At 46.6% G+C, this 72,089-nt stretch overlaps 1 protein-coding gene, 1 long non-coding RNA gene and 1 pseudogene across 3 annotated transcripts in view; 2 read left to right on the top strand and 1 right to left on the bottom strand.

Moving 5' to 3' along the window:
* LOC129384525 (uncharacterized) overlaps positions 1-7,797 on the top strand; it is a 15,247-nt gene extending 7,450 nt beyond the window's left edge. For both annotated transcript variants that reach the window (XR_008612238.2, XR_008612236.2), the window contains exon 3: positions 7,486-7,797. This is a non-coding gene — a long non-coding RNA (uncharacterized lncRNA). The remainder of the gene's footprint in view (positions 1-7,485) is intronic.
* Positions 7,798-41,153: 33,356 nt separating this feature from the next.
* Positions 41,154-70,674, top strand: LOC126529957 (uncharacterized). Its single transcript, XM_050177423.3, has 5 exons — positions 41,154-41,413; positions 47,393-47,801; positions 54,522-54,905; positions 69,003-69,221; positions 69,835-70,674. Exons 2-5 carry the CDS (start codon positions 47,403-47,405, stop codon positions 70,537-70,539), a joined length of 1,707 nt encoding a protein of 568 aa, XP_050033380.1. The 5' UTR covers positions 41,154-41,413; positions 47,393-47,402; the 3' UTR covers positions 70,540-70,674.
* LOC126530159 (U2 spliceosomal RNA) lies at positions 56,808-56,987 on the bottom strand (annotated as a pseudogene).
* Positions 70,675-72,089: the final 1,415 nt, after the last annotated feature.

The following is a 72,089-nucleotide window of genomic DNA, read 5'->3' as shown; positions in this document are numbered from 1 at the left end:
TGCTTTCTTCTCGTTCATTACATAACAAGGGTCTCGATTCCGTCAACATTGATGCCTTCAGTTGGCATGTGGGGCTTTATTGACCAGTTGCCTTCACCCAAAAAGATCACGTACTTGTGATGCCTGCAGCAGAAAGGATGTTCCACATCCACCGCGTGTGTGCCATGTTTTCTAAGAAAGCAGAAACTATTCATATAATCTCTCTGGAAGTTCATAAAAGAGGGGGAGGGAGGAAAGATTGCAAAGAAGGGAACAGGGTCAAACAAATTGAGGTGTAGCAACCTGTGTAAACCGAAAGCAAAAAACATCCATACACATACTTGTGAGAAATCCAAAAAGAAGAATAATTACACAGTCATTCTTTGATATTAAAAGAGCTTCTGATATCAGTTGTGAATTCATGTTTCTACTTCTGCCAAGAATATATTTCAAGTTGTGGATGACAAGTGCATGTGTTACAATGCTCACCTACATTGGTCTTACTTTGTTTTCATATTCTGCAAATATTCTCTTGCCCTTTCATCAGTGCAGCGTCCAATTTGGCTTGTGTAGAGCTTACCAGAAGTAAGAGGTTATTTGGTAAACCATTCCAATGGCACAATTCATGAACGGTGTTGCATGCCTTTTGTTAAAAGCAGCTGTATTTTTACACTCAAGCGTGGGAAAAAAGCTTAGATGGCTTCTTCGGAACCAGCAGCACGAATGGGGCCCCATATTTGTCATTAACCTTCTTCAGTGAGTGCAACTGCTGTGCTCATGAGGCAGTGCCTCTGGCTGCTTCAAACTGCGCACTGTTAACTTTGCTGCTTTCCACTCCTGAAGTTTTCGCTGTAGGGATTCTGAGATTCCGATGATGAGAGTGAGGGAGGCCAGCTGCTATGAACATTCCAACGTGAGCACAAAATCTATTGTGCCTTGTGTTAATACACATTTTTAGAGCCTATTCAAGGCACATTGGGCAATTGTGGGCTTAACATGGATTTAGGCTGGTTCATACAGTAGCTAACCTTTCTTTGCTCTTAGTTGGTAACTTCAGGAAACATGCGTTAGGGTGAGCATCAAATGTTTACCTAAGATATGCAGCATATTGTCAATGGGTTAATGAAGTTGAGTCTGACGAAGTCTTGTCCGGTTAGGAAGAGTCAAGGGAAAAAACAGAACTGACACCGACCAAAGTGAAAAATAATTTAGACACGTGGGAGCCTTGCTTACAATACTTTCACCATGCGTGTCTCATGTGTAAAGGTTAGTCCTTTTCCGTGCCCATTAAAGACATTTCAAATGTTATCTATCGTATTCTCATGTGTCATATTAGAGTTAGGTTGTAAAAAAATCAAGATATTGATGTATGTAAAAACACTTAGAACCACGGCGTTGTCAAATATCTAGTGATGTAATGTCACAAAGCACAGGAGCATTGCGATTATCACATCTCAAAACCCCTACTGCAAAAGCTTAAATTCCAAATGCAATGAAATTTCACTTTGGCTATATTGGTAATAAATTAGTAGTAAATACTACTGTAGTGATCTTGGCAAAGCTGCGGGGCTGGTATCTAATTTTCTTTTTGATATTCTTTTAATACTGTATTAGCAGACGACACATGAACCTGGTGGTTAGTGGCTATGACGAGAGTCCACATCGCCTCCAGGTTTTTATCACTGCAGGCAGCTGCAGGTGGTCCCTTATCTCGTAGGCCACACTAAGGTGCCCTGCAATCTGAGTCATGCCTCACTGCCAGTTACTGGTAATTGTGGCATTCATTTCAGTCTCGGTATCAAGATTGCTAGAATGCTGTTTTGTATTTACGCTGTTTGAATCATTTTTTTATGCAGCCCTAACTTTTGTTGTAGTTGGGCTTTAAGGGCTGTAAAACAGCAAAAGCCAGCAGTGCGCACACTTTAAAGCAGCTGAAGCAGCTGGAACTATTGCCTCATGAGCACCAAGTGATGCTCACTGCAGAAGGTTGCTGACAAGCATGGGCTCCGAGTTGAGCTGTTTGGTGTTGCGCTGCCAAGCCTGATGGTGGATAATCAAATTGTAGCTGTGGCAGCTGCATTTTGATAGGTGTGAAATGAAAAAATGCATGTGTGTTTTGCACTGTATGCACAGTAGAGTAACCAAGGGGGTCAAAATTATTCCAGAATCCCTCGTACTTCATGCCTCATAATCATATTGTGGTTTTGGCAAATAAAACTACAGAATTTGGTTCAATATATTAGTTGGTGCCCTTTGATGTTCCAGTTCTCTAATTTTCTTGCTTATAAAAGCTCTGTTCTTGGTATAAATGATAAATTTGTTATTACAAAAGGCTAACCTTTAATCTAACTTAACTCATTAATTTCCTTTAGTGTCCCTTTTCCATGCATTAAAAGCATGGAACACTAATACATTTGCATTAATTTTTATTTGACTCGTGCTCAACAGTTAGATGCCATAGAAGAGAACTACTACCGTGGGCTTCAAGTTGATAGGTTGCCGTATAAAAGCTTGTCTTTTCTTTTAGAGATAAAAACACCTGAGCCTAGTTTTCTGTCTTTATATAGACTATTGAGATAGGCAAACACCACTTGCATGATAGATCAGTGATTAGTTATGGGTTCAGTTTTTGCCCCCACCCCAAAAAAAGAAAGTGAACTTGTGGGATCGTTCTCCACCTGTGGCAAGTTGTTTTTTCATCCACTTTCATTTCGATTGATTTATCATTTCGTTATTTCATTTATTAAGCTCAAGTAATTTCCCCTATGTTGTCCTTGGTGTTTGTTGGCTTATGATATTACTAGTAAAAATTTTGCCCTCGGTAAACCCTCTTTCTTCTCATTTATTACATAACGAGTGTCTCGAATCAGGCAACATTGATGCCTTCAGGTAGCATGTGTGGGTTTATTGACCGGTTGCCTTCACTAAAAAAAGATCACATTCTCGTGACGCCTGCGGCAGAAAGGATGTTCCATGTCCGCCGCCAAGGTCTGTGAGTGGTAACGCTGGCTAACACTCCCAGGGTTCTACAAGGAAACATAAATACCCAAGAAAGTGGATCGGTAAATGGCGCCGCGGTGCTCAATTGGTAGAGCATCGCATGCGAAATGCGAAGGTTGTGGGATCGTTCCCCACCTGTGGCAGGTTGTTTTTTCATCCACTTTCATTTCCATTAATTTATCGTTTCATTATTTCATTTATTAAGCTCAAGTAATTTCCCCTATGTTGTCCTTGGTGTCAGTGTTTGTTGGCTTCTTATGATATGACTAATAAAAATAGGGGCCCTCGGTTAACCACCTTTCTTCCTGCAATAACATGTTTCATGGAGGATAACAAAAGCACGCTTGACTTTCTTTAAAAAAATATGCTTCATGTAGACAGTTTCTGCGTCCTTGTCTGTTTGCAACCTAAAAACATGAAAAACAGCTAGTAAAAGGCAGCAGAAAATTTTAAACGAACTGCTGATATTGCAGTAATAAAAACTCTTCACAAAGAATAGCTAATAAAAATATTTTAGAAATTTCAGTGGTTTTCTGAAAATAAAATTGGCATGGAAAAGGTTAATCTTGTATGGGGCACTAAGAACAGTAGTAAAACAAATTAGTCACCTAACGCAATCTGTGTAATGAATTGAGGATAAGTGCTCTATAAAAAATTACATGTTTTCGATGAGAGATGGTGATTATTTTCTGACACATGTCGATCTTTATTTGCTAATGTGGAAAACCACAATCACTTCCCTCTCAGCTCTCTCAGGGCTCTGCAACTAACCTCATGTGCTGGAAGATAGAGAAACACCCACGGCTCATATGTTCAGCCATGTGGCTACTGTAGTTATTTGTGCAAGTTCTGGGTTCACCCACTCCCTCATTGAAACATTGATAATGATTACGGCTACTAATACTCGTTTCCATCCAGGAGCCAAATCAGCTTGTAGTTGATGCTAGTCCTGTTGACAGGTCTTTATCCTTGTTTCTTCCTGCTATCATACTTCTAAGAATAAATAATCTTGCATACTATTGCTGAAAGCTGGGAGAGTTGGTTACTGGCATTAGGAAACATAGTTACTACACTATAAGATGAAACACATGAAATGCACAGGATGAGCACTACACATGAACTTGTTTTAGTACATGAGTGCGATTATATGCATGCATGAAATGCTCAAATTTGCAGCAAAATTTGACTATACGTGACATATAACATACATCACTCATTCTATTTTGCATGTACCATACATCTTTTTCAAGTAATCAATTTTTATATTCGAGATTTCAATAGAAGGTGTGCTATTGCATTTATCGGTTTGTCTGGGAAGGCCCTTATATATCAGTGTGCAATTTTAGCCTTACATTTTCTGAGTATGTTGTGCTGTTGTATTTTGCCATGTATTGATATCTTTTACAATGTCCTGCAAGTGTTTCAGGCCTTGCTAACACGCTAACCTGCGCAGAATGCTCAGCCTGTCTTTGAGGCACCTTTGAGTGCCTTTAATGCCTTCAGCAGCAAGTGTTATACCCGTCACACGAGCATGCCAAAGGTCCTTTGAAGTTAAGGAGCATTGAGCTTTCAAAGACATTAGTTCAACGGATATATGTCGGTGCTACATGGTCTCCAGGTAGTCTCCGTTGAAACTTTTAACAGAAACCGCAATGTATCCTTAGCGCTACCATCACCTTGAAAGTAATAAAAAAATATGGCCCAATGCGTCTTATAATAAATTTGTCACATTTTTTCAGCAACATTTATTTTTCCTAATACATAGAAACATCAAAACAAAATGCACACGTAGTAAAGGCATTAATTTATCACAAACAGATGTATTTATTGTAATGATGGCCACCATGTGTACCACTTCGTACACCGCACATTGGCGTCGATTATTCATTGTTGCCTTTGCTTCAGCTGCTTTGTTTCGTTCGTTGTGGCTAGGTAGCGGTAGGTACACGTAAACACTGTAAAAACTAAAAACCAAAAGTGACAAGGAAAGATGTGCAGAAAAAAGCCAAGGAGACTGGGATGCCTAGCAGCCACTAACCAAAGAACCAAATCGCACATGGCAACCGTGTTGTGTCGAGGTTGCTGCTGACGACAGGCCGTGCCGGTGTTGCTGTACCGGCGCTTTCATGATGGAGATTGCGGGTGTCCCGAAAGTGTTTAGTACTTTAGTAACAGTATTCAGTACTTATAAGCTCGTTCTGACGAGGTAAAAATTGAACTTCCATATCTTTAGAATATTTTTTCTACTGTCAGACGCCCTCTAGGCTTGGGAGTATTCCCTTGAGGTTTCAAAGGACGAACGCGCACTCCTTTGACTCAAAGCCTCCTTCCAGTAGGGCTCCTTTGCTGTGCCTGTGTGACAGTGCACATTCTCCCTTGAAGTAAAGGATCTTTGGTTCAAAGGACTTTGAAAGTGCCCGTGTGACTGGGGTATTATGTAGGATAGACCAGGATTTGTGGTAATGGCAGGCTGCAGGAGCATTGTGCACAGATGTAGGTGGTAACAGCATCTGGATATCTCACAAAACATTGCAAAACATGCCAAACTGTGCCAAACTGTGACTGTACACATGCAGTTTGCAAATATAAGGCAGGGAAGTGCAGATTTGTATACTAGGTCTTTTCCATCCAAGAAACCAATAACTGCATTAACAAACCTTCTACAGCGGTCTTGAATAAAGAAGTTGGTTACTTGAACAATATGATGTATGACATGGGTGCATCATGAATCACATAGTTTATATGTCGTGTATTGTGAAATTTCCTGCGAATGTGTCGTTTTTATGTATGTAATCATTGTTTAGTGAGGTTGCTTGATGTCCAGCACCCATTCTCTGCATATCATGTTGGTATTTTGTTTTGTCTTAGAACTGTAATTATGTTTCATAAAACCTTACATTGCTAAAATTAGACTTTGGGGCAGTTTGGTCTTTCCATCCACATTCTTGTTTTTGTCATTTCCCTTACCATGCAAGCACTTGCAGTATTTCGTCATGCTCTTGCGTTTACAAGCCAGATGTCTGTCTCTGAACAGCTCAAACCACTTGTAGCACGCAAATCTGATGCATTCTCAATAGAACTCCATAGTGAATGTATTGCTAAAAATATTTTTCAGGGGATGAAGCACTTCTATAACTACAGAATTTTGCAGCAATAAAGAAGCAGAATGCTTGCATCTGTGTAATCTATATATAATAATTTCTTTGTATCATCTTTTATTTGACTGTCTGTCAGCATGGTAACATTGCATATTATTGTCTTAACATTCATGAGTTCCAAATAGCTACTATAATCTTTTTGTCCTCACATTTTCTGCAATATCCTTCACCGGAAGGACAACTAGCAGTTCACTTGATTTACCACTTACAGGCAACAAATTAACCATAATAGTAGTGTCATGCCTATTGCTTAAGAGCTCCTAAACGATTTTGCACATCTGAAAGTTCCTTGAATTCATGCAAGCAGGTGCTGCTTATATGATGGCTGAATGCTCATGTGATTGGTTTTTAGGCCAATGTGAAAGAAAAACGCCAGTACCTATGTGTTGCTTTATGATGTTGACCTGTATTTATTATTACGTTGGTGAACTGTGTGTGCACTCTGAAGATATGCACATTACTGCTGGTGTTTTGTATAATCTGTGTATAATACAACAACATATATTATCAAGAACACATTCATTTTATTCGTTTTTGTAATATGTTGTCATGATTTCCTTTCATTGTCAGTGCTGCAAGGCGTCCTAATACCTAATTTATGAAGAGTTGATTCAAAATTTCAGAAACTTTTAATCACTGCAGCTATAGGTTTTGTTAATATAAGCTTTCTTCACTACAAAATGGGGGTTCCTAAATTGGTTATTTGCGCCTATAAACCACCCGAGCTGGATGAAAATACTTTTCAGAAATTGCTCGAAGGTCTATTATACTTAAGTCAGAATAAGAAGATACTCTTTGCAGATAAAAACATTAATGGTCTATCTCACATAATGAAACATTCTGGAAGGCCTTGTGGTCATTCGTAGAAACACTTGTTTGTAGCTTTGTCAGTGCCATGATGTTTCAACCTTAGCCTACAAGATAACGATACTCACACCATGTGAAATTTTCGCGAAGTATTCTGTTTGTGCATTCTGCGACTTAAGAGGTCCAGACACTGACCAAAATGGTTTAAAGTACTTATTTGAATTTTTGAAGTTATTTGAATTTATTTGAATTTGAAAACGTAAAAAACTATTTTAAACATTTTGGTCGGTGCCTGGACCTCTTCCTTTTAGTATGCATCATTCCGACCAGACGGGCTTTCGTCATACTCCACTTCATCCAGTCTGCAACTGTACAATGGGCTGTAATTTTTCCTAAAATCTGAGGTGGCCAAGATGCACTTGGAGTGGTAGCATTGAATGGCCCAGCACTGTTGAATAATTGGTGATGCTATGTTTAAATATTCATGTGGTGTCTGTTTGCAATACAATAGTACATAATCTATTTACGTTTGGTTTTCCAGAATGCTCCCTATCATGGACTGCCATCTCAACAGTACCATGGCTTTTTGTGTGGATTCCTTCCCTTTTGAAGGCCACCACTGTTTGCACAGCATCACAGCCTGCCTGCCTTGATCTTGTGGAAGAAGAAAATACAAAATGCCTATTTTTTGAAATGCATGCATGGCTCCATGCAACACCACCTGTCGTCGGGGTGTTAAGGTTTTTTGCAGAGAAAATGTAATGACGCCTTATGTGTGCCCTGGTGGCAAAGTGTTTGTCTCTTTGCCTGTGTAAAAATTTCACACTTATGGATACTGTTAAGGGTTCCTGTATCATATTTTCTTCTACTTCCTAAGAAATTTTTGTTTCATTATAAAACTAAAAATTATAGTTGAATTGCTGCTTTGTGTGATATGTAATATTCAGCTGAAGGTAATCAGCAGAGGTCGAACAAGTGTTATATCAGGTGGAGAAATTTTTTTGAGAAATGGACTTCTTCGTTAGGGTAACAACCGTTTTCCTTGGCAGTATTTATATAGTTCACTTTTCTCCACTCCATGGATATCCAGCAAAATGAGTGAGTGCATAGAGAAGGTGAGGTAAGTTTAAATGCTCACCATGGGGGTTTAGTTGGGGTAGCAAGGTGTGTAGAAGTATGGGAGTTTGGCAGGTTGCTGGCACCAATTTCTGAGTGATCTTGTTTGTGTCTATGTCAGTTATATAATGCGAGGCGTCTTCTGAGGCCAGAAATTTTGAAAAAAAAAAACTCCTTATATTTGTGAAAATTCAGTATGTGCCCCTGGGGCTACTACGAGCACTTGGGGCCACTGGGTAGATGCAGCTCTCCAATGAACTTTTTTGACACAAACTTGTGTATGTACACTGGGTGTGTGCCACTGCATGTGCCACTCTTTAATGAACCTCTTTGATGCTGACTTAGGTCATGGGGCATCACAACACAAACCTATGTAGCGACATCTGTGTATGCAAGTAAGTGTGAGCTGGAATTGTCTGCTTGGATTTTCTTTCCCTGACGACGACTAGTCCCCTTGTTGAATTAACTTCAGCCTGAGATATCACCTGTTTGTCTACTGTTATCACATTATGCCCATTTTGCTGTGAACTTGTCATGTTCTCTAGCTGGCAAGCTTGAATTTCAGGTACTGCACGCTAAGGACATTGATTTAGAGTGGGTGGTACCACCTCTGCTTTTTCTTTGCAGCTGTGTGTTACATGAGAGAATAAGTTGTACGTAGATGTCTATTAGAAATAGCATAGGTATTCAAAGGTACTTTCATTATGTTCTAGGTCATTGGTGCTGTCTGGCCTCCTCTGGATCATTTTTTGTAGCATGCTTTTTACATGCAAAAACAAACGTGGCCTGTTCTAATGCATGCAGGGACTGCCCGATAGCTCATGATGTTTTGAGCCGCTGAATTTCAGTCTTGGCTGCACTTGTGGATTTTCAACTGTACTGAAGCTTGCAATATGCTTGAATTTCCTGTCAAACTGGTTTGCTTGTTTGTATCCAATTTATTGAATTATTTCACTTTCATTATGCTAATAGTCATTGATTGTACTATCATGCTGGCACATTTGATTCTGGAACTGCAATAAATTTCCAGACATTTTATTGCTTTGTCATGGTTTTTGCACTCGTCAGACACAATCTACTAAACACACACAAAAAGAACTCCCTTCAACCTCGTAAAATTCCCAAAAAGTGCATAATAAACTCCCAGACCTACCTGTAAAAGCTCTAATAAGGAGCTAAAATGCACTCCCAAAACATCTGTTTAAAACTCCCTTAGTAAAACAGCTCCCTAAAGCTGTAAAAATTCACTCAGAAGCATTCGCCTATATGTTCCCATAAAAAGCAAAAATCGTACTCTCAAAACTATCCATAAGTGCTCCCTTAAGCAGAGCTCCCAAAATATGGGAACGGTTGCTCCCAGGTTTACACCTAAGCACTCCTACAAGGAGGTAAAATAATTTCCCCAAGGTATCCTTCAAAACGCCCTTAAGAAGCCAAACGTTTCCGAAAATATGTACGTAAGAACTCCCATCGCTTCTCCTATAAATTCCCATAAGAAGCAAAATAAAATACCCATGTCAACTTGCAAAAGCTCCCAAAGCTCCTCATAAGAACTTCCATAGTTCTGGTGTTCAAAAGAGGAATGAAAAACTCCCAACGTTCCCCATATAGACTCCTGCAACCACTCGGGGGTTGGTGTTCAAAGGAGAATTAAAAACCTCCCATAATTCACCATATAGACTCCTGCAACCACTCAGGGGTTGGTGTTCAAAGGAGAATTAAAAAACTCCCATAATTCCCCAAATAGACTCCTGCAACCACTCAGGGGTTGGTGTTCAAAGGAGAATTAAAAAACTCCCATAATTCCCCATAAGACCACCAAACACAAGGGTGTGAAAAAAAACTCCGTTCGAATGGAGGATATTGTCCTCCCTTAAGGGCTGAAGTTATGCAACGAGGCCAAAACTCCCTAAAAGGGTCAAACCTGTTTACAGTGTAGTATGTGTCAATAAGTATGTAAGTATGTATGTATGTATGTCAGTAAGTAAGTAAGTATGTGACCTAGTATGTGACCTAGTAAGTATGTGTCAAGTATGTACCCTAACGCACTCTATGCTTTCTGACAATTGCCTCGGGCCCTTACAGGGCCTTGCACTTTTGTTGCATAGCAACTGTAGACCTTTCTTTCATGGGTGTTGCCATATTGCGCAGGCAGTGGCGCCATCCATGGGCAGTCGGCATGCTGGTTCATGGCGAATGCTCCATTTTAGAAACTGGTATATGCTCGGCGGCAGTTTGTGGTAGTTATTTTCTCCCTCGTGCGGTCATTTAGCAAGGCATGGCGTCTTATACGTGGGAAACGGCTCCGTGATAAGTGCAGAACTGATTTAAGTTTGCATGGCCAGAGCTTTTGCTGGCGCTGAGGCAGATAGAGGACCCAGCGCGACGCGTCAGCGCGTGTTTGAATCAAGAGTCATGCTAGCAGATTAGTTGGTTATGTCTGAAAATTTTTATTACGAATGTGACGGTATTGCAGCATTCTCACTCCAATTCGCAGCTGTGAATTAGCAGCAATGAGTAGCTATGAAGCCCATCACGATCCTAACGACGTGGGTGCTGATCTGCTAAGGAACAGTTGTGCTCTTTACTTTGATAAGCGTTGGAATTGTTATCTGTAGATGCATTGCCTGACCAGGTCGCACTTGGTTTCCACCCGTGAATGAAATAGCATTAGTTACTAATACGAGCATACCGTATACTGTCAATCCCACTTGTCCAGTGGTCGTGCGAGCGGCTCCAAACAGCATGAGCCTCCTAGGCAGTGGTGGATGCTGTATTATAGACATGTTTGTTCTATACTACCCATGGTCCAAGCATATGGCATGATCATGTGATTCCTTATAGCTGCGTCAGTTAGAGCTTTTGTTTTCCTTTATTTTTCGCGAAAAAAAGGGGAAGAAAACCGATTTTTTCTCTTCATTTTTTCAGTCTTAAGGCTCACGTCCTCTATGAAGCACTCACCTGTTCTACTGAAATTGTGTCCTCGCAAATGGCCATCGGTTTCTTTTTACGCGACTCCTTTGAATAATTTGCTTTACAAGGCTAAGTAATGCCGAAGTGGTTGGTAAAATAGTATCTCTCATGCTGGTAAACCAACCGCAGTGACCGCTGTGTCGAGCACAGTCATCCGCCTAGTGAAGGAGGCTAATGTGGACCTATTAAAGTGACTTCAATTCTACTAGACCTGAAATATGTAAGAAAGATGTCGGTGGCTGACGCAAATAATTTAAAACGACTGGCACTTTGATGTTTCGGGGATATAGTAGATTGGCCGTACACAAGCACTCATGCTTTAGGCCCGGATTTTGAAACACTTCTTTCCTTACTGAGGATGTCTCACACGCTGTAAGGCGACCTGGCGTCAATTCTGGAGCGTACCTTACTAAGGGGCACTAAGTTAGGGCCTCCTCGGTGCTTCCCCGTGCTTAGGGAGCCGGAGTGCCCCTTCATGCTTCCTAACCGTGCTCCTCCAACTGAACGCATGCTTCTCCGCATGACTTTGTACGCGGTGCGCTCGGCTAGAATAGGTGCCGTGCGCAGCCAAGGCCGCGGTAGCAAGCCGCCGTCTGCTGACGTCCAGTTTGGTTCCCCGGACCGCGTCTTAACGCGATAGCGTTAAGGAGCTCGTGTCGCAGAAAAGCCGGTGTCGCCGGCGTCGGTGTCGGCGGTGTTGACCGTGAGCGATAAATCCCAGGAGGCACTTCATAAATAAAAAACAACTGGCAAGATGGGCTGGGTGGGAATCGAACCACGGTCTCCGGATGAGGCGGAGACGCTACCACTCAGCCACGAGTTCGATGGTTCAATGTAGCACAAAAGCGCCTCTAGTGAATGCGGTGTTGCCTTAGAAACGTGCCGTAAAATGTTTTACTACGGTGTATGTCGGTAATTATGAGCATGTAAACTACAGAAATCGTAGTTACACAAGTAGCGAAGTACGTTTCCGCTACATTTCTTCTGCGCTCTGCGCACACGCAGAGCCATCTTACGGCAAACACAGAAGACCCCCTCCTAGAAATGTACGGCGCTGCCCGGAGAGATGGCGCGCCACTCGCCCGCGTGACGCGGCTCCTCTTTCCGCTCACGGCGCGATTCCTAGGTGCAGCGTTCGATGCGGGACGCCTCTGACGTGATCGGTACGCCGTAGCGCGTCTGGTGGGACAGCGTCCCCTGTGATATGTACCGTGCTGCTGGCGAGGAGCCACGCGTCTGCGTGGTGCTCCGAAGCGAGATAGAGGACGATCTTATCGAGGCGTTAGCCCCATGATTGCGTCCGCCTTCATGGCGCGTCGCGGCCCGGCTGTCAATGCTGATTACGACGTTTGGCTCGCGTAGATTGTTTCTCCCTCCGAGACACCGAATTCTTTGCTCAGGCGCACGTTTCGCTATTGTGTGACTCAAGAGCATGCCGAGCGTATGAGTGGGCGGTGCGAACGGGGTGCGATAACGCTATCGCGTTCCACTCTTGAAGTCAAAGCTTAAGCGTCCTCCAATATTTGTGTCACATCTTTTTGCTTAGATTTTGTGAAAAGCGAGCGGCGAGCATGACGGCCTTGCGGTATGTGTCCAAAGACGATAGCTTTAGAAGCTATGCGCGGTTTGCTCGACGAGCAAATGAGCTTCTTTACGGGACTGTGTACAAGCCTCTGCCTTTGACTCCAGCCCAGCGTCTGATTGACAGGCAGAATCCACTGGAACACTACGACCAAGTGGACTTTCTAGCCCGGTAACATTTTTCCAAGCGATTTGTTACAGCCATACCGGGAGAGCTGCAACTGCGTTGTAACGCTGACAACAGAGGAGAGGCGCTGCCTGCTCTCTTGAAGGTCGACATCGCACTGCTTTTTTAAGGAACGGGTTCCATGCAAACTATTGTAGGCGACCTTGTGTGTGTATCCCAACCCTAGGTATGCCTATGTATTTGGGAGGTGACACAGCTGATATGCCTACGTCTGTATCCTAAGTACGTTCGGCTGCCAAACGCCAGTGAAGCGAGGGTAGTCATGAGCAGGTCCTATTCAATCGGAGTATTCCCTGGCGCTACTGGGTGCATTGATTGTACTCTTATACCCATTAAACGTCCCCGTGGAGACCACGCAGAAGTCTTCCGATACAGGAAAGGGGTATTCTCGGCAAACACACACACACACGAAACAAAACGCCCGCAAAAAAAAAAAGAAAGCATCGTCTGACCAACCGAACTCAGATGCTGCCATAGTTGCTGACTGAGTTTTCTCTCCTGCCATATGCATCATTTTTGAACTATTTTTACGTTATTGACCAAAGAAATTGAATTTATGCGCAGGTAGACAAGTAGAAATGCAATTTTAACATTCCAGGTACTTTACCTTGGCAATTCATTACAAATATTTTGCATGTTTTGTAAGTAATCTCGAAACCAGAAGCCTCTAAAGTTACACTTCATTTGGTGAGGTGCTCCTTTCGCAGTGAAGGTGAAAGGAAGCTTTTAGAATTCGTGGTGGCCTTCCGAGGGAACAAGAGTTCAGGACACAGAGCAAGAAACATTTAGGAGTGGAAACTCCGCTGTTTGCGGGGACCAGATAAAGGCACAAGCCCGCGGAGCCGCTATCGGGCTGGCGGCGCCTGGCGGCCTGGAAAGAAATTACCGCCGTTGAGAGCGCGCCGGAGCCGCCTGCCCGGGCGCTGCATTTTTTTTTTCGCTGCGGCTTCTGCGACGCGCCGCATGGCGCCGCCACTGTATACGGCCCCCGTCGGCGCATACAACAATTGTGACCATATCTGGTCGCCCGCGCTCGCTCGCGCTGACGGGAGTTTCACCTCCTAAATGTCTTACTCCGTGGTTCAGGATCACCAGTCAGCCTCTGGAGTCTGTGAAGGAGTACGCTTACCTAGGTCAATCAATCACAGATAACCTTGACCACGAGAAGGAAATTCATAGAAGAATAAAAGTGGCTTGGATCACATACGGCAGACATTGTCAGCGCCTGACTGGAAGCTTGCCATTATAATTGAAAAGGAAGGCACACAATCAGTGAATTTTACCAGTGCGGACATATGGGCCAGAGACTTGGAGACTGAAAAAGAAGCTTGAGGACAAGTTAAGGACCGCGCAAAGAGCGATTGAACGAAGATTTCTAGGCATAACTTTGAGAGACCGAAAAAGGGCGATTTGGATCAGAGAGCATACGGGTATAGACGATATTCTAATTGACATAAAGTGAAAAAAAATGGAGCTGGGCAAGTCATGTAATGCACCAATTAGATAACCATCGGACCATTAGGGTTACAGAATGGGTACCAGGAGAAGGGAAACGCATTCAAGGACGCCAGAAGTCTAGGTGGAGCGATGAAATTAGGAAATTCACGGGTGCTAGGTGGAATCGGTTCGCGCCGGACAGGGGTAATTGGAGATCGCAGGCAGAGGCCTTCGTTCTGCAGTGGACATAAAACAGGCTGATGACAATGTTGATGACGATGACCTTCATGTTTATCCAAGGTCAAACTGGGACTTAGCCTGCCTCTGCCGGAGGCTGCTACATACGCCGCGTGAGCGCCCATAACTTGAAAGCGATCTGCGATGTGGACAAAGGGCGCCGTCGCGCGGTACTCATCTTCACAGCTAGCTGCGATGTGTACAAAGTGCGCCAAGTGCTGGTAGCTTAGTATGCGCTGTGCTTTCGACTTTTAGTTGGCGTCGTAGCGAAACGCAGCAAGAAAGTAAGTTCACTCGCTGCTCCTGCTACGTCTGTACCCTTTCATAAAGCAAGCAGTACTATGCTATACAGCTTTACAAGGTTGGTTTAACCGAGTTCAACAACGGCAGTTTTGTCGAAGGAGCCGTATGTATCCTATGGGTATGCGTGAATCTGATCATGTGTGTTTTCTCACTGATCAATTTCTTTTGGTTTCTATTGTTCTATACGGCCTTTAATGCTACCAAACATCTACATTTATCCAATTATAAATACTAAATGTCGTTACTTCGCAAGATATCAATTTTTCGCATATACAAAGCATTACACTGTTCGCGTCACTGACAGATGTTTCTGGGGCACTCGCCAAAGAATGCCTATGCAATCAAATTACTGGATATTTAGAGACGTGACTAAATTTGGTACCACTGCACAACTTGAAACTGTCTCAGCAAAAAAAGGTGGGATGTAGTCTCGAAATCCTGATTAAGCAGCGAACGCCACAAAAGCTATGTATCGATTGCCGTATTGCAAAGACAGGAAGTAAACTTCTGCGTAACGAAAATTTATTGCTACCCCTGAACCTTCCAGGTGATTGAACACAGTTCTTTTCATAGAAAGCTTAAAATTGGTCTTTCCAAAATGGCGCACTGCAAGAACCAGTACAGATGCCTGTTCTTTTTACCAAAGTAGAATCACAGGACAATGTGAACCTCAAAGAAACAGAAATCGACTACAGCTCTAGAAATTGGCAAGAATCCAAGCTTGGCTTTCCATTGAATAACCGTTCCTTTATGTCCAACTAAAGCGTAGCCAAGCATTTATCTTTTATCACTGTTGTCCATAAAGCATTCCATTTCTGCATGAGGCCTTCTTATTACGAAAGAGTTGAAAATTGCTGAATTCTTAGGCTGTGATTGCAGGAAGAGCGCTAACAATTACTCCGAAGAAAAAATTCTGTGTAATGGGTACAACAACGTTAAAACATTTAAAGACGGAGGAATTACCTCATATCGAGGAGGTGTAGAGATGATTGAACGAACTACTACGGGGGTAGTACGCGTGCGCTGAATCGCGCTATAAACTACTTAAAAGATAAATCGCTCTTTTTGCTTTTCGGGGATAAAGAGGTTGTTTGATATTTCTTTGAATTGGTATACACATCCCTGGTAGGTCTAAAAATTAATCTGCAGAAAACTACAGTAATGTTTAACAGTCTGGAAGGGAACAGCAGTTCACGATAGGTAGCGAGGCACTGGAAGTGGCAAAGGAATACATCTACTTAGGACAGGTAGTTAACACAAATCCGGATCATGAGACTGAAATAATCAGAAGAATAAGAATGGGCTGGGGTGCGTTTGGCAGGCACTCTCAGATTATGAACAGCAGGTTGCCATTATCCATCAAGAGAAAAGTGTATAACAGACGTGTCTTACCAGTACTCACGTACGGGGTAGAAACCTGGAGGCTTACGGAAAGGGTTCTACTTAAATTGACGACAACGGAACGAGCTATGGAAAGAAGAATCATAGGTGTAACGTTAAGTCATAAGAGAAGAGCAGATTGGGTGAGGAAACAAACGCGAGTTAATGACATCTCAGTTGAAATAAAAAAAAAATGCGCATGGGCCGGACACGTAATCAGGAGAGAAGATAACCGATGGTCATTAAGGGTTACAGACGGGATTCCAAGGGAAGGGAAGCGTAGCAGGGGACGGCAGAAAGCTAGGTGGGCGGATGACATTAAGAAGTTTGCAGGGACAACATGGCCATAATTTGTACATGACCGGGGTAGTTGGAGAAATATGGGAGAGGCCTTTGCCCTGCAGTGGGCGTAACCAGGCTGATGATGATGATGATGATGATGATGACACATCCCTGATGTATTAGATGCCATAAATCCAACACCTACTCAGCGGAAGGAGTGTGCACGATAGAAGAGCAGAAGTAAGCGCGTTGGTGATTATTCTCAGGACTTCTATATTCCGAGAGACCAGGGCACGAAACTAATTGAGCTGAAGGCTACAAAACAAGCGCTTTTAGGAGTACCAGATACTTTATTGTCATAAGCAGAGAATGGTGCAGCAGATATAATTACAAAGTTTCTTCTTCAGACATTTCAGCTATCACGATGTCGCAGGCTAGAGCTAGCCGTACAAAACACAATAACAAAAATAATGAGACTTGGAAAAAAAATTCACGGACGATTACGATACTCGCTAATGCGACAATTGAGCGCATCTCTATACGTGTTTTCATTTCGGGATATACTGAGGCATCGCCCCGATCATGAAATTGAATGGTGAGCCGAGACGGCCGGCGGTATATGTGATGATGAGAAGATGTGTTTATTGAGGGATGGCTCGGAGTCCTATAATGTGCAATAGAGAGGGGAGAGGGAGGCGCATTCAGAGCCGTTATAGGAGCTTCGCGTCCGTCCATAAAGCCGAGAACGAGTCCAGAATGACCCTGCCAGAATCCATCGAGCCAGCTGCCGGTCTATCCACTCCTCGTAGGACGATACTCGCATAGCCCTCAGGTGGTGGTCCCGCTGCTGAGCGTGTCAATGGTACTCCCAAAACAGATGGGCTGCCGATGGCCGCTTGGCCATGCCACAGTTAGGGTGCTTGGATAGCTCCTGGTGTGCTTCTTGGTCCACGGAGGCTGTATAGGGGCCATGTTCCTGCGACGGAAGGAAGTTAGGAAATGGGGACGTGGCCGGTACTGCCGCCACCACTCCAGCACATCCGCTGTGTGGACGAAGCCGGAACGGAGCCTATGCAGCAGCACCTGCCCCGACCTGGAAAGACCCGCGGGAATTGTTTCTGGGTTTGAGGGGACACTTACACGCCGTTCCCTCTTGCGCCAGTTGCCTGCTGCTCTAAGAACTGTGTCTAGGTCCATACGGTTCCCCATTTCTCGTGCCGCTTGCACTACATGTAAACCGGCAGCGCAGTTGCCGCTTCCGGGCAACTGGATCTTATGCAAACCTGATGTTTACCAGGAAACGCTTGCGGCGTTCGCTTCGCGCGAACTCGCGCTGGGTGCGAAGGCGCGAAGGGTGGAGACAACCGCGGCGTGTGATACGGCGTTCGTATGCCTTTGGCGGACGCCATAGGGACACGTTGCCGGCGCTTGTTTGTATCAGCATGGGAATGGTTTGGGCATCGTTTCCAGATATGCTATCAGCAATCTCATACACACGAGTGCCGGCAACACCTCCCTACAGCGTTCGCCAAGGCGTCTACGCCCGCGTCGTCTATTCGCACGCCCAATGCCGCAGCAGGCGACGTTCTTAGACATATTTCAGTTTCGCAGCTCCCTATGCGAGCCAACTGGCCGACGTGGCCGCAACGGGTGTCACTTAAACTACCGTTGCTGCAGTTCTGTCTTTCGTCATGCGCCCCGCTTCGTCTGCTCCTGCTGGGACGCGTCATTTGCACCAACTCGCCTGTAGGCGCTTATCTGTTGGTAAATGTTGTTTAGATACGTAGTCTGAGTTTTTTGACAAGCATGCCGCGCTTAAGTAACGGGGACTTCACGGTATCTGTGCACTATCGGCGCTGTAGTGACGTATCTCATGCAGCGCGCGTCGTCTACTCCTGCGGAGTCATTTTCCCCAACTGGTCTGTGCCGTTCGCTCTTTGACGACTGTGTTTTGGCTGCCCGCACAAAATTTTATGCGAAGGACTCTTGAATGACATGACTATCTAGTGTTTAGACGCTGCAACTACACCGCAAATGAGCGGTCGTGCACTGTGATTCTGCTTTTCAACCAACGTTTTCCCAATAAAAGCGCCATGGTGCTCCCTTCAGCGGGGGCTTTATTTTTTGCTGCTTATTGTTAAGATGCGTCGTAATTAAAGACGGCGAACGCCTGTGCAGACGTAGTGACATTAACGTATCTGGCCCAGCAGTCGGTTGGGACAGCGCTGTGGTGAACTGATCCACCCCTGTCAATGCTTCTTCGCCTAATAAATTTAATTGACACATGTATTTTTATAGCTGTCCGCGTATATTATCGGACGTGCAAATGCGTTGGAAGTGATCTGTGAGCAGTGGCAAGGACCAAGTTAAATACTATGAACATATTTAGGTCAAAGCTTAATTCATTTTTTTTGACGAACAAAACAAACAAGCACAGTGACACTTTTTATTTACTTTGTGCACAAAAAGTAGTTTTGAGCAACTTGTGCTCAAAGTAATCTTGCACTATTTCTGGCTGCTTGCACTAACTCTGTCAGCGATGCCTCACTGTTGATTCTTTTGGAAAAGAAGTGCACGTGCATGACAAATAGGACTTGATGACATTAGCATTGACCTCCTCATAATGATTATCACATCCTAGTGCCGGCACAGATGATTTGTCTAGCCCGTCCAGGATGCTGAAAAATAAACCACCAAAAACTTCGTTACTGCCGAGTGTGTGACGAATTATTTCTTCTATGTGGTTGATGACGGTGAGCATTCTGAAAGACGCTTCACCTAAGCACCCTGGCTTGAATGACCTCAGCTCTGTCAAAAGGCTATGCGAGGGCAGTGCGTCACGCGCACTTGGTGGCAAAGAAGCACTTTCCAGCACTTTCCACGCCGTTCGCAAGACACAGATTTGGTACCATTCTTCAGTGTATATCCAGCCAGGTAGTAGACGACCATTTCTTGTGTTCCTGCTTTCTGGTACCAGTTGTCGCCCAAGTCATCCATGTGGCCTACTTAAAGACTCATCCCACATAGTTTCTTGTATAGCTTTGCTTCAACTGCACCTTTTAGCTCAGCAGCAGCCTTCGCCTTTTGCCCAAGGCTGTCGTGAAGAGACCCCAGAACACGATCGGGAGCCCCAGAGCAATTCGCTCTCACTACATTTTTCACAGGTGTGAACAAAGACAACAATCTATAAATCTGGCTGAATTAAACTACGGATGGGTGGTCATCGTCGCCATGAAATGAATGGACAACACCAAAAAATTTCCGAAATTAATAAGGAAAGCATTCTGTGAGGGATTCTGCCTACGCACTTCTTAATTTAATGGTCCTATAGCGTGCAGTAATAAAAGCAATCGCGATAAAACAAACATTGCATTTGCGGTTTGTGCATGCATTAAAAATTCAACAGCTCTCCACATTTTGAACGAGCGTTTGCGCATTACATCTAGGGGATCTTGGCTAAGCTTCATTGTCAGTATGTAGGGGACACCAGCTTCGTGGAGCGCATCAATTATGTGGAGTACAGCCATTAGCGTAACACGCAAAGCATAGGTTGTCTGCCGCAAAGCCAACATAAGAATATTTCGGTGATGGTAGTTGTGTTACGTGATGTTGAGCAGGTCGAGAAACTTCTTGATTATCTGCGCAAATAAATGAATTTAGAGCTTGCACTAAACTGTAGGGCTTCCATTAAAGTAATATTACTTTAAGTTGGACGCATGTAAACTGCTTAAAGCGTACCTCAATCTTCGGTGAGCTTTTTCGTATTCCTCCTGCAGGATGTTTTGTGTTGAGTACATCAAAGACTTCATTCATTGTCATTGTAAACGCTTCTGTTCCCTCCGAGTCTTGGAGGCCTTCAACGTTTTCTGCCCTGTATAACTGCAATCCAATAGCAGTACTGCGGCTGAACAGCTGTAGAAGGCATACAAAGTGTAACAGTTGTAATTGAAAAAAAAACTTACGAAGCAACAAAGAGCCACCTTCTATATTTAGGTATATTACTATATTTAATAGCTCACCTGTGCAGCAAATCGCACGTTCATTCTCTGCAAGTTTGTGGGATTTACGTGCGCTGCTGAGAGCTTGGGGACGACTGTGAGATGATGCTTTCTTTCGCACTCATACAGGAGTCGATAGCGGGCAAAGTTTATGCGGTAATCTCCAGCCTGAAAAAAACTTATCGACGCCAATCAGCACAGGTTATTATGAAATAAACTACGCTAGCTCACCTGTCTATATTTGTGCTTGAGCAAATGGTTGCGCACACACTTCAGGGTATGTGGCACATCACACAGGAAATAGAGGTACGCGTGCTCAGGCCGGCATGGGTGTGGTATCTTGTGAGAAGGTGAGGTTACGCTGCCGCTGATTCCCATCTGCTGTCACATCGAGCGATTGTTCCCAGCCCCGTCACTAACTACGCCGATCAGCATAGCACCATGTTTATGCAATTGTATTACTGCTTGCAACACCAGCTCTGCTAAAATCTTGCCAGTCGCAGCACCTTTTGTGGCAAAGGTGGCAATCGGTTGCGCCCAATTTTCCAGAAGTAATACGAACATTAGCACGAGCGCATGATCTGCAAGTTGGTCCGTTTCATCATATTAAATGCCACTATAGTCCACAAAACCATAAAGTTTGAAGGTTGACTTGTTGAAATCGTGCGCCTGGCGTAACTTAAGGTTATCCAAAATCAGTGTGCCGAACTCTTCCCATCTGCTCTGTTGCCCAGCTGTGTTCCAATAGCTTCCATACAGAGAGGATTAAAGCCATACTTGCATGGTATTCCTTTCAGAATTTGTCTGAGACGGCTCAGGGAGGGCAAGGACAGCATGTTCATGTCAGATAAAAGCTTATATGCTCGAGGGCTCGCTATCCTCAGCGTTAAATAATTCCTAATCAGGTCCGCATTCTACTGCGTGCCACACGGAGACTTTGGTTTCAACTGTTTAAACGGTGTCACAAATGCAAGTCACTGTAAAGGCGGAAGTTGGGCCAACGCTTCCTCAATTCTGTATCGCGCATTTCAGCAAGCCTTTTCTTCAGAGCCGAAATTTCCTTCTTTTGCTTTTGATGCGCAGCAGCCGCCCTAAGGAGCCTCTTCACATTGCGTAGTTTCTGATATCGCTTGAGCGTTGCGCTCGGAGCCTTAATGCTCAGTCGGAAGTTTCCTCTGTAGACGGAGACAACGCGTGCATACTAGTTGCTTTATGGGTACATTACACTGCTTGTGGTGCATATTGTCTGATGTCGCCGTGTCACGCTGGCCTGCTTTCTCGCCCGGGCATATGTTCAACCTGTCTGCTGCTCCCAGGACTTTTTCCACATTTGCAATGCTAGTCGCAGCTCGAAATAGCCTGTTGTGAATTTTGCAGCAAGTACCATCCTCTTCAAGCTCAACAGTTTTCATTACTCGCAGATGCCCGGCTACCAGTTGCCTCATATAAAATACTCCACATCGCTTCTGCGTTGCGTCGTCCTCAACAATTTCAAACTTCCAGAGCGCAGAAGGCAGTGTCACGTTCGTGAGCTCGTTGAGCACAAAGTGCGTAGCGCATATTTCTGAAGTTCCTTCTTCCAAGCCCAACAGCAGGTTTGAAGTTGAAGCGCTGTCACTACAAGCTTCGCCCGATGTACTTGCCGGCACTTGCGCTCGTTCTTTTGGTGGACGTTGCTTTCGCTTCACATTTTTTTGGCTTTGAGATGTGCTCAGGCAGCCCAGGAGAGACCTCAGGAAGTGCGCCGGAAACAAGCATCCATTTCCAGCGAGGAATCATATTTCTTTGTTACCCACAACATGCTTGTAGTATTTCAAGATGCCGTCGTCCTCCAAGTGGCCTTCACACACTTTGTTTGTGAGGCGTCTGTCTTCGGTGTAGCATACGTTCTCAGCTTTTAAACTCTCCAGCGTCTTGCGGTGGTGCGAAAAAATGGTGACCAGTAGCATCGTGTCTCAGGCCGCTGGTGCAGCCGGGGCAAAACGGCAAGGCATAGGGAACTTCTTGCTGTGATGAGACGCGGAAATGCTTCTTCAAGAAGCTTTTCAAGGGAGCAAATCGCGACAGATCACACAACACCTACAAAACGGAGGATAGCGGCAGACGATGCAGCGCAACCAACATGAAACCAGATGTGAAAGCAGAAGTCAAGTTTCAAGTTCATTACCAGAAACGCATTGACAATACATAGCTCAGATATGACAAATTTTCACAAAGAGGATCAAAATTAAGAACTACGAAATAACTAGTTCTCAACATGCAAACCGTAAATCTACAAGAAATGAAGCAACTGCTATCAGAAGCGAAACAAAAAGTGACGAAAGAAACTATCGCAACGCCGCTAGTTCGCCTAACCACCACTTCGGCAACCTTCCGAGCGGAGCTGTGAAACGGGAGTATGTCTAAGGACGTTGGTAACAGGCGCTGCGATTGTCTGCGCCCTGTACGCAGCGGCGGGCGAGGAGGACAACGAGACACCCTACGGCTGGATGGATGGATGTATGGATGGATGTTATGAGCGTCCCCTTTTGAACGGGGCGGTGGGTTGCGCCACCAAGCTCTTGCTATTATACTACCTAATGTCCTACCTAGGTTAAACAATGAACAAAGAAAAATAACATGAACTACCACGGCCAAATTTTCTGATCCCCTATTGCGAACTGTGCTTTTGTACGTCTCCGTCTTTTGTCGTTTCCCAACTTTTCTTCCACCAATCCTCCAATCGTCTCTTGCTAATGCCTATTGCGGACATATTTGCTTTACCATTGGTCCCACTGAACCCGAGGGCTTGAAGGAGGCCAGTGGTGCATAAATCGACCGCTGGGTAGGCGTCTTCACATTCTAATAAAACATGCTCCGTCGTTTCCCTAGCTTTACCGCAGCAAGCACATGCTTCTTCTTCCTTCTTATATCTTGCTTTACAGGTGCGTGTTCTAAGGCATCCCGCTCTCGCTTCAAAAAGTAATGATCTTCCCTTTGAGTTATCATAAATGGTTTCTTTTCTGATTTCGTTTTTTCCTCTTAAGTAGTTACTCATGGCAGGTTTGTTTTCCATTGCCGCCACCCCTGTGATTATTTCAGCCTCTCTGACTTTCCGCTTGACCTTCTTTGTTGCTGTGTTGCCGACCCTACAGGCCACATACTTGCTGGTAAGCTTCCTAGTTCTTTTCCTCCACTGTGAATCAATGTTTTTCCTATACAGATACCTGAACACTCTCCCAGCCCATTTACTGTATTCCATATTCCTCAGCCGTTCTTCATACTTAATTTTACTGCCAGCTTCCCTCACTTCAAAACTAGTCCAGCCCATATCACCCTGCACAGCTTCATTTGTAGTCTTCCCATGAGCGCCCAATGCGAGGCGACCCACTGACCTTTGGTTCCCGTCGAGTCCTGATGGTACCCCTGATATTAAACCAAACAACCGCATTTCCAAAAGTAAGTCCTGGAACCATTACACCTTTCCACATACCTCGGAGGACCTCGTACCTATTGTATCCCCATAGTGCTCTGTGTTTCATTATGGCTGCGTTTCTCTTCCCCTTTACTGTTATGGTTTTATCCTGTGTTTCCTTATATCTATTGCCTTCATTTATCCATATACCAAGGTATTTATATTCTGTTACCCGAGGTATTTTTTGGCCCTGTATCTCCACTGTCTGTTCACTGTTTTCATTGAATACCATAACACCTGATTTTCTAACACTAAATTTCAAACCTATATTGTTGCCTTCCTCTCCACAGGTATTAGCCAGACGTTGCTAATCACTTTGCTTGTTAGCTAGCAACACAATGTCGTCCGCATAAAATAAACCTGGGAGTTGCTGCTCTACTACTGTACCCGCCTGTTTGTATGAGAGATTAAACCCGATATTACTTCCTGCTAGCGCGCTCTCCATCCTCACCATGTACATCATAAACAGCAGCGGGGACAAAAGGCACCCCTGCCTCAGTCCCTTGTTGATTTGAACTTTCTCCGCGCTTCTCATCCGTTCCCATTCAACGCAAACGGTATTTTCTCAGTAAATCTCTCTCAAAAGCTGTAGACAATCGTTACCTAAGCCTTCCCCTGTCAGAATATTCCACAAAATGTTGCAGTCTACGTTGTCGTTGGCTCCTGTAATGTCTAAAAAGGCCACATACAACGGTCTGCTTTCTGCTTTTGATATTTCAATACACTGAGTTAGAACAAACAAGTTCTCATTCAAACGCCTACGTATTCTGAAGCCATTCTGAAGCTCTCCCAAAATGCCATTATTCTCTGCCCATGCTTGAAGCTTTAATTTGATTGCCTGCATTGCTAGCCTGTATATTAACGATGTAATGGTCAACGGCCTATACGAGTGAATTCTGTTTTCTCGCCCTTACCTTTATAAAATAAATTCATCATACTTTGTCACCAACTATCTGGTATTCACTATCTTTTAAAGTTTTTTCCACTGCGTTCACTAGAGCTTCCTTACTTTTTGTCCTAGTTAATTTATCAGCCTAACGGGAACCTCGTCCAGCCCTGTGGCTGTGCGCTTAGGAATTTTCTCTTCCGCTTTCTTCATGTTTAAATTTGTCAGCACCAGCTCCTTTTCCACTTGGGTCTCTTTTATGCTCTTTTTTTTTCTTCAAGTAAGACCTCGTCATTCGCTTATAAAGATTCGGCTGTTACTTTTCGGATGTAATTTATTGCCGCTTCACCTTGCAGTCTCTTTTCATCTTCGTCTAGGATATGTTGTATTGTTGTTGACTTCCTGCCTAATAATTTTATGTGGTTCCAAAATATTCTATGTGGGGCCTTTTTCTCACGTATTTCTGACAGCCAGCGTTCACTTCGACCTTTTCATTTTGCTTGCACCAGTATTTGAACCATAGACTTTTTCTCCCGGTGCATTTCCCATTTACTGGTTACTTCATCCTGCGGCAACAGCGCCTTCTTTGCCTGCCTGTGCTCTCGAGAAGCTTTCTGTCGTGTGGCGATCGCTTCTCGTATCTCCTTGTTCCACCAGCTTTTCTGTTTCTTTTTTCCTTTCCAACGAACATGTTGTTTCTCTTTCCGTATTTCTGTCTTTATTACACTTAAAAGCTCGCCATATTCCCACTCTTTACTTGGTCATTTGCCAAGTTCTTCCTCAACTGTAGTGACTATATTTGATATTTGTTCAGCGTTCAAATTTGGACTTGCCATTTTGCTCTCCTTGCTGTCTTTCCCAACTACATATCCGATTTTCAAAATGATCCGTTTATGGTCACTCCCTATGATGCCAAACCCTTCCTCATCGATGGACATTTCTATTATCTTATCATGAATTCCTTCTCTCATCAGACAGTAATCAATGGTCGATTGCCGGCTTCCCACTTCCCACGTGATCTGTCCTTCGCACTTAGGCCCTATATTCACGATAACGAGGTTTAGTTGCTCACAAGTGTCTAGCATTGACTTCCCGTTACTGTGGGTATAGCCATCTATGTCCTGTATGTGGGCATTCATGTCACCTAATAGGACAATTTCAGCACCATTCCCAAAACCCTTAATATCAGCGCTTATGCATTCCACTAACTCTTTATTCGTCTCTGTGCAATTTTTTCCGGTCCACAAATACGTAACGCCCAGCCAAGTCCATTTCCCACTCATTGTACCTGATAACCAAAGATGCTCTTGACATTGGGAATTTACTCTTTTCCATTTGGCTCCCTGATGGATGAGCATTCCGACTACTCCTCCCTTTCTTTCCCACTTAGTTCTGTTGCACCCTTCCCAAACGTAATTCTCAATAACTGGGGGCTCTTCAGTGCCTCTAAGGTGCGTTTCTGTAACCGCATACACCCCTATTTTTTCTCTATGTAGCTTCTCCTCAATCTCTGCCCGCTTTTCTTTTCTTCTGCCGCCCTGCATGTTTATGTAGCCTATTGCATGACGAGGTCTTTTTCTTGTTTTCCTTCTTTTTCTGTTATCGACGGCTTTGCTCTTCTGATGTTCCCCTAGGGGACCTTCTTCATTACTATCTACTCTGACCTCCTGAGCGCACGCGGGCCCCCTAAAGAAGCAACAGCGTGACCACCAAGTCGCCAGCCCACTTCTCGTGCCAGCCTGTAATTGAAGTGGATGCCGTCTCGTTTAAAACCACCACACCTTCTCACTTCCCTGTTTACTTCGACTACGCCGAAGCCTTTCTCTCGGCTCATTTTCCGCGGATGCGCGCACGTGAGCGCCATCTTGTGGTGCTTCAAGTTGGCTGTGACAAGCATGTGATGCCCTCGCGGACATATTCTTTGTTGGTACGCCAGGTTCGGTGGCCTGCCAGGCTCGATGGGAAACATTGGTCACCGTACCGAACAAACACCGACGAGCACAGCTTGTCGGAGGTCCGTCGTCGTTCACCACCACCACGCTACGGAGCGTCTGTCTAATGGTGTGCGCCCAGTGCCCCCCTCGTTTACGAACCCGGACAGATCCTGACTCTGGCGAGGAGGGCCCACATATGGACCCATGCCGCCGCGAGCATTGAAACACCGCCCCCCGTTCCGGCCGTCATGCCGCTGTTCGGGAGGCGCGAGTCCTTTTGACCAGTCTTCGAGGAGCAAGTCCACGTTTTCAACCGGGCAAACAAAACACATAAGGCCAAACAGCGAGACATTTTTCTGGCCAGATGCGGGACCCGCGTCTTCAGTCTGCGGCTGACGTCCTCACGCCGGCCAAACCGCATGTTAAAATGCTGAGAGAGCTGCTCACCATACTGCGCTCACATTCCAGCTCACACCGTCCAGACTAATGGAACGTTTCCACTTCAACAACCGGAGCCACCGGGAAGAAGGGATGCTTGGGCAGTTCGTCGGCTGCACTACGAGGGTTAGCGAGTGTCTGCGCCTTCGGAGATCAGCTGGACTCGCTTCTACGGGACCGTTTCTTCTGTGGCATGAACAACCCCGCCATGGATACGCGACTCCTGGAGCTACCTGGCCCGTCGCAGGATGACGCCGTGAAGGCAGCGCTAGCAATGGACGCTGCGGCCAGAGATTCCGGCGATATTGCACGTGCGGCTGGCTCACCATCGGCGAAAGTGGTGGCCAATAAGTTGGCGACAAAGGGCAGTAGCTGCGGTCGTTGCGGTGGCGCCCACTCCCCCTCACAGTGCCAGTTCTCCGAAGCACAACGCTTCACATGTGGGAAAACTGGGCACCTCGCACGGGTATGCCGAGGAGGGAGGACGAACAGCGGAAAACAGTAGCAGAAGGAGCCTGGTTCAAGCCCAGATTGCACACAAGCCCGTGGCCATGGTAGCCGTCACAAGAGTACGCGACACGGTCATGCGGCAGAAGGCGCGAGCTCCCCCACGGCCAGGCTCCGCGTCGTGGCCGAGGACCCGCGATATTCGCCATTTGGCGCACACGCCTTGTTCCGTCGTCTGTGCCACCACATGACCTTCGATGTCTGCAGGCACCCCATTTCCACAAAGCTGAATACAGGGGCCAGAGTTTCGCTCATGACCGGTTGCGCACCTTTCCTGGTGTGTCCGTGGAAGCTTCGAGCGTGATGCTGCGCAGCTACTTCGGGAAGCTCTCCCAGGTCCAGGGTCGGGCCCAAGTGAGCGTTCGCTTTGGCGACAGGGAGGGACCTTCCCCTTTATTTAACCAAGGGATTGTCGCGGACGCTGCTGTGCAGAAACTTGATTCAAGCTTTGGGCGTTCGTCTGCCGGAATATCAAGAAGCCGTCCTGCATGTGCTGAAAGACGCCCAAAGCCTCCTGACCGATTTCAAGTCCCTGTTCCTGCCAGGGGTGGGCTCATTCATCGGCACGTTGGCCGGAATCTATGTAGTTGAGGGAGCCGCCTCGTTTTTTCAAGCCTCGCCCACAGCCGTACGCCCTGAAGGTCAAGATCTTCAGAACTTCCAAGGTTGCCATCAACCCCGTCGATACTGTCGACAAGTACCCACTGCCCCGGTTTGAAGATCTCTGGTCAGTGTTGCGTGGGGCACAGAAGTTCACCAAGCTCGATTTAAGCGATGTTTACCAGTGGCTGGTGCTCCAGGATACCTCCCGGAAGTATGTCACAATATAGACAACTTTGGGGCTCTACCAGTACACGCGCTTACAGTTTGGCATGACCTCAGCCCGAGATATTTTTGAGATGGAGATGGACAACCTTTTCAGGGGTACAGGGAACGCGACGGTGCACTCGGACGACATCCTGGCTACCGGCACCGACGACGGGGACCTCCTGCCGAACCTGCACAGCCTCCTGGCGTGACTGCACGATGCCGGTCTCAAGCTCAAGCTGGAAAATTGCGTTTTCCTCTGCCCAAGTGTTGAGTACCTGGCAAACGTAATTACCTAGGCCGCCCTAGCCCCAGCTCCCATCAATGTTGGCGCTGTGCTTAAGGTGCCTAAGCCCAAGAACACGTAGGGGCGTCAGATCTACCTTGGTCTCATCAACTTCTACAGGAGTTTCCTGCTAAACCTGTCGGCGCACCTTCAGCCGCTCCATCTTCTGCTTCGATATGGTGAGCAGTTGGTATCGAAGAACGAACAGGACGTGGCCTTCCAGTGCAGCAAGGAACTAATCACAAAGGCCCCCGTGCTGTTACACTTCGATTCGGCCAAGCCTGTCGTCCTGGCCGTAGATGAGTCGCTGAACGACATGGCAGCCGTCCTTGCACACCGTGACAAGGATGGCGAGGAACGCCCGGTATTGTTTGCTTCTCGTCGGCTTCATGCTGCAGAACAATGTTAAAGCCAGCTGGACAAGAAAGGCCTAGACCTCATAATCCGGATTGAGTGCTTTCACCAGTACCTGTGGGGCCGGAAGTTCGAGGCGGCCACGGACGACAAGCCGCAGCTGAAGCCGGTCGGGCACGACAAGGTGGTTCCCGCGCATGCCCTCGAGTTGTACGCTTACTCTCGTGGCTGGCAGCATACAGATAACAGCTGCTCTACTGTAAGGGAAAGGACCTGCGACCTGATGATGCCTTGAGCCGCCTGCACTTGCCAGAGGTGCCTGCTGCTGTTCCGGAGCCTGCTGAAGTGTTCATGCTGGAGCATGCATACTCCTTAACCTTTAGATTTTTAGCGCACGAAAAGGGACGAGAGACAGAGGTACAACGCGGACACAACGCTAACTCCGCGTTGTACCTCGGTCACTCGTCCATTTTCGTGTGCTGAAAACCTAAAAGTTATGGAATACCTACATGCCCAAAAGACCGAAAGTTAAGAAAGTATAAAACTTCACTTTGTATTGGGCCAACCTCTTATCACAAAAGCAAGTTACACTCAAACCACAACGATAGAGGCGAACACAGTCGGCGATCGTCGGAATCGGGGGCTTTATTCTGGATATTCCGCTATTTTCTCCGAGGCGTCGCGTAGGCGCGACACCTACAAAATGGTGCTGATCACCCCATTTTGCTTCCGTAACGTGAAACAAAATTTACGCTTGCTTAAGAAACTGAAATCAACGCACTGAACCTAATGCTCTTCATAAAGCAAAACAGTTATCATCCTCAGTAAAAATAAAGCAGCTTGTTCAAAGCATACGATTATTCCGTCAAAAAAAAAATTACCGACGATTACGTTACTTCCTAATGCGAAATTTGAGCGGAGCAAATAAGTCTCGACGGCGGCGATGAGCCTCCGCTTCGGCGGCGCGAACTGCAGGGTCTTCTCGGCGGCGGCGATGAGCTTCTGCTTCAGCCTCGCTTACTGCTGGTTGCTCTCGACGGCGGCGATGAGCCTCCGCTTCGGCGGTGCGAACGGCAGGGTCTTCTCGGCGGCGGCGCTTAGCCTCTGCTTCGGCGACGCGTACTCCTGGATCATCTCGACGGCGGCGACGGTAAGCTTCTGCTTCGGCGGCACGCACCTCTGGATTCTGACGGCGACGGCGCTGGGCCTCTGCTCTGGCAGCTCGTTTAGCAGCAGCAGCAGCAGCAGCAGCAGACGGAGGACTTCCATCGGTCGTCTCGCTCATGGCTCAGAAAGAACTGGCAGATAATTTCGCAGTGGCGAACGGCAGCGGCAATTTCGGCTCGGGCGGTGCACATATACAGATCCGCCGCCACCGATCTGGCTCTCTGATTGCCACCGCACAGGGGTTGCATTGGAGGAGGAGCGAAGAAAGGAATTAAGTTCGAGCCGGCGCTTTGACAACCGGAGACTCGCAGGAAGAGGGGGGAGGGGGGCGGCGTATACACCCAGCGGCAAACGATGGGGGCAGAAGCGCGCGCAGCAAGCGGACAACACGATAAAGGGAGGAGGGAAGAGATAGCAGCGACTGACTGATGCCGCTGACGCCGATAGTGAGTCAACCCCAGCTGCGGAGTTGGTTTCAGGGACAACGCCGCCGATGCCGACACAAACAATATGATACCCTCGCTTCCGCAGCGCTAAGAACCAGGTCTAGCCGTGGGAAGGTGGTCACGTATTCGTCGACGTGCCGGGGCCTACGTGAAATAACCGGCGCGTCGGCAACTGAAGAGCACCCTATCCGCCACACAAGAACAGGGGGGGGGGGGACCCTTTCCTCCTCTTTCTGCATGGCGGCGACGGTGTTCTATGCAGTCACGTTATCTTGACTCTCTAGCGGCGTCAGCGGCATCCAGCGGTATCAGTCGGTCGCTGCTAGCGCTGGGGGATGAAAGGGGGGCGGAGCTGGTTACGAGGCCGACGACAACGCCGACGACGACGCGAAACCCAGGAACGGACGCCGAAGAGCTGCGCTCTAAAACACGACTCGCTTCCGTCGTCTGCTGCGAACAAGCCGGGGCCTTCTTCATTAACTAGGATGCGCGTCACCGGGAAATAGAATGAGTCATCGTATATAGGAGCCAACGCGCTTGTTGTCTACATGAAAACAGCATATTCGACCTGCCAGTGGGGAAGAGCACAGGTTCTAGGCCGCGTTGTCGCTAACTCGCGAAACGAAAGTGGTTCAGCCCGACTCGGCTGGTTGAGAAACGGCCGAATATCACCGACAGTGTTGCGCGCGCCATAGGTACCCACTTGGACAACGCAAGTGCTGGCGCTGCCACCTCTCGTTCAATTCGCTGCTTACTCGCACCGCGGGAGAGAGAGAGAGAGAGACAAAAAAAAATGGCTGTGGCTTAGCTAAGGTTAAGCCCAGGATGCGAAGCATACTAGCCTTTATTTTAGTTGTTGAACCACTGTTTAGCCTGGTGAACTGCTGTTGCTTGGCTATATTTGGTTCTGCTAGACGAAGAAACAACTCATGCGTTACTCTGCTTCGCCTTCAAGAGTGGAACGCGACAGCGTTCCCGTCGACCCGCCAAGGGGTGTAAGACAATGGGCTACGGCGCAGCGACTACGCGCCCCGCATTCGACGCGGTGAGCGTCGAGCAACGCAGCGTTTGGCGCGGCAACGAAATGTGCGCCTGAGCAAGCGACGCACGCCTGAGCCTTAGAAACAGCTCGTTTCTAAGGCAACACCGCATTCACTAGAGGCGCTTTTGTACCGCTTTGAAGCATCGCACTCGTGGCTCAGTGGCATTAAAGGCCGAACTATCTTCTCAAGTATACACGTAGCACGCAGTATCCTCGAATGTTGCGATGCCATGGGTGCACGAGTGGCAATGCTCCAAACTGATCTCGAGAAAGCGTTTGACCGGGTGCCTCATGACATTCTTTTGTGCATTCTAGATTATGTGAATTTGGGTAGAATAATTAGAGAGGGGGTTGCCATGGCGTACCGGGACTGCTCGACGCGGCTTATTGTCAACAAGGTGATGGGAGCGCGAATCCAAGTTAAGCGTTCGGTGCGTCAGGGCTGCCCTCTCTCGCCGCTGTTGTTTTTCTTGTATATTGAGTCTTTTTGTTTGAGTGTCATGGAGAATGACTGTGTCCGCGGGTTTAAACTGCACGAGGTTGAAGTCCGCCTGTTGGCTTATGCAGACGATATTGCTGTGTTTTGCACTGATTCGGACAGTATAACGCAGGCTGTCAAATGCGTTAAAAGTTCTTGTGCTGTAAGCGGCAGCGCGGTAAACTGGGGTAAGTGCCTGGGATTCTGGCACGGGGATTGGCGTGGGGCCCCAGACACTTTTGCCAACATGAGTTTCGTTACGACTCCGGTGAAATACTTGGGTGTTCCCCTTCAGTGCTACAAAGACATTGAGTCGTACTGGAGGAGTGAAGTGGATAACCTTCGGGACAGGGTAAAGAAATGGAATGGCTGGAATTGGTCTATGTTTTCCAGAGCCACAATTTGCAACATATTTTTAGTGAGCAAACTTTGGTACATACTCCAAGTCTTGCATTGCTCAAGGGTAAACATCCAAAAAATTCACCGGGTGCTCGCAGTGTTTGTGTGGGCATCGTCTTGGGAGAGATCAAGTCGCACCAATTTGTTTCTTCGAGTTCGAAATGGAGGACTTGGATTGTCACATTTGTTTTTGAGACAGGTAGTCAATCGCTTTTTTTTCTTCAGGGACGCAAGAAACCCGTTTTTATACACTGTCTGCCAACTTCGCCTGGGCAAACACTTGCCCGAAATGGTTGCCTCAGCGGGCAGTTTGCCAGGGGGTGTTTATGGTTTTCTACGTGAAGTTGTGGTTTCATGCAGGTTTTTGTCAGCGCGTTTTTCACTTCAATATTTGAGTGACGTCAACCGGACAAAACTGTACAAGGACCTGTGTGATGTTGTTCTTCCCGTGCCTTTATATCGGTCTCTCTACAGAGCTAGCCACGGGCACAATGTTCTGAAGCGCGTTAATGCGATGCTAGTACCGTCAGGCGCTAAGACGTTCTTTTTTAAATTGCACCCCGGAACGCTGTCTGTCAAACCGTGGCTGGCTGAAAGAGGTTTCTTTGTTCCTTGGGGCACTTATTGTACAATTTGCAAGCAGGAGGAGACAATTGAACATGTTTTTCTGCATTCTTGGGATGCCGTTTTCCTCTGGGATGTGCTCCAGCGCACAATCAAAAAAGATTTCCCCCTAGATGCGTATGGGATTCGCTACTTGCCAATAGAGAGTGATGATGGTACCCCATTCGATGTGATCATGCTTATTGCCCTGCATAGCATTTGGAAATGTAGAATGGTGGTAAGGCACACCGATCTCGATGCAAGAGCGGCTCGCCAGTATTTCAAAGAAAGCATACGGAACTTTGTAGAGGAACAAAATTTGCTGGAGTGCATCCCAGAGTGGTTGCCACGTGTGGAATTATTATTGGCGATAAGGGAGTTTTAGCACAAGCGCAGCCGCACAAGTTCTGCGGTCGTTTTTAACATATTGTGAGTGTGCCTTTTGATTATTTGTGAATGTGTATTTTTTATCCGGGCCAATGACCGGCAATAAAGAAAAAAAAAAACTCGTGGCTCAGTGGTAGCGTCTCCGTCTCACACTCCGGAGACCCTGGTTCGATTCCCACCCAGCCCATCTTGCAAGAGTTGAGCCAAAGCCACCTAGAAACAAGCGCAGCTGCTTACATACCGCCGCGACGCCGCGAGCGACGGCGCGAGTTGGAGCCCCGTTTCTCCTCTGTCGTGACGTCACGGTGTCACGTGGTCAGCCTTGAAGGCGACGCCGCGAGCGACGGCGCGAGTTGGAGCCCCGTTTCTCCTCTGTCGTGACGTCACGGTGACACGTGGTATTGAAGGCGATACCGCCGCGCCTGAGGAGCTGGGTTGAGCTCTAGTAATATGCTTCGCATAAAAAACTTTTATTTTTACGCCAGCGTCTGGCGCTCAACCCGTGTCGGTCAGCTACCAGTCCTCACCCAACACGTCTCGGACGTGCTGGATAAGCACCAGCAGGAGAATGTTAGTTGCATGGGGTGGTGGCGTGAGCCAGTCCGCCCATGACCATGGCTTGATGTTAGTGGGAATGGTGGAGAAGGCTGACTGCAGTTTGGGTTGAGTGTGAGGGCAATGCCATAGACAATGCTCTAGGGACGGATATTCCATGCAGCTCGGGCATTTCGGTGTCTCAAAGGTAGGCCTTGAATATAGTGACGGAAAAGAGGAGTCACTATTGAATTTGTTTGAAGTCTTCGGAGAATAGCGCTGTCTTCTCGCGAGAGGTTAGCAGGAGGAGTAATAAAGGCGACAGCATTGGCACGAAGTTGCTTTAAAAGGGATGTGCGCTCTTTATGCAAAGTCTTTCTGTGTTCCCTTGGGTTAAATTCGGATGGCCATAGGCACAGTGGACCCGGAAAAGTAACTACGCGGGTAAGCTCATGAGCTCGGGAGTTCCCCCCCCCCCCCCGATGCCTTGGTGCCCAGGTATCCACTGCAAGGTAACACAGAGCGAAGGGTGCGCACCCAAGTTACATTGAAGTAGCCTGTGTATATGCTCAGGTAGCAAGTTGTCGCGAAACATGGGGCATGCATCTTGGCTATCGGTGTGAATAAATATGCGTTGGGTAGGATGATGAGACCGGGTGACTGCTTCGAGAATAGCAAGAGCCTCTGCGTCGGATGGGTCGGGGACTCCTATGTGTGCGTTTACATGCTCGTAGTCAGGGCCGACTACTCCAGTTAGACGTCTACCCTCCGAGTGACTGGCGTCCGTATAATAATACGTAGTGTCTGGTAGTGGGCTTTCCCTATTTACTCGTTTGACTAACTGGGAGCGGCAAGCTTCGGGTTTGTGCGGCTGCATATGTTGTGGTATGGGTAGGACCGTGAATCTGGGTAGTGAGTCCCATGGTGGTGAATACAACGGTGGAAAAGGGGGTAGGGCACCTGTCTGGTATCCTTGATGTTCGAGCAGTTTGCGCCCTTGTGGGGATGTTTGAAACCTTTGACTTTGTGCTTGTCTGTGAATTGTAATACGTTCATCAAGTGTGTTGAAAAGCCCAGTGGCGGCCACAAGGTCGTTTGCGGCAAATCGGGGTACTCCTAAAGCTAATCTCGTATATTTGCGGAGCGATGTTTCTAATTTGGAGGGCTTGGTCTTCGTGAGAGATTGATATGGAAGTTGGTAGAGCAGGCGGGAGTAGACAAGCGCCTCAATAATCCTTCGAAGTTCTTCCTCCTTAGTCCTCTGTGTTTACGTGTTACTCTATATAGCATGTGGTATATCTGGTTTAGTTGTCGGATTGTTTTTTTTCAACCATACTTTAGCTCTACCGTCATCCTGAAGGATGAAGCCCAGTATTTTGATGTTAGATCGGCGCGGTATTTGAGTGTGTTCGATATGGAGACTAATGCTTTGGCGCTGCTCTTCCCCGCGGCGGCCTATTTGATTAGTTACTACTATGTACTCAGATTTTGCTGGAGAACACTTAAGCCCAATACCGTTAACGTATTCGTGAATGGTATCTAAGCCTGACTGGATGGTGTGCTCCTGTTCTCCAAGGGACTCCTTGCAACATCATATAGTAATATCATCTGCATAAATATTGTGTTCGAGTAGTGCGATGGAAGAGAGCCGGGCAGGCAGATCGAGCAAAGCAATATTAAAGAGAGTGGGTGACAGGATTGAGACTTGAGGGACTCCTATACTAAGAGGGTATGGCGCTGAAAGCTCTCCATTGATTTGAATTTGTATAGAGCGACCGGTAAGAAAATCTTTAATATAATTGCAGAGGCGGGCGCCGGTTCGTAAAGTCAAGAGGTTCTTGAGGATAGCGAAGTGTTTCACGTGGTCGAGCGCCTTGTGTATATCTACACCTGCGATTACTCTGGTTTGTACGAGACTGTGATTTTGATACAGATATTCTGAGATACGAAGTATGGTATCCTGAGTGTTAACATGTGATCTAAAGCCTGTCATTGTGTAAGCAATAGCACTGCTGTTCTCTAAGTGCCAGTTGAGACGGTTAAGGGCCATGCGTTCCATCAGTTTGCTTACACACGACGGTAAAGATATAGGACGTAGGTTTCGAGATTGGTATTATTATTGCCGTTTTCCATTCCTCTGGAAGGATTCCGGATTCCCAAATATTATTGATGTATTCTAAAAGTTGCTCTAACTGAGAAGAGGGTAAGTTACGAAGTGTACTATAACTAATCCCATCTTTGCTAGGCGTTGTGTTTCGTTTCAGCGAAGTGAGAGCCGTATGTAACTCAGCTAAAGTAAACAGGCTGTTTATGCCTGTTCTACTCTCTTCGAGTGACTCAGTTGGGTAATCCGGAAGTTGTCCTGCATATTGGTCCAAGGGATAGAACGTCTGACGAATTTCATCAGCTATTTCTTCGCGTGTCTGGCCAGAGCTCATCATTATCTTGTCCATGTTGTGTCGTGGTTTTCCTTGGCCTTTTGGCCAAGGCCTCTCCTTGGCCTCTCGCAGTATGTAGGCGGCCGTTGAGCTTGTCACATGTTTCTAACCAGTTTTCGGTGCAAAGTTTTTCCGCGTATTCTTATGCTTCTAATCTCATTTGCTCAATAAGTTTGCGAAGACCATTATTACGTTTATGTTTCTTCCAATTCTGCACTATCCTGTGTCTTTTATCCCATAAGCTAAGCAAATGAGAGCCTATGTGTGGGTTTTCAGCAGTACGCGCAATCATTTTGGTGTACTTGTGCCTCGTCTCGCTAATATTCTTCACCCATGAATGTAGGTCCGGCTGTTCGTCGGCCCTGTCTAGGTCTCATCGGAATCGGCGCCAGTCAGTAAGTTGTGTATTAGAAGTTGCGTTAACAAGGCGAGTCTTAGAGCGAGGAATGCTTAGAGTAACTTCAATGATGTAATGGTCACTTCCAACACTTTCTTGAAAATTCGCCCAAGTTACATTCCCAATTCCGCGGTACTAGCTTAAGTCGGGGTTAGAGTCACGTTCGACACTGTTTCCATGGCGCGTGGGCTCGGTTGTGTCATTAAGGAACGTATACTTGTTATCTTGCATTTTTCTTTCGAGGCGCTGCCCTGCTTTCGTTTTGCGCTGGTAGCCCCATGATATCTTATGTGTATTGAAATCCCCAGCTATAATGATGTCTTTCTCCTTATGTAGTTTTGTGTACATGTCCAGCCATTTCAGAGAAGAAGGACCGTCGAGCCTTGGGGCCCAGTATGCATTGATAATTAGAACGTCCCGGCTGCCGAAGCGGCATTTGACAGTAACGTTCTCCGGAGTCGAATTGTTTATGAAGTCAGTATCGATTTGTATAGCTGGAGCATGTTTGGCCACATATGTTATAGTGGTAATGGGAACGGTCACACCCTGTGGAGCTCTTTTGTCTCGTTTAGTAATACTTCCTTGGGTAAAGTGTTCATATCCCGGTAATGATATAAGTCCGCAAGCTCCTTGAATTAAAAGGATATCTGGTTTCTGCACTTCTCGGCAGATGAATTTTTGTAAGGAAGCCTTCTTCCTTCGAAGGCTCCTGCAATTCCATTGCCATATTACTAGACGTCGATTTGGGCCTGCCATATTATACGGAGGGCTCATCGAGCTTGAACTGAGTGGATGTCTGTGCGCGTGCGAATATTTGCGCGTTGGCTACTAGCTGTTGAACGACGACATCAGTGCGTGCAATTTCTTGCTGTAGATATTGCATTTCAGCCTGTATCGTGCGAATCGCTGAAACTTCATTCGCGAGGCTGTCTACTTTAGCCGTTAATACCTGGACCGCTCGTTCAAGGCGCTGCATGCTTGTTTGGTCCAGCATGTGCGATGGTGTTGTAGATGGTGCCATAGGGCGCTGAAGAGCTTGAGAGTACGAGTAATGAGGAACTGGAGTCCGTAAAATAGAACGGGTTGACTGTGAAGTGTTAGGTGAGGATTGTGAGGAATTAGTAGGTAGGTTTGGATGGACTGGCTCACCGTTATCAGAGGCTAGCTGGCTCTTGTCATTTCTGGGACGTTTCGGCTCCTGAGTGGTAGATCGCCTGGCGATCTTAGACGGCGGGCTTCCATTTGGAGATTTTTTTCTGGTGGTGTGGTTGGCACTGCTACTTCGGCTGCGGTTGCGGCTGCGACTGCGGCTGCGACTGCGACTGCGACTCCGGCTGCGACTACGACTCCGGCTTCGACTCGTCTGCCGAAGAACTGCAAACCGGTTGGAAGTAGCGATGGAGGTGTCTGGGGTCTTGTCAGCACCGCGTGAGGAAATTTCAAGGCGTCACCTTGAGTACATTTCTTTCTATAAATTTCAAAAAGTTAACAGATCCCACGAATCGATGTAAGCGAAGCTTTGTCCGCTCTTTACGTTCCTTGAGCTTATTTGGCGATGATATATTGACGCCATACGACAGTCGTGACGTGAAGTGAAATGTTGCCTGCGCTGCTTATGTTTGTTGTTCTTGCTCAGTTCGGCGCTTTAAGCGAGCCTTCGTCTCCGCGGCACTAAGTGCACGCTACGCAGCCATTCTGGGTTGTAGCGTTGTAGCTCACAAAACTGGCCCCTCTCTCTCTATTCCCTCGCTAACATTCTGACCACATCTTCCCTCTACTGCCGTTGCTGTCACGGGTGAGCACGCCGACAAGCGCGGCAGCGCCGGCGCTGCATTTTGGGGGGTTGCGCCTACACTGTAAAATAATTTACACCCTTAAATCTATGAAAGGGTCTAAATGTGTCTATAACTCACGCCATTAGGGTGTGATTTATATAACTCAGACCCTAAGAATGTGAGTTATAGACACATTTACACCCTTTTCACCTTTAAGAGTGTAAATCCTTTTACAGTAAGGTTACAGCGTCCAGAGGAAATTGTGCACATGCGGCGTGGCGTAAATGTTGACACGGGCTCCTCGGGTTGTCTTTGATTTGTGCCACACTCCTGTCATGTACTAACGCGATCAGGCACTCACCCAGGATTTTTTTTTCGTAGGGGGGGGGGCTACCCAAAGTAACTTTTCTATGCAAATGAGGGGGGGGGGCACCTTTACTAGTACAAATGTTAATAACGCCCACCATTCGCCATAAAAACGCGTAAACCCTCGAAAGAGAAATGAAACAAGGTGTATTTTACAGGTATGCCTGTGCGATACATCTATCCTTTACTTGGCAAACAAAGAACCACGCCAAATGGACTCGCGCAGGAGAGAAGCGCAGGAAGAACACTGCCAAGAACAAGTAAAGAAGCGAAAGTGTAAAATAAAGATTACTTTAGTAGAATATAACTTCAAAAACAGTAGTTGGCAACAAAGGCCCACAGACCGCGCTGAGCTGTGTTACTCTGCCAGCCAATGCCAGAAGCAAACAAAATCGTCGTCATGCGGCCTTTTCAAAATGGCGTCGTACTTGATACCTCCGGAGCGTCTGCTGTTCTTCAAAAGTTTTTTCATCGTTGGAAACAATGAGGTGTGCAACAGACATGGACAAAATGTTTCGAGTCTGAGCATTCCACTCTTCAAAAGTCTGCTGTGCATTTCATTTCACTGCTGAACCCCTTTTACTCATGAAACTTCACTACCAACTGAAGTGAAACTTCACAACAAATAATTGTAGCGAAGCAAGCATGTCATTTCAGTTCAATAATGAAGTAGGCATTCGCCATTCCACTATAATAGGCGAGGAGAAAGGTATAAATTACGCGCTAATAATTATATTTTTGTAGTTACCGCCTCATTTGGGTAGCAGAAGAGGTTTGAAGTACGAATTATTTGCAGCCTTGCGGAAGAACAGTGGCTGGGGGTCATGAGTGCGTGGGCGGGGCTTCATTGCCAACTTAAGAGGAAGCTTTAGCTCGGGTGCTCCTATCTAAATTCATGTAAAGGGAAAACTCGTTTTTCTCAGCAACAACTGCACCAAATTTGACGAGGTTTGTTGCATATAAACGAAAAACTTAACCTCTAGTTACTGTTGGGCTCGAATGTTTGCTTTATATTGCCAATTTTTATTAAAAATTATCAAAAATCAAAAATTTAAAGAAAGCGAGTCTATCAAGTTTAAAACTTTGTCTTTCGGCAACGAGAAATGATATCACAAATGTGTGAATTGCATCTAATAGTACATTGAAAGCGGACAAAAGTGATTTGTTACATATGAATCTGAAAAGAATTTAGTAATATGAAAATACACCTTTTGCAGAACCCTTGTACACAACGCAACAAATTCACCTAAGATGTAAAATGATATATCGAATTTGTCCGCTTTGAATGGTCTACTGGATGCCGTTTACAGAACTACGACATCTATTGATGCAGGGCTATGGATTTGTAAACTTCGTGCTTCTAGTTTTTTCAAACTGTCAAATATTTGAAAATCTTTTTAACAAAATTCAGGCACTAAACCGAAATTCCGCTTGAAACAGTCACTAGAATTTAACTGTCCCTCTCAAATGCAACACATTTCATTAAAATCGGTCCAGCGGTTATCTCGGAAAAACGTTTTTGCGTTTTACGTGTATTTGAATAGGTCGCCTTGGAGTTCGGCCCGAGCTAAAGCTTCCTCTTAAATTGTATCCGACTATAGTAGCGTTTTTCGAATTATCTCTGGAAGGAATATACAGAAATATATATTTAGTTTATACAGAAAAAATATATAGTTAGCAGTCTGAAATTCTGCTACAGGGGTGTGTGATCCGCAGTCAAGGATTTCTTTTTTAATTTCAACCAAACAGCCCGTTAAATTTACGTATTTTCTCCTCTTCCTGTGCGTGCAATATTCAGTAAATAATTAGCTGCGAAGTGCGTTTACTGAGACTTTACTTTTCAAATGTTCCTCCACCTTTCAACAGCACTTACTGTACAGCAGCCTTGGAAAAAGATTCGCGAATATAAGAATCCTCCCATTTCATGGCTCCCCATTAATGGGTATGACCCACACGTTCGGTAGAAAACAACGACAGCGCTGGAGCGCGTATGCTCGCGTTGTCACCCCATGCACGAGCCGCCGGCTGGCACGCGCCAGGCCTTCGTCTTTGATCGAACGTCGGTTTCGGCTGGGCGTGTCCGGCTGACGGTGCACTCGAGCACCCGCAGCTGGCGAAGCCGTCCGAGGACCGGGCGCGCCTCTCCGACGCCGGGGTGCTTCGTCACCACGTGGCACCGGAAACAGAGTGGCGTCATCTGCGTTCTGCTTCGCTGTACCGGATCCCCGGATCTTGCCTACACACTGCGTTTTCAGCAGCTCCCCGTTGGTGTAACAGGTAACCATGTTAACCTGTTTTATGACGCAGCGGGTTTCGGTTTTGTGAAATAACTTCCTTGAAGCGAGAGCTTAAGGGTCCCGTTGCCCATAAATATCGGTGCCGTAGGCGTTGCTCGCGCGTCGACCGCATTTTGGCCGGGCATTGGAAGTGAGTGAAAACTCCCGACGGAAGTAAAGAATTATTTGCAGGGCAAATAATGTTCGCATTGGCGCCCAATATCTCGGGGAGGTTCTTGTAACGAAAGCAATCGAGCGGAAAAGAAAATTTGCTTTTACCTGCAAATGGAACCCAAAACCTTCGGAATGGAAAACGGCCACGAGGGCTCGTTGGTTCAAGCGTTCCACCGGGGGTCGTAGTGAATGTTTAGTGGTCTTAGTAACCACCAAACATTCACAGTAAAGGTGGTAACTTAGTAAAGTGTCTTAGAGAAACGCACTCTTGCCTGCTAGGTAATTGAGTACAGTAATTGAGAATGTCCTCATTATCCTGAAGTGCATGCGAGTGCTGGCATGGTTTATTGTACTTAAGCAAATGAATGCGTTTGTATGTGTCAAGTACTCATAAACAGATTCCGTTCTGACTTGGTAATGTCTTAGAGAAACGTACTGACGCATCCATTGCAATTGTGAGCATGGTAATTAAGAATGAAGTAAAGGTGCGTGGTGGTTCGTTGAACTTAAATGACTTGATGTGCGATGTATCGATGATAAGGTTGTGGTTCGAGCATATCTTTAATGAGTGCATAGGGTAAATTTTTAACTTAAAGGCAGGTGACATCTGAGTGTTCAGAATGTTCGTTGAATTAGAATAGATGTGATTGCGAATATCAAAAACGGGTTACTTGATTTAGTATACATGAGTGTCGTAGTAATTAGTGATTAGTGATTGATCTTCAATTGCCGCTTAGTGATTGGTGATAGCTTGCGATTGGTCATTCGTGATAAAGAAATGGGTATGCTATGAGAACCAGCTCGTGGTCAAGGTATGAGAGCATGAGAAACAGTCAGACACCTCTTAATGCTAGCAAGTTCTACTGTAAAAGGCAAGGCTTAAGTGTCTCCCCAATTTTTTTACTCTAGCACTTAGTCCATATGGTAAGGAGTGCTCTGAAATAGTTCTTAAGCTTTCTACTGACATACTTTTTTGCCGTCGTTGCGCTTAATTAGATTGCAGGGGCGAAAAAGGCAAATATTAACTTTGTCTGAGAAGATATCCTAGAGCACTATATAGCGTGCTGGTCGCAGCGCCAATTGAGAGCAGGTTGCTTTGTGGCACAGTGTCAGATTACACTGTATTATCTCGCGTAATTGTTTTACTTCTTTTCCGTGTTTATCAGAGCAGATTATGCCCGTTAATAAGTTATATGTTGGTTCAATACAAGAGTATCTTATTACGCACGTGTCGCGAATATTGTTTACGTTCTTGTATATACGCGAACACCAGCAAATAATGTCTAAGCTGCATTATTACATGTAATAATAGGGCACGAAGTCGAACCGTGGCGGAATTCGTTCGTCGAACGATGCTACACTTGCGTCTATGGCAATATGAGCGTGTTTTTGGCCACTACATCACCCAATACGGAGTGCATCAAAGGGAAAATTATAATCCACTAGACCATAGCCTTAAGCTACAAAGGCTGCAGTATTGCTCTCAAAATTCGAATATTTTCAACAGAAAGTTTTCCTTTCACGAACGGTTTTGCACCTTGCAATCATCCTTAGGACTGATCAGCCGTCATTTGTGTCCCTATGCTTCAAGTTGTCGTTTGATTCAGCCTGGCTCAGCGATCTGCTAGACTCTCGGATATAGCAGAAACGCGTCGGTTCTGGTTTTAATATCTGGTCTAGATAGATTTTGGATTTGCTTTCGAATTTAGTGGCTACAGTGTGGTGGATGATAATTTTCTTCTTCATTAACCGTCCTCCATCTTGCGAGATTCCTCAGAACTAACCAGGCATAAAGATATGGTTTCTCGACTCACACTATTGCAAGTTTTGAATTCCTCACTGTGGCTACAATATCATACAGAGCTAATTTAGAGTCATGTAAATCATGAAAATCAAGCCGCACACTCTTAGTCGCGACGGTGGCACTTCCGCCAGTGTATGCGAGATGCCTTAACAACCGTATCATGCGCCGCATATCAAAGCCGCGGGCTGTGCCGATTTTCACCCATTGTGGGCAATGCTCCCGTGAGGGAGCCAGAAATTTAGAAACGATTCCAAATCTTTTTTTTTTGTGCTCTGATCCCCTCTTTAAAACAGAATCATGCTGACCAGACGGGCTTCCATCACACTCGACTTCATAGGGTAAAAGATCTTCAGTAGGCTTCATGGAAGAAACGCTTAGTCAGCTGTTGATGGAAAGGTATGCCAAGAAGCTAGCGGTATCGACTGCGCATAGTGTTGCATGAACCGCCTTCTATTCCAAATATCGTTTGAACTCGTGATATCTCAGCGGCTCATGGCAGCCGTTCTGCGAGGAAACCCAAGTGTACATACAGATCGGCGTCATTGTGGCTGAGGAGTCCAAAGATTCGGCGGTTGTCAAACACGTTTTGCAGCGCCTGAGAGAACATGATCTGCGCCTGAACGAATACCAATCCAATCAAAAGGAAGTGACTCCCGCACAGTATAGTGACCCGAACGGTTATAGAACTGAGGACGACAAAAGCTTTGCATCAGTGTCCAGAACCACCTATGAAGTGTTGACTCATTAACTACCATGACAAAATTCTGACATGACTGCCAAGTATTATGGTTCACTTTAAGCTCCTTTGGCAAAAGGTGCCACTCGGAACATGGCGAGCGACAATGACAGGGTAGTTAAAAGCTTAAAACGTTCACTCAAACCGAAAATTTATGCTCATTACCCCTTCTTAAGCGCATTCCTTCTGCTTGCGATGCTACTCCAGTAGGTGTCAGAGCGCTGTTGATTCATCGAACTGGAGTAATCTACTGCCCCATTGCTGCCGCATATTGACAGATTAAAAAAACTACAACTTGAAAAAGCACTGGCTCCTCTAGTTGGCGTTAACCACTATCAGGGCTACCTTTAGAGTACGTTCTCTAGACTCGCAACAGGCCACAAGCTGCTAAAATGGTTTCTCTTGGTGAGGATAAACATAATTAGGCCTTAGCAGGAGCTCACTATCAAAGTTGGTAATGGATGCTCGAAGGCTGCAGATATACCTGTCTTAAATGGGAAGGTTCAAGCATCACCAGTGTAAATGCACTCTATCATTCGACACAAAGAAACAATGGTCTTGATAAAATCGTGAAGGAATCTATGTGCTAGCTGCAGAAAGCCTGCGCGATAGTGCTTAAGAATGAGAGCGTTCACTGCTCGTGGACGGTAACTTGCCTGAAATCGGGAGCTGAATCTGATACGGCTAGCCTCAATACCTGGAAAGGACAGTTGAACATTTCGTGCCCCATTTGAAGAAGATATAGGAAGCATAAGTGAACTATGGGTTGGTGTTCCGGAATACCTGAGCTCTTGCATCAAGACACCTAGTGGGGGCTAGAAACAAAAATCGGCCAAACCCACGCACTGTAGTAGTCAATTTAAGGGAAGCTTTGTATGCTGTTTGCTTTGATTGAAGATAATTATCGGCGATGCTGATGGACAATGTTTAATTTCTTCAGCGTTTAGTCTAATACGAGACTGGCGTGTGGACGTTACCGTTACCTTGGAGGCACCACTGCTCTTTGTCTGCGCAGTTCACAGAATATACAGGGAAGCATGTTTCCTTGCGTCTTTGTTTTGCGTCATTGTTCGTAACGTTTGAGAGGTTTGAGCATTATCGTTGCCTCACATGCCGCGTCGCAACGTCGCAGAAGTGTCAAAATTTTAATGGATGATGGGGCTGTTCGTCATTAAAAAAATTGAGTATGTATACATTGAACACATACATTCGCGGTTCGCTCCATGTTTCGATGAGTAGCGAGGACGCTCCTTTTACATGCGGCGCTACTTTCGGGCCTGGGTGTCCTCGACGCCGAGTTCACGCGTTGGAGCCATTTTCATAGCGCGTGTTTACGTTCTCCTTCTGCATACGTGGCCGGCACGCTGTCGAGACGCCAGCTTAAAGCACGCCCTTCAGGTTATGGACGATTGTAATGTTTGCACTATCCCAGCCCAGCACGCGGCCTTTATAGTCGAGCACCTGCATATTTCTCTAATAAGGAAGCAAGCACAGCACGTGCCATACCCTCAGACTTTGCAACGCTGTCGCGGCGGCGCCGGGCCGGGATGTGTGGAGGCGAGCACCATGCCTGGTACTGTTGCAAGAAAGCCAGCAGGGCATGCGATCATGGATGAATGGATGGATGGGTGGATTGATGTTATGAGCTTACCCTTTGGAACGGGGCGGTGGATTGCGCCACCAAGCTTTTGCTATTATACTGCCTAATGTCCTACATAGGTTAAAAAAGAAAAAAAAGAAACGATTAATTCCAATAACGAAATTTTCTGACTCCCTATTGTGAACTTAGCTTTTCTACGTCTCCGTTTTTTGTCGTTTCCCTACTTTTCTTCTATCAATCTTCCAATTGTCTCTTACTGATCTCTATTGCGGACATGTTTACCTTACCCCTGCTTTCGCTGGCACCAAGGGCTGCAAGGAGGCCAGTGAATCCTAAATCGACCACTGGGCAGATAGCTTAACATTCTAAGATGCTCCACCGTTTCCCTAGGTTAATTGCAGCAAGCAGACGCTTCTTCTTCCTTCTTATAACTCGCTTTATAAGTGCGTGTTCTAAAGCATCCTCATCTCACTTCGAATAGTAACGAGCTTCCTTTTGAGTTATCAAAATTGTTTCTTTCCTCATTTCGTTTTTTTTTCTCTTAAGTAGTTAATCAATGCAGGTTTCTTTGCCATTGTCGCCACCCATGAGACTATTTCAGCCTCTCTAACTTTCCGCTTGACCTTCTTTGTTGCTGTGTGGCCAGGAGGCGAGCGCCATCTGTTGGTATTGCAGGAAACCCAGCAGCACACGCGGCCATACCATCATGGCAGCGCCCGGAAAGTCTGCGGAAGAGACAAAGAAAGTTTTACTTTACTAACCTCTCCTGAGGATTTCATTGTACAGGGTATTGAATTCAGGCGTTGAATAACTTGAGCTTGGATGCGCGGTATTTGCACAAGATAGCGGAATGTCAGTGACACAAAAACCAGTACCATGGCCAGAAGCAGGGTAGAGCTACTCATGACTCCACATAAATTGCAGAGGACTCTTGAAGAAAACATTCGGTAAACCTAATAGTTTGTGCACTAATTATATTTGGGTGACAAGAATGCCCACTAAACACACAGAAGCCACCAAGCAAGAAATCAGAGTATTTGAATGGCTTGGTCTAACTCGCATGTTAGTATCAACGAAGAGCCCCTATTGATCGCGCCAGTTTCACACAGCTTTCTTTGCCTACCAGTTTTGCAATTGGCTTTGCTCTAGAGGAGGTCATCTTACTCACGCCGTAACATCTGTTGCTATTGTAGTGACCATGCGTACCGTCAGTGCCAGTGATAGAATCGTTTTTACACGGTTTTCCTTGGCATGACGCCTGACCCGTCGGCGCATAACATTGATTGCTTTTCTGCGATTGTGCCAGGCTCCCTACCTTGACAATGTGCCATGAAAGTTTTTCTTTATTTTTTTTTTGCTGTCTGTGCTTCGGGTACCGAGTAACGCGAAATATTGCGGAGTTGATAGTATCATCGAAAAGGACTGCTCGGTGAAATCGCCCCCGAATAAAACTGTTGCCACATTTAGTTCTGCAAGCTACACCACCGCAGCTGATGTAGGTTAGGGCTGTTCCTTACACGACTGTAAATAACGTGCACTTGGTGTTATTTGCGTTAGAAAAATCTATATTGGTTAAAATATTGGTGAATATTAACCTTTGCACACTCTACAAGGCATCTGTGAGACACAAGTTTGTGTGCTTCGGTGTATGTCTCGCCGTTCGCAGAACATTGGTGATGGCTTCACCTGATCGAGACTGGTTAAGCCATTTAGGCCGTCATCCACGGGTCACACCATACTCTGGTCGGAGTGTGACCAGGCGTGGCGATATGCCGAGCGACGCGGCCACCTACTGCGTGGAGAACTTCGAGCCCAGGCCTCCACAGGAACTGGTGTGTACCGTGTGCAAGGGTGTGTACCGTGACCCTGTGGAAGGGCCCTGCCGTCACGTCTTCTGCTCCATCTGCATCAATGGCTGGCTTGCAGTTGGCACGATTCCCGGAACTGGAAGCTGTCCTTTGTGTCGCAGAGAAATGTCTGTGTCGCAGGTTGTACCCGTTGTTCCCCTCGTTAACAACATGATCGCACGCCTCACCATTCGCTGCCCCAACAGGGAGACCGGCTGCTCAGCAAAGGTGGGTAGCTATTTAATCGCTCGCTTTTTCAACAGTAAGCTTGCAAGAATGCGAATAATATAATAAGCGGTGAGCAGAAAAATTTATCCTTTATGTGTCAGAGAAATGCCGTATTTACGCATGAATAGTGCTTTGTTAGTTTTTAGAATATGCCTTGCACGAGGTGGGCTTATGGCTACACACTGAGGCATTGAACTGCGTCTCGACAGCTATGCAAACTAAAGTTCCTGGTGCCTGACTATGAATTCATGTAGAGTCGGCGACATTTTTTGGGTATGGACAATGTTGCGAAATTCTCCGAACAACCGGCTATCCTGACAAAACAATTTGTGAAGGTAACATCAATTTCGTTATTTTTAGAGCACTAGCACAATAGGCAAATACATTCATTTGTTCAGCGCTGAACCGCATATAAGAAGACTACTTGAAATTCCGTCATAGACGATCAATTTAAAGCAATACTGTCAACGCCGTTCTGTCTAATAAGCGAACAGAGGAACATGATAGGCTTTCGCATCACTTGCTGGCTCATCGCCGTGGATACCGCCTGACTCACATGGCGCTCAGTTCAGCCCAGTACGCGTGATTCCATGCCGGAGCCGAAATGGTGTACTACAGCGGGTAATGAGGGAAAGCCAGCTCTGGATTCAGTGGTTAGACAGGGAGACAGCTCTTGTTCTAAAATAACTGCGTTTCATAGCAGCATTCACATACACGCAGCTCACTGTTTGCTTGAATTGCGCGGCACAATTCCGTATAGAAAGAGTATGCCGAGAGTAACCGAAGCGCCGATTATCAAAAAGAGCAATTAGTATTGTGAGACTACTTGTTGGCGATAGGAGAGCGGTGCTGCAGGTGCTCGTTTAGCAGGGGTGTCAGGCAGAAAAAAAAAGGAACAGAAAACAAGCGTCCACACAAAGTGGCGTCTTGAGCGTTCCGGGCTAAGTTTTCGCAAGAATAACACCTGTTTCGCACTGATGTGTAGCGTTGACAGTGGGAGCATGGTTTAGCGTTGCGCTGGAGCTCTTCGAACGCTGTCATAACGATGACATGTTTCGGAAGTTCTTTCAGAGTGTCTTGGCATCGCCAAAAAGGTCATGCGAGGTAGCAGTTGGTTGCTAAAGCTATGCATAGCGTAGGTGGACTGCGCGTGTGTGTGCGTGTGTGAACGGTAACAGGGTAAGAAAAATCACGTTTAACAAATACCACAAATCGTCTCAAATCGCTAAATTACTGAACGAGGTGGGCATTACTTGCACAAAATTTTGTATGCAAAGTGAAGAAATTAATGTTGAAAAACTATCTGTTATAGTAATTGAATCGGCACACATTTAGCAGTTAACAAATTGAAGCCAGGGGCCTCTGCATGGAACGAAGTTTGGAACTAGCCACAGCTCTGAAATAAGTGGTATAAAGCTTGCATGAAAAATGCACTTTTCTTCGACTCACTTTCTTAAGTAAACACGTTGTGCAAGGACCCTCGAAAATAAGTGAAACACAAATGTATTTCTTCGATCTCTAAACTGGTGTCGACCTTAAGTTCATTTTTCAAATGAGTGGGAGCTGCGAACAAGTGATCCACGTACCAATGTGTGCCGTAAAGCTAATAATTTAGAACGTAATAAATGAGATTACAGTAATTGCTTCATTTTGTATTTGTATGCATCTGCAAATACACGGATTTCATTGCAATCCAATTCAAGAAGTAGAATCGCGTTATAGGTCACAGATGAAATAAAAATGTTCGTTAAAGTGTATATCCAATACAATACAATCTTTATTGTGCATAAAGAAAAACAAAATACAGATTCAGGTCTGCCAGAGCCTCAGAAGGTTTGAATGGAAGTGCCTGACAGTCAGTTCACAAACTGCACGTGGTTATTAGCGGAGTTAGCTATCAGCGGGTCGGAACGAAATATTGATGAAGCTATACAAACTGTTCTTTTAAACTTCAAGAATCCTGAGTATTTTCTGGATCACACGTCTTCTCTTAGCTTCTAACAGAGGCATTGGTAATTTATTAAATATGGCTGGAACGTAATATTGCCGTGTTCTTCTTCGATGCTTTGTTCCCGTCTTGGGGATCACATAGAATTCCTTCGGTCTAAGGCTACGGGCTGGTGTTTACCGTATATAAAAATGATTATTTCAGAAGGGTTACAACATTACCATATTTTCGATAACCAGGAAAGGGAAGTTTGGCAAATTCAACAACTTGAAGATATCTGTATCTTTCCTTGGACACATATCGTGTGTCATTATCGACAACAGTGCACGTAAAATTCAGTTAATTCGTGAGCTCCACCTAAGGGTGCATTGACTGACAATAAACAGACAAGCCATAAAGTAGCACACTGTAAAGTAAAACTTCACAATAATTTTTCGCACGGAGATTGGCATAATACATCGGATATTGAATAATACACAGGAGACCGCACGCTACCTGTTACAGAGGTGGGACAAATACGAGTTCCATAATAGATCACAGTGGAAAAGCAATCCAAGATAACGGAAGATGCGTATTTAACCAGTTGACATGTGCATGTATAACAGTCAGATGTGTATAAGAATAACGGTTTCAAAGGCAGGATTTTTTTCATGCGGTTATTCAAACCTACAAGCTGCGTTTTCGAAGGGTTGACGCTTATTAAATTCGCCGCGAACCAGTCCACAGCTTTAGTTACCTTATTCTGTAAGGATATACTTGCATCGGAGAGATTAGTTTCACAGGGTACAATAACTATATCGTCGGCGTATTGATATATATGATCACCTACCACATTGGACAAATCATCCAGATAGATGTCACGTAATCCATACGGTATTTTCTTTTAAGCGGTGCAGGTTTTTATGAAAATGCTGCGAACTTAGCGAACGTGGTGTTCTTGTAAAGAAGTTGCAAACCAGGTGGACATCCGCTGCGGCTCATAAGGTGTTGCACAAGTTGTATTAACAATAATTCGTTAATTAACTTTCCTTAGTGTTTGGGAGAAGCTCAAATGCCAAATCTGGTGGCAGTCCCATCTTCATTCACTTAAAATTTTTTTAACATCCTATAGAGTTCTTCCTGAACCTTTGCTTTTGTTCCGGAGTAACCTGCATGGGTTTTATTTGTAGCTTCGTGCTACATACGAATGGATGGAAATTTTGGCTTTCATACTGTAGTGGTTGAAAGCCGCATCGCCAAGCTTGCATTCAAGAAATTGTTACCACTCCTGTCTTGGTCCTGATGTGGACCGACAGTATCTGTCAATAAATAAAAATAAAATAGAAATTTCGACCATGAATGCATGGGAGTCGCAGAGGCGTCTCCCAGGCATTCATTAACAATCGGGCAGTATTCTTCGTCCTGTTGTTGAGAAATTGGGGCTTAGTGACTGTGGGGGCTTAGCCCATGTGGTGTTAAGAGTGAAGGAGTGAACACGAATCCGTACAGACGCTGGCGCGAGACATGCGATGGTGAGCTATCAGGAATGGGGAGACGGCAGCGAGAAAGCGGGTCGGCGTATCGTTATTCCTTTGTGTGCATTAGATAACATTGAATTCATACTTGTGCTCGCGAAACTCCGCTGACGGCGTGATGGTCGGTCACGACCGAGAAGTGGCAGCTACCAAGAGATAAGCGCGGCGGCTTCGTTCAGCAAGACACCACTGCTCACTGATAGATTTTTGGCTACAATGACGAGCGAATGATTAGCAAAAGCAAGAACTCATTCATGGAAAATATGGTCGCGCTACCAGAGAACAGTGCCAAGACCATGACCGCCAGCGCCAGAGAGGAAGATTGAGGGGAGTGCATAGGATCGGATCTGCTCCCTAGTCTGTGAACGTGAGGGCCTGCATAAAATAGGTTTATTATGGCTTGAACGAAAGTGTACGGCAGTTGCAAGGAGTGGATGTATCGTGGAAGCAAGTACCGCGAACTTGCATAGGAAGATCCTGAAGTATATGACACGAGGCCTAGGAAACGGAACTGGTCTTTTTGACACAGCGGGTCAATAAGGTTGACGACTGCGGCATTTTTTACAAGGTTCGGCCGATATCCTTTCCAGAGAAACGAGCCAAAATCTTGATAATCTCGCTTTCGAAGGTGCCTGTTTTGTATCCTTAGCAAAATGGGGGAACTCTCCCAGAGCCTTGATAGTCTCGATTTCATATGTGCTTTTTTGTATTTTGTGCGAGATAGGCAATCTTTTCGTCGAAGCACCGCAGATTCAAGGACATAGAAGAAAATACGATGATATCATCAAGAGAGCATACACGCAAAGGCATTTCTTCCATGTAAGGACCGAGTGAGCTTGCACAATTTTCACTAGATCGCTGTCACTATGTACAAACTGAGCCCTGTGAGTGCTAGCCAGTGTCAATCATGGCAATGGCGATAGATGGAGCGCAACCTCAGAACCAAAAGCCCTACAGTACTTACGCACCAGTCGTATGTGATATTTTCATGGAGGCATTACCGTAGTGCTAAAGTTCAGTGGATACAGCGGGCCATGAGCGTTCGTTTTCCCTTTAGGTGCGAGTTCCTAAGCAGCGTTTACCCAGTTCACTGATTACTCCTGAACGGCTCCCCGCAAATTTTTGTCTTACTTACTGATGGCAATGATTATCTTTATATGCTATTTTGTCTGTAATTAAGTCTTTACAAGTCTTACACGGGTGGACATCAAGATTTCGCAAGTTCGCAATAGCTACTTACGAATTACAATATTGTTCGCTATTTAAAGTACTGAATGAGAATTTTGTCTTGAACTAATTTTGTTCCAATAATGACAGCCCTTACATAAATGTAAGCAGCATTGTGCAACTTAGACACTCTATATTACCCGCCATATTAGCACAGTGGTTGTGGCATTGCCTAGCTGAGTTAGGACCAAACAGTGAAACATTCCTGTCCTTCGAGCGCTTCCTAACCTTACGTGAGGCCTCCTTACAGCGAAGGACCGATGGAGGAAGCAAGCGTACTCTGAAAGCTCCCTTCACCCGTCCTCACGTAAGGAGCGGTTGTCGCATGCCTGGGTTCGAGATTATCTCTTAAAAGCTTTACGCGAACACCATTATTCAATAAAAAATGTTGTATCGTCGCACAATCTTTAAATTGAAGAGCTAATATAGAGAAGCGTGGACGCTTTCTTCTAGTTTTGTTTACTAAACTTAAAAATAGTAGCGCAATACAGTGCAAAACTTGATGTGCTCCATAAACTCGGGCACGCCGGCGTCGTGCAACGCCTAGCAATGCTTTCATGCCGCAGGCGTGACTGAAACGAAGAATATGCCTGGCAAGATGTACAGTGCTCGCTCTTCTCCGCAGGTGGGTGACAGCGCACATGCGCAAGCAAAGGTCACGTGATTAAGCAGTGAGGTGAAGCGCTCGTTCAGGTCCACGAGCGGCGTAAGGACGCATGAAGGTAGCTTTGGAGCTACCTTATGCTGAGGAAGCACTAAGGAAGCCTTCACCGAGGGCCCCTCAGTAAGGAAGCTTTCAGAGTGGCATAAGGTAGTCTCATCGCAATGAAGGCTTCCTTACTGAGGTAAGGAAGATTTCATTGTTTGGCCCTTAGACGTTGCGAGATCGATACCGGCCGCGGCGGCCGCATTCCGATGGGGCAAAAGGACGGCCAAGAAGGCACGTTTAAGAGCTCTAGGTGGTAAAAAATAACCGACGATTACGATATTCCGTAATGACAAATTTGAGCGTAGCTGTATAGGCATTTTCATATCGCGATATATAGGATAGCGCCGACAACCTGCGTCGTGCGGCACGTTGCAAACGGAGCGAGGTGTGGCGCGACTGCCTCGCCAATCGCTAGATGGCGAGAGGCGGCGCATGGATGACGGGTGGGCGCGATTCATAGCAGGCGCCGCAGAGAGCCCTCCACTAATGCAGCGCTTTGTTTCAATAGAGACGAAGCACATTACTCTGGTGCCAAGTCGCAGCCATCGTTGCTGCAAATCCTGTCTCACGCGGCAATGTGCTTTTCTTCTCATACTTTCGTCATACCGTACTCTTCCGCTTTCCGCTCCTCCTCTTTCATCTTCGCGATCTCTACGCTATCGCCGCGTTATCACCGGCCTTCATCTGCCGCTGCGCTGTGACTATATGGAAGAAACATAGCAATTGTATTGTCCATATAAACTCCTTAACATTCGCTTACTGATTAAATTAAGAAATATGGTGTGACAAGCGAACAGCCAAACATAAATGCATTTCACTCGAGGAATCCGGACACTCTGCGAAAACACCAGCGTGAAGTAGAGCGGCAACAGCAGCGAACGATTTTACCTTCGCCTTGCCTCTCGCTTTAGCTGAGCGACGAGCATACAGCGCCCACGCAGCTATCAGCCCTCAGTGCACGTAGACTGTATACTCATCGCAGACTGCTTTAAATGTATGGCTGACGTGGCCACGATCAGTCGCTCAATACTCTGGAGGTGCCGCATATGTAGGACCCCTCAGCCGTCCCCCCCCACCAACGTTGCCTTGCACTGTGCCTGCCTTCCTCGCGCGAGGTCAAACCTCCATCCTCTGCTCACCCTCGCACACTCGCGCTCACATCTGTGGCGTGCGGCGCACAGCCACGGTGTTCTTATATTAGGACTTTCACGGTACGTCACGGCGGCGACAACGGCGGAAATGCGCCGGGAGTATCCATATATGTATCCATGTAGGTATTTATATATTCTTGGGATAAAATAGTGCATCCGTGACTGTTCCAGGTGGCGTTAGAATCACTCAACCACCACCTGGAGACGTGTGAGTTCGGCAGGGTACTGTGCCCGAACTGCGAAGCCCCGATGAGCACCTCGGAAATGCCGGCGCACTGGCGCGAGTGCATTGCGTTGCAGCAGCCGCTGATGCGTTGCACGAGTGACTGCTGCTTCAGCCTGTTCTCCGAGCGACAGCGCGACCACAACTGCATCCACGAAATGCGCAGCTACATCAACTCGCTGGAGCAGACGCGTGACATGCTGCGCCACCAGATCGACCACACGCTGCAGTGCCTGTCGCAACTGCAGAGCCAGATCCGGGAACTCGCAGCAAGGGTGGAGACGTGTGCTGGGCGCCTTCGTGAACTGACCCCAGCTCCATCTTTACCAAAGGTGCGCAATCCTTTACTGATCGACAAAGCTTATGCCTGAGCTATTAGGGGAAGTACCATATTGTTTTCTGCTAGCGCGAGGAAACAATCTCTACAAACACAAAAACAAACGAGCGATACTGAAACACACATTTGCCGCTAATAAGGCGCATTTGCAGATAGCGTCGTCGTCTATGTGTCTTATTCTATAAGACACAGACGACGACACTGGCTGCAAATATGTCTTATTTGCCGTAAACGCCAACAACGCCATGAATAAGTTCTTAGGGGTTTATCACCATTTTATTAATTAAATTTCTTTGGTGTAGACGTAATGTTTTCTAACGTAATACAGCACAGAGCCTGCCATGGTAGCGCAGTGGCAATTGCTTTGCGCTTCTAGCTCGATCGAGGTCGCGGTTTCGATCCCGCCCACGACAGCCGCGTTTCGGTGGGGTCGCAGTGCAAATGACCCCCATGTACCATCCATTAGTTGCATGTTACAGAATCCCGCCCCCCCTCCTTGCGGGATACTTCACAATAACATCTTTGTTCTGGCCCATATAATTGCATAATTAAATTTTAAATATAACACATTAAAGACAAGATGATAGGCAACACCACGCTGGAACGCTTAACTCTCTATCCAATCGAGGCGATCGTTGTAGAGCTCTGCTCGCCACTACGGCACTTGAGAATGGGCAGAATTATTTAAAATCTCGCCGTTTAAACGGGTAGCATGAATCACCAGAGAAATGAGAGTAAATCTGTGAACCCCAACTGATTAGCAATTATGCGCAAAGTGTAAACAAGCAAGAGTAAGCAAGCCACGTGTATCATGGTTTATCGTTATTGCCAGAATCATTTTCCAATGCTCGAATAATGCGCGCACAGGGACACAAAAGGTGAAACCGGTGCATAAAACAAAATGTGCATGGGGCCTCTCTCACTATAACGGAACTCGTCTGAAAGGCATTTCCACTGGCTATAAGGACAATCCTTGTACTTTCTATCCTAAAACATTTAAAGTAGGGTGTACAGTTCAATAATATATATATTTTTTTAATTCCCGTACCATCATCAGAATTTACGAAGCGAACAGCAAATAAAAGGTCACAACGCACCTTGTGTGGAATTAAATTCTGGACCATACGAAAAACTTATGAATAACATCCTAATAGGACACATTTAACTACTCATTGTCGAATGTGGTGTTGCGAAGCTATTTGATATGAGGCTGACGTCCATGATAAAAAAAGGAGGAATTTGAAAAAGGGCGGAAATGGAAGAAAAAAACCATTTTCGGACTTTCAGGTTAGCTAGTACGAGCATTGTCTGTGTAACCAGTAAAAATGCCTTCGCGATGTATTGAGGTTTGTATTCTATGTTCCCCTCATGTAACAGCGAATCGTTGAGGCAGTAAGCGCCCGAACAATTTTCTTAATTCTTTCGTTTACTATTATTATAATTTTTTGTCATGAGCCTTTCCAGTTCTTCCTTAAGCGTTGACGGGTGAGGTCGTCGAAAGCAGAGGAACAGAGATGTCTTAAAACGCTGACAAAAAAAAAAGAAAATTAAACCGCTAAATGTTAGGATACCGAAGGAATCTAGGGAAACGACTACAGCATAACCAGTTTACTGATGCTATGTGGGTACGGTTCACTGTGCCGATGTAATACACAGTCTGGTAAACTTGCTTTATTTATTCTACAAATATTTTTAGAATCACCTGTGGCAGATAACACAATTCTAGCCCTTGAGCTCCATGTGGCGGACGTCATTTTGTCACGTTGTAGTGAGCTGAAGAAAGCAATCGCTGAACTGTGAATTACGCAATTAAGTTTCACAGCAAAGCCGAAATAAAAATAAGTGAAAAAAAATCTGTATATGGCTTGTTTCCAGCGGATCGATGTCCGTAGACTAAGAACCGTGTGCCGATCCATAAGATAGTGCAATACCGGGCCGGCTCACGCTAGAGGTGAAGCAGGCTTCAAGCACTCAGCCCACTTACAAAAATAAGTTCAATGTTTCTGGTCCAAACACAACGCGTAACAGATATGACGCTCATCAAAACAGATACTACACTTTGGCCCGCGTTAGCCATGTCTACGTTCGCACCGCCCTCTCTTTGTCGGCGTTCCAAGCGCTTGCGTATCTCCTTTCTTCCTGCTCTCCCGTGATGGCAATCCTGTTGAAACGTCACGCGTGTCTAGTTTGCTCCGGTTCCTCGGGGTGGCGGTCCCGTCGTCCACGCGAATATATATAAATATCGCGGAAAATAAGCCCTTGACCATTTTCAAAATTTTATATCAGCTCTGTGTCGTATGTTAAACAGCTTCGCTGGTCATCCACCTTCACAGAGTGGAATGGCTCATGATTCTGCATTGAAGCTGTATATAGCTGCCCCCCGGCGGTGGTCGCTATCCGTGCGTCTACGCGTCGCGTCGACACAAAAAAATTGTCGTCTCCACTATCTCGCGAATGCTCAGTAGCTGTAAATCCAAAATTCTTAAAGTGTCTTCCGAATAAATTATACATAAATTGGTCACTAAGACCACCGTATCATTGCGCCGAGTTTCATCTACTGTTCGTAATTACGTCGTCAACAGTGAAGCTGGGAATTTTGCGGAATTCACGTCGGCTGTCAACACATATACTTCTACGGGAGGAAAACGGAAAGCGCCAAGTTTGTCGCCTAGAATAAAAATCGAGCCCTTCCAAGTTACATTTAGCTTAATAACAAGGCAGTGTACCCAAACGCGAATCGCAAACAAGCGTGATTCGTTTCGTGCGCCCATTTGACTGCGGCCAGGTCCACCCATATCGTCGCTCGCGTCGAGGCTCGGTTCAACGGCCACCTGCGTCCTATACACGCCGTTGCCAACAGCGGGCGTTTTGTATTGTAATAATAATAATAATAATAATAATAATAATAATAATAATAATAATATCAATAAGAAGAAGGAGAAAACGTATTATACGATGCTTCGATTGAGGTAAAACACAGCGCCGCTTCGCTGCTCGTCCTTCACAGAGTGAAAGGGCTCATCATATCTTTTTTTTTTTTTGGGGGGGGGGGAAACCTGTGGCCTCAAAAGCGTGCTGCGCTCAAAGAACAACGATAGCGGCGAGCACAGTCGGCGACCGTCCAAGTCTCATCTGCGGGGCAAGCGCGTCGGCTTTTATGCATCAGTCATCGCAGGTCCTAGAGTATTCGCTAGTGCCAGCATGTCTTCCAGAAGGTATTACACAATTCACGTCGCTTACACGTTCACATTACAGAAAGCTCGGTGAAAACGGACAGAGCATAGAACCATCGGTAACATTCCAGAAACTTCCGATGTATGTAGGCGTATCCTACACCGAGTGATAAAGTTTAACCTTAGTTAGCCGGTGAAAAAGCGGTCACCCGAGAAAGATAACCAAATACACGTGTCACTTAAAAAGCACCATTCAGATGCTACAAGCACCACAGGAGAGCAAAAAACAAAAAAAACAAAAGCACGCTTAGAAAAGGAAAAGTAACAAAGAAGCAGAGTCCTAAAGTTTGTGAGCGCTGGTAGAACAGCTTAAGCTGCACAACATGGACTATTTCGAGTCGTGGGTGGCGCCGCTGTTACAGCGAAATGCCGTCTGGCACGATCTGATAGTCCAGTGCGCCAATTTGACAGAAATTGTAGGGTCCGAAGTAGGTGTTGGGCGTCGCAGAAAGTTCTAAGACCTCATCCGCGTATTGGGGTTCAACCCCAAACACTGTCGCCGGTCTAGTACTCCACGTATCGGCGTCATTCATTCATTCATTCATTCATTCATTCATTCATTCATTCATTCATTCATTCATTCATTCATTCATTCACTCATTCATTTTTATGTATTGACAGGTTCTAGTTCCGGCTGTCGCTCCTCTCCTGATTCTTGATATGCAGGCGAACAAGCTGTCGAGCTTCTTCGGCACACTGAACACAGCGAACACGCAGCGATGTCGAGATTCTCTTCGTCGGTGATGTGCGGCGGTATGGCGTCTAGAGTCGTCGTAGGTTCCTTCCGTAATTCAGTTTGAATGGCGTGGTCTGCGTTGTTTATTGCACGGCCGTTTTCTAAGGGAAGGCTTTTTACGGAAGGACGGTATCCCACGTCTTGTGTTCCACTTCGACGTACATTGCAAACATGTCGGCGAGGTTCTTGTTTAGCCTTTGCCTAAGACCATTCATCTTCAGGTGGTAAGCAGTTATCCTCCTGTGGCTTGTCCGGTTGTGTTACTGAATGGCTTGTGCGAGCTCCGTTGTAAAAGCCGTTCGTCGGTCGGTGAGGAGCATTTCCGTGGCACCATGTCATAGCAGCAAATTCTAGACGAAAAATTTCGCCACCTCCGCCGCATAACCTTTAGGCAGGGTTTTCGCTTCAGCGTAGTGGATAAAGGTAGTCGGTAGCCACGACGATCCACTCATTTTCGAAAGTTGACGTCGGAAGTGGCCCTAATAATTTTATCCCGATTTGTTAGAACGGTCGGAACGGAGGCTGTATTGGCTGTAGCAATCCTCCTGGCCTTGGTGGTGTCAGTGACGCAACTGCCTGGAATGTCTTGACATAACTGATGACGTCGGTGTTGAGGCGCGGTCAGCAGCACTTCTCTTGTATCTTTGCAAGCGTAGGGGAAAATCCGAGGTGCCCGGCTGTATGATCATAATGAAGGGCGTGTAGGATTTCAAGCCGGAATGCTACGTGCACAAAGGAAAGTTAGTTGGCGCGGTCTGGGGAGTTCTTTACATGGACGTCGTTTTGCAAGGAAGACAAAGACAATCCTAGCCTAAATGCCATAGGGACAACGTCAGTGCTGTCATCCAAATACTCGACGAGGTGTTTTGGCTCCAGGTCTGCTCGTTGTTGTTCAGTGAAGCCTTCCGGGCTCGATGTTTCTAAGAAGGCGTCGTCACCTAGTCGTCTTGCGGTGGTGGGTCAATGGGGACTGCGTGATAGGCAATCGGCGCCAGAGCGCTTGCGTCCTGATTTGTAGGCGGCTGTGATGTCAGATTCGCGGAGTTGAGACTCCAACGTACGAGGCGTCCTGAAGGGTCCTTTAAATTTGCCCGTTAACACAAGGCATGGTGGTCGCTTGCGACCTTTGAAGGCCTGCCGTAATGGTAAGGACGGAATTTCCGGGTGGCCCAAATAATCGGAAGACATCCTTTTTTCGTCGTAGAATAAATCACTGCTGTTTTCGACAGCGACTGGCTAGACTAAGCAATGGTCCTTTGAAATCTCTTTCCTCTGGACTACAACAGCGCTGAGGAATAGGCTACTTGCATCGGCGCGGATTTCGGTGTCGCCTTCTTCATCGAAATGGGCGAGTACTGGTGGTGACTGCAGGCGTCGTTTAAGCTCTGCGAACGCTTCCATTTGCGGCGTTTCCTACTTAAACTTGACGTCTTATTTGTAAGAAAATTGAATGGCTCGGTGATGCGGGAAAAGTTTCTAACAAATCGCCTGTAACGGGCACAGAAGTCAAACAATCCGCGCACTAATTTCTTGTCGTTGGGCTATGGAAATTTTACCATGGCAGATGTTTTCTGCAGATCAGTGTGGACTCCGGATTTGCTGATGTGGCCCAAGAACTGAAGCTCATCTAAGCGAAGCGGTAGTTTTCCGAATTCAGAGTGATCCCTGATGACTTTATGGCCTCTATTACTGTTCCTACCCGGCTAAAGTGATAGCCGGAATTCGCGGCGAAGACGATGACGTCATTCGAGTAGACGAGACAGGCTCCCTACTTCAACCCTGCTAACACCGTGTTCAACAAACACTGGAACGTTGCAGGAACTGGGCACAGTTCAAATGGCGTGACCTTGAAATCGCAGAGGCCGCCCGACGTGATGAAGGCTGTCTTCTCGCTATCAGTCTAGTCGACAGCTATTTCACAGTGGCCAGTCTTGAAATCCATTGACGAGAAGTACTTAGCGTTGCAGAGCTGATCGAATGCGTCGTCACTACGTGGCAGGGGATATACATCCTTTTTTCTGATCTTGTTCCACCGACAATCATTCCACGCTGAAAGGCTGCGTTCCGTCCTTTTTCTTCAGCAAGACTACAGGAGATGCCCACGTGCTTTTAGACGCCTGGATGATGTCGTGCGCAGAATTTCATCGACTTGTTACCTTATCGCTTCATGTTGTTGCGTCGAATCTCTTTAAGCTCTTCGGCAGAGCGACTGAGCGGCTTGCTCGGTTGTTATGCGATGATTAGCAACTGGTCTTCGCCGAATCGTCGATGACGTAGAAAAGCAGTCTTTGTATTGTAGAAGACCTTCGAACTGTTGTTGTGCATTCACGGGGAGGATGGGATTTATCTCGAAGACTGGTTGGAAAACTATGGTCGTTGAGTTAGATGCGGCAGAATCCGAGAGGGCGAACGCCTTGCGGGTTTCTACAATTTCCTGGAGGTATGCGGTCGTCGTGCCCTTCTGGATGTGCTTGAAATCCTGGATGAAATTGGTTAGCACCAATTTCGCTTTTCCTTCGCAACTTTCGCGGTCGAGCAATATTTATTTATTTATTTATTTATTTATTCATATACCCTAAAGGACCATTGGGGCATTACATAGAGGGGAGCCAGTTACAATTACAAATGTGCAAAAAAGAACATTGGTAAGATACAGTGACATAATTATATACAGAAAGAATATCATAATAAAGTAAGCATTCAACACAGAACTAATCATACATTTAGGAAAATCTTGAACTTGTTAACAAAATCACCATGGTTATTGGCAGATACAACGTCCCTGGGTACTTTATTGCAATGATATATTGCCAAAAGTAATGGTGAAAGACGATACAGATTAGTGCGAGCAAAAAAGTGTTGCACTTTAAATGGGTGATCAAAACGCTGAAAAATACTATGAGCTGCATTGATGTAAGATTCGCGTAACAGGGATTTACTATGATAAAGCACGTGAAAATGTGATAACAATGTTATTAGTCGGCGGTTTTGTAGAGAGGGCAATGAAAGTGATTCCTTGATATCCGTAACACTCTAGTTTCGCGAGTATTTCTTTGTAATATATCTTGCTGCTTTATTTTGTATTGCTTCGAGTTGATCGATCAGGTAGGTTTGATACGGATTCAAAATAATGAATGCGTAGTCTAGCTTTGAACGAACAAGCGTAGTGTATGCTAATAACTTAGTAGCAGAGTTCGCCAAGTATAAGTTACGTTTAATGAAGCCGAGTGTTTTGCATGCCTTACTGGTTATGGCATTAACGTGCTCGTTCTAAGATAAGTCAGAGGGTAAATGAACTCCAAAATATTTCAATGTGGACACATCCTCAACAAGGATTCGCTGAATCGTGTAGTAGCTCAATTCCGGGTTACGTGCTCTCGTTAACGTCATGGCCTTAGTTTTAGAAATGTTGTACATTTGCCATTGGCAACCCCAAAATACGAGTTTGTCGAGGTCTACCTGTAATGAGTTATCGTCTTCTGCGTTAATAATTCGTCTGTAGAAGATATAGTCGTCTGCGAATAACCTGGTTGTACAAGATAAAGTGTTTCCTATGTTGGTAATATAGATCAGAAACAATATTGGACCCAGGACCGAACACTGTGGTACACCGGATTTTACATGCGAAAGTGAAGATGAGTACCCGCTCAAGTAGACCGATTGACTTCGGTTCGTCAAAAAAATTTCCTATCCCATTTATAATCCTACTGTTTATGTTAAGATTCGTTAGCTTCATTAATAAACGACCTTGGTCGCCCTCGGTGAGGCCTTCTACGTCTGCAGGTGTATCGGTACCAACGAAAATACCGATACTGGAGCGAGGTGGGATGCTGACATTATTTTCATGTAATCTCAAGGAACGCTGACTGTAATTTCTCTCAGGTGGAACCGCTTGGTCTGTGGGCAGCGTTATCGACTGACTTCGATTTTTGGTCAATGTCTGCAACAGGTTGTTTCAGAAAGCCCATGCCGAGGATTATGTCACGCGAGCGCACTTGAAGGATAAAGAAGGCTGTTATGTAAGTGCGGTTATGGCCTATAACTCTTGCTGTGCAGATTCCAGTTGGCGTTACAAAGTGCCCTCCAGCTGTCCGGTACTAGGGCACACCCTCCCTAGTAGTCTTGGCTTTCTTCCGCTAGTCAACGAAAGGCGCACTGATGGTGTAGTTGGATGCTGTGTCTACTAGAGCGGTGACGGTGTGGCCGTCGAGAAGCACGTCGTGGTCGGTGGTTTGTCGCCTTGCATTGTATTCGGTCGTGGCGCCTCGTCACGGCTGCATCGCGTTGTTCTCTATCTGGTACGTCTCGTCGTCAGGTCTGCTTTTGACGGCGTATACTTGGGTTCGAGGCTTCGTCGGGATGTCGGCCTGTCGTTTCTGCGTCTTCGAGATACATCTCGAAAAGTCGTCGTCGGTGGACGATTTTCGGTAATTGGACTTAAAGAAACCGCACCTTTATCGGTTGGTGCGTTTAGTTTTACGGATATGGGATTACGGACCAGCCAAGGGCTGGTCCTGCGTACAGTCGGCGCTGCCGCGACAGGGAGCGTACTAGTCATGGCGAACGTGAAGGACGTCGGGGTCTCCTTTGGGTTGTCGCAGTGTAGTCGGTGATATAACGAGGCCACGTTGACGGCGAAGCCTCGCAGTCTCAAGTCACGGTATGGGCACTGGCGCACCGGCGGTAGCAGTTGCCCGCTTGTTCGCAGTGGTAGCAGAGGTGGTCGTGCTGAGGAGTGCGCCATACATCTGTCTTCCTTGGGTAGCTGCGCTTGGGACGGGAGGACGAGCTGGCGGACGACGGAACTGCAGCGTTAGCGGGCGCTGGCGCCGGCACGGTGGGGGAGCGTGATGGCATGCTGCGGCGACGTAGGTCTCCGCTTCCACAAGAATCCGCGGCTATTTGGGGACTCCAAGTGACTGCAGAATTACCTCTCGGACAATGTCAGCAATAGATGCTACTTCAAAATTAAATTATGGGGTTTTACGTGCCAAAACCCCTTTGTGATTATGAGGCACGCCGTAGTGAAGGACTCGGAAATTTCGACCACCTGGTGTTCTTTACCCTGCACCTATATCTAAGCACACGAGTGTTTTCGCATTTTACCCCCATCGAAATGCGCCCGCCGTGGCCGGGATTCGATCCCGCGAGCTCGTGCTCAGCAGCCCAACACCATAGCCACTGGGCAACCACGGCCGGTCTGGATGCTACTTGAGGCTGCCTGAAGGGAACAAATTGCAGAGTTCTCGCCTACGACAATTCTACTGCTCTTTGGGAGCTCGTCGGAGGCTAATGCTTGAATTTCGCTCTTCGGGGAAACCATTTGGCGGCTGCATTGGCAGGTGGACATTTCCTGCGTCTTCTCAATCGTCGTTGTCTCTGTCGAGAAGTCATCTACGCTCTTCGGGGGTTGTCGAACAGTCCCGCAAAAGTTCTTGCCTTAGGCTCCGCAATAGGAGGCGTATTCTTTTTTCTCCCCGGACATTTACGGTTCGGCGTGGCGAAAAAGATGGACCATCCCTTCCACGAAGATGGTGATGGTCTCATTGGAAAGTTGCCTTCCGGTTTCCAGCAGACCTTGCACTCGCTCTTCGCGCACGACGTTCATGAAGGTATGTGGGAACTCCCGGCACAATAGGTCGCACATTGTTAAGGTGGTTTCTCGATTCTCGAACCACGTCCTGGCGGCGTCTTCCAACAAGAAATCAAAATGGCACAGCGTGTCGCCGCTGTTGCCGTTGTTAAATGTATAGATTTTTCCATACATTTCCAGCCAGTTTTTTATGTTTTCAAACGATCATCCGTGGAAGGTCGGTGGCTCCCTGGGCTGTTTTAGTTGTATTGTTTGTCAATATTGACCCGTGAACTCGTTTATCTTTTACGGGTGAGCGCTTTTAACGTCTAAGAAATGTTATCGCTCAGCGCAGGACGCGTCTGCAAGTATCGGAAGTTTCTAGAATGTTATCGATGCTTCTATCTGTTGTCTGTTGTCGCCGAACCTTGTGTAATCTTATTGCATGTATGCGTGACGCGAATGGTGTAGAACTTTGTGGAAGGCACGCGGGTCTTAGCGGTTACTCTGGAACATTCGACGACTGATCTATAAAAGCCGACGTGCTTGACCCTCTGATCAGATTTTGACGATCGCCGACTGTGTTCTCCGTTGTCGCCGTTCTTTAAGTGTAGCCTGTTTTTGGCGGCACAGGTTCGCCCAATAAGTTAGTTTCGTCTCTCACAGTATTGCTACTGTGTTCTTCGTACGTCGCTCCACGTGACATCTGGTGGGGGTGCTTTTCGTACATGTACCGGACGCCCCTGACAACCCGTGATCCAAGCCCAGACCGCAAAGAGAACACCAGCGTAGCCCTGGACTATCGAGCAAGCCGCCGTCTTCAACAGCTGCCCCCGGAGCACGGACTTCTACTTCATAAGACCACGAAGATTGTGGCCAAGGCAACCACAATGGCAGCTCCAGTGTCACCCATCTTATTTCAACAGCTCAGAGAGCCCCCTACCTTCCGTGGAGCTACGTCGGAGATAGGGAAACCTGGATCGAAACCTTCGAAAGGATCTCGACCTTCAACAACTGGACATCTGAGGAAAAGCTACGACATGTGTACTTCTCCTTGGAAGATGCCGCGACGACTTGGTTCGAGAACAGGGAGTCCACCCTTACGACATGGGACCTGTTCCGCAGTAACTTCCTGATGACGTTCGCGAGCGTTGTCCATAAAGAAAGGGCCGAAGTTCTGCTGGAAACGCGAGGCCAACTACACAATAAGACCATCGCCATCTTCACGGAAGAGATGACCCGTCTTTTCCGGCACGCCAACCCGGAAATGTCCGAAGAGAAAAAAAGTACGTTTCTTGATGCGAGGCGTAAAGCAAGAACTTTTCGCCGGACTGATCCGAAACCCACCGAAGACCGTAGCCAAGTTCTTGACAGAGGCAACGACGATTGAGAAAATTTTAGAAATGCGCACTAGGCAATATAACCACCAAGTCCTCACGCCTCAGGGCGCCATCCAAGCACTGGGCTCCGGTGATCTGCAAGAGACCATCAGGGTCATTGTGTGCGAAGAATAGCGCACGGTATTGCCTTCGTCGCAGCCTCAAGTGGCCTCGATCGCTGACATCATGAAAGATGAGCTTCAGCGATCGCTTGGAGTTCCTGAGGAGCAACCTCAATTACCGCAGTCCCAGCCAGAAGCAATGACCTACGCCGCCGTCGCACGCCATCAAGGTCCCCCTCCGCGACCGCGCCAGCGCCCTGTAACGCCCCAATTCCGTCGTCCGCCGCCGCCGCCACCACGCGCACCCTTCACCCCCCGCACCTACGCGAGGAAGACAGACATTTGGCGCGCCCCCGACCACCGCCCGCTCTGCTACCACTGTGACGAAGCCTGCCATGTGTACCACCGTTGCCCATACCGCGACCTGGGATTGCGAGGCTTCGCCATCAATGCAGCGCGCCCTAGGGAAGGTGAACGCATTCGTGACATCGCCGATTACCTCGCCGCTACTCAGTGGAGCCCTCGACGACCGTCCTGTTCGCCGTCACCAGTCCGCTACCTGTCGCCGCAGCACCGTCCATACACTGGCCCTGCCCTGCGCCAGTCAGTGAGCAGTCCCGCTCATTCCGCCCTTACCTATATGACAGGCCATTCAAAGTGGTCGGCGACCATCACACGTTGTGTTGTGTAGCTAACTTAAAGGACCCTTCAGTACGGCTGGCACGGTGGAGCCTGAGACTGCAAGGATAAGACGTCACGGTAATCTACAAGTGCGGAAGAAAACACTGACACCGACTGCCTATCACACGCCCCCATAGATCCCCCGCCGCAGGACGACGAGGATGACAACGCCTTCCTTGGAATAATAAGCGTGGAAGATTTCACTAAACAGCAACGAGCAGACCTAGAGCGAAAAAGCCTCGTCGAGTATTCGGAAGGGAACACCGACGTTGTCCCTAGGGCATTTAAGCGTGGATTGTCTTCGTTCACGCTACAAAACAACCTCCTTTGTGAAGAAGAACTTCTCACCAGTCAGCGCTAACTACCTACTTGTTTTTCCGTTAGCGCTGCGTTAAGAAGTACTGCACGCCCTACATGACGATCTAAGCGCTGGGCACCTCTGATTCTGCCGGACGCTGTCGAGGATACGGGAAAGGTATTACTGGCCGCGTCTGACCGCCGACGTCACCCGTTACGTCAAGACATGCAGAGACTGTCAGCGACGCAAAACACCGCCGACAAGGCCAGCAGGATTACCATAGCCGATCAAATCTCCTTGCCAACCATTCCAGCAGATGGGGATGGATTAGTTGGGACCATTTCCGGCGTCAACATCCGGAAATAAGTGGATCGTCGTGGCGACGGACGATCTCACCCGCTTCGCTGAAACTAAAGCTCTACCGAAAGGAAGCGCAGCCGAAGTAGCGAAAGTTTTCGTCAAGGACATCCTGCTGCGACATGGTGCCCCAAAAGTCCTCATCATCGACAAAGCAACGGCCTTTACAGCAGAGCTCACCCAAGCCATTCTGCAATACAGCCAGACAAGTCACAGGAGGACAACTGCCTACCACCCGCTGACGAATGGTCTCACGGAGCGCCTGAACAAAACCCTCGCCTACATGCTAGCAATGTACGTCGACGTCGAGCACAAGACGTGCGACGCGGTCCTACCCTACGTAACCTTTTCTTACAACATGGTGGTGCAAGAAACAACGCAGATCACGCCGCTCAAGCTTGTTTACGGCAGCAATGCGACGACTACTCTAGAAGCCATGCAGCCGTACGTCTGTGACGAAGAGAATCTTGACGCCGCCACCTATCTCCATCGCGCCGAAGAAGCCCGACAGTTCGCCCGCCTACCCGAAGCCCGAAGAAGTCGAGTACCAGCCCGGCGACCGTATTTGGGTTTGGACCCCTATACTCCGACGAGTACTGAGCGAGGAGCTATTACGCCGCTATTTCGGACCATACAATATCATCCGACGCGTTGGCGCACTCGACTATTATGTCGTGCCAAACGGCATTTCGCTATCACAGCGGCGCCGCTCACGACCTGAAGTAGTTGATGTGGTTCGACTTAAGCCGTTCCACCAGCGCTAATGAACTTTGGGGACATCGCATAGCTAAACATTGGACATTTTTTTTTTATTGTGTCATCTTGGGCTTTGTTTTTTGTTGTTTTGTTACTTCGTTTAACAAATGACTTTTTATGTTTCACTCTCGTTATCTTTGTAGCATCGGGACGATGCGTTTTGAGAGGCGGGAATCGACACGTGAACTCGGTTATCTTTCGCGGGTGAGCGCTTTTAACGTCTAAGCAATGTTATCGTTCAGCGCAGGACGCGTCTACACGTATCGGAAGTTTCTAGAATGTTATTGATGCTTCTATCGGCTGTCTGTTGTCGCCGAACCTTGTGTAGTCTGATTGCATCTATGCGCTACGCGAATAGTGTAGAACTTTGTGGGAAGGCACGCGGGTCCCAGCGGTTACTCTGGAACATTCGACGACTGATCTGTAAAAGCCGGCGCGCTTGACCCTCCGATCAGATTTTTGCGATCGCCGACTGTGTTCGCCGTTGTCGCCGTTCTTAAGTGTAGCCTCTTTTTGTGGGCACATGTTCGCCCAATAAAAGTTAGCGTCTTCTTTCTCAATATTGCTACTGTGTTCTTCATACGTCTCTCCACGTGACAATATTTCCTCTGCTTTGAGCTAAAGCCTTTTATACTTCCTTGGACAAAAAAATTATAGAATTTTAAAAACGAAAATAAGAAAAGGAAGCTTGAGAAAAAAGGACAATTAGTTTTTTGTTCACTGCTTTCAATACCTTTTTTTTTTTTACCCGTCGTGGTAGCCTAGTCGATATAGCGCTACGTTGCTGTGCTTTTGTGAAATCTCGTCGGCGACGTCCGCGTTTTGATGGGTGGGAAAAGCAAAAAAAAAAAAAAATCAAGACGCTCGTGTACTTTTAGCTGCACGCTAAGATACTCCAGGTGATCGAGATTGTACCACTTCGGCGGGCCTCATAATTTGAGCATAGTGTGTGGCACGTAAAAGCGCGGAGCCTAAACTAATTTTTAGTGTTTTCTACAATTTCCTCCTTGCTTATCAGTCGTCTGGAAGGGGTACGTACCAATGGGAGTACACACAGGACAGCAGGCTGCCCCCTTGGCGACAACTCAACTCTACCACAAGCCGCGACAGCCGAGCCAGCGAATCGCTGCCCTCTGGGCGTCGAGCGCTGTTGTCCGCACCTGGTGCCAGCAGTTCTTCGTGGGGCGTACCTGCCGATTTTCCTTTCTCCATCTTGGAGCCACAGGAAGAAGAACCGGCAAGCGCACGCTGTTGTAGTCAAATCACATCTCCTCGCGAGTGATGTACCTATAGAAGAACAGTTTTTCACGTAATAGATGATGGCGGAAACATTCCAGCCGTGATCTGTTTATGGCTGCACAATAACTACTAGCGCATGTGGAGAGAAAAAACATAGCCGTTGAGATCCTCTTCTGCAACACAGAGACAATGGGAGAGTTCGAGCAAGAAATCGTACGAGAAACTGTTGACTAACAGATTACTATTGCCGTTACCCTGGCATACTCGCAGCCACTATAATGTAATGAAACCATAGACTTTTGGCCACTGAACATTAGGCTTAGTGCTTTAAAAAGGCTGTTCGAACTCGAAGTGAGAAGTAACGTATTAAAGGCATGTCGAATGGTTCAGACTGCAGAGGACTCATAAAGATGCTGTTTACCCACTTCCTCATGGAAGAGGACGCTCTACTTATGGCAAGGCGATAACTTGGAAGTAGGTTTATCCGCCGTGTTTCCAGTTGCTACATCGGTCAGATTACCGTGCACCGTTGCGTTGATTACGACATAGGCACAAGAAAACGCACGAGTCCTCCTTTCACTTTTATAACATTGTTTTACTGATACATGCAGGTACAACACTGTGCATCGGCTTTCAAGTTATTTCCAAATGACGGCCCCACGGCCAGGCTGTTTCGCGACACGGACGGGCCGTGCTGCAGGTCGCACTTCAAAAATACCACGCCACCAGAAACCACTGCCATCGACGCAGGAGCACCAGGTCCAACTAGGGTGCCATTTTCGACCCCCAGCTCCGCCCTCCGCACTGCACGCCAACCGCAGCTTACATTCGAGTTCGGTGTGGAACAGTCGTCAGAGCCTCCCTTACCAAGGAGCCGGTCTCACTCTGCTTTTCGTGTGGCACCAACTCTAACGTCCACTTCCACGCGATTGAGCGTGCCGACCGTCTCAGAGATGCTGGCCGCTGCTGCCCCGCTGCCGGTGACGCCACCTGCCTCGTCGAACGCAGCTGCACTTGCAGGAGCGCACACTTCGACCGCCACAATCGACCTGGCCACTGGTTATTCACTGGAACACCACCTCTACTCCAGGGTCTCTGATGACTGGTATCCCCCTTCGACTGCCAGCTTCAGCATGCACTTGGACGATGTCGCCAGCAGTCTTCGCGCACTTCCGCCCGCTCACCGGCCCCAGCGAAGCCGCCCTGCCGACGCTGGCATGGAGCACGGCCAGCACGGTGGCGGCCACTTGTCGAGTTTCATGCGGCAGCTGTGGGAGAGCGGAAAACGCTACGATGGCACCAACTCGCCAGGGTGACGCACGTGGCCGCATGCAAGGAGCGGTGATTGCGCCGACTTGGGGCTTTCTTTTCTGTCATTTTCTTTTTGTCTTGCCTGAAATAAAATTGTTCAAGCTGAGTTCTCCGCCAGAGACGCAGCTATTTTTGTTAAATTCGTGAATAATTAAGGATATTCAATGATGTCTGTTATGCGCGTTATAATATACGCGATAGAGATCCTTGATGATGCGGTCTTTATTATATAGCCAGCGTCAATTTTGTTCCAGGGAGGCATTTTCTGTCAGTAAATTCATTCATTCATTTATTATTTTGACACTCTGGTAGGCTGAAATCGCGTTTCGTGTCCTGGAACAAAACCACCAAAGAAGCTTCCAAGAACTAAAGTATACGCACAGTACTTGGTGTGGGTGAAACTCCACAAAAATGTCAATTTGCGTGCTTAATAATCTACAACCCACAACTACGACCTGCTGTCGCTAAACGTGGTATAGATACCTGTTCAGTTTATTCTGTGACGAAAAAAACAAAACAAAGATATATATAACACGGGAGTGCTCTACAATTCGGAATAGCGCGTAAGTATTTACTCTGCAGGAGTAATGTGCAAGTCGTGTCGGTGTGTGGCTAGTTAGCGTGTAATTACTCCTTACTACACAAATGGTTTGTGTTCTTTTTCCCTTAAATGAATTGCCTGCCCAGGTGTTTCTAACACACATAATGAGAATAAAGCTTTCATGTGTGAATCAGCGCTATGTTTCTGTACCATGCTCTCTCACTTTGTGCGAGCTGCGCGTAGATATCTTCTATGAATGAATTAATCCCTGACGTCTCAGTTACCTGGCGTTGAGCCCTCGGTGGGAGGTTCAAAAACAAACATTTACTTTAATTTTCTCACTAATATACTTTCTCTGAGTGAAACAAATATATTTTCTCGGCCAAAGTTTTTGAGATAACTGCCGCAATAAGGTACACCTTGCTAATTTTATCATTTTCCTCCGCTTAGTCTAGAAGAAAAATTTATTACCTTTTCACCTTTTCCTCCCCTTAGTTTAGAAGAAAAATTAATGACCTTTTCACCTTTAATGACATAACACCTTTTCGAACGCGCATCTCCTTCTAGTACTCCTTTTGTCGAAGGACGTCAAGCAAGTGAAACAAGCAGTGAAATGTCATTTTGCAGCAATCTCTCGAATCGTTTGAATCGCATATCTCGAGAGTTAGTGCGTCGGAAATTATTGCGAATCATTCTATGGATTTCTTTGTGCAACTCGTAGTTCTGTTTCCTTGTTTCATCCTGGTGTTGCTTACCTATGCGTTTCAGTGGATGTTTATTTGTTTTATCTTCCCGTCAATTGCTTATAATATTCTCTATTGTATCAACGCCCCCTGCTAATGTCCCTTTTTGGCATCGCAGTATATATAAAGAAACAAACAAGCGATAGAAAGCGTTATATGCCAGCAAGCTTGCAACGAGCAAGTCATACCGGAGTGTGTTCAAATTATGGGATTTATTTAGAGGCAACCGAAATCTTCCGTGCAACTGACACAGACCACGCTAAATCTCCTA

The sequence above is a fragment of the Dermacentor andersoni genome, chromosome 5 (assembly GCF_023375885.2).
Source record: "Dermacentor andersoni chromosome 5, qqDerAnde1_hic_scaffold, whole genome shotgun sequence".
NCBI lineage: Eukaryota > Metazoa > Arthropoda > Arachnida > Ixodida > Ixodidae > Dermacentor > Dermacentor andersoni.
This window is presented reverse-complemented; position numbering and strand designations above follow the sequence as displayed.

Excerpts from the sequence above, each read along its gene's own strand:
- LOC126529957 (XM_050177423.3), top strand. The coding sequence starts at position 47,403 with ATGGCTTCACCTGATCGAGACTGGTTAAGCCATTTAGGCCGTCATCCA. Across the intron at positions 47,802-54,521 it reads AGACCGGCTGCTCAGCAAAG|GTGGCGTTAGAATCACTCAA; the intron begins GTGGGTAGCTAT and ends TGACTGTTCCAG. Across the intron at positions 69,222-69,834 it reads AGCCACAGGAAGAAGAACCG|GTACAACACTGTGCATCGGC; the intron begins GCAAGCGCACGC and ends TGATACATGCAG.